A 72,089-nucleotide genomic window follows, 5' to 3' on the forward strand; every position below is an offset into this window, starting at 1 on the left:
CGGCGCCAACAAAGTCTTGCAACAAGTAACAGCAGAGTAGAAAGGAACAGTAGTAGCAGCAGCAAAGTAACAAGTAACAGCAGTAGTGACAGCAGCAGCAAAGTGGCCCAATCCCTTTGGCAGCAAGGGACAAGCCTAGGCAAAGTAACATAGCGAGAACCAGTAGTAAGAGACTCGTAGGCAGTGGATCGGTGATGGATGAGTGTGACGGATGTGATTCATCATGTAACAGATATAACACGGAGAGATATGTAACTAGCTCCCGTTCATCAATCTAATGTAGGCATGTATTCTGTATGTAATCATACGTGCTTAGGGAAAAGAACTTGCATGACATCTATTGTCCATCCCTCCCGTGGCAGCGGGGACCTAACGGAAACTACGGGATATTAAGGTTCTCCTTTTAATAAATAACCGGACCAACGCATTAACACAAGGTGAATACATGAACTCCTCATACTATGGTCATCTCCGGGAGTGGTTTCGGCTATTGTCACTCCGGGGTTGCCGGGTCATAACACATAGTAGGTGACTACAACTTGCAAGATAGGATCTAAAACACACATATATTGGCGACAACATAACAGGTTCAGATCTGAAATCATGGCACTCGGGCCCTAGTGACAAGCATTAAGCATAGCCAAGTAGTAGCACCATCAATCTAGAACATAGTGGATACTAGGGATCAATCCCCGTCAAGAACTAACTCGATTACATGATAGATCTCATCCAACTCATCACCGTCCAGCAAGCCTACGATGAGATTACTCATGAACGATGAAGAGCATCATGGAATTGTCGATGGAAAAAGGTTGATGATGATGATGGCGACGATTTCCCCTCTCCGGAGCCCGAAACGGACTCCAGATCTGCCCTCCAGATGAAGAACAGGATGTGGCGGCGCCTCCGTATCGCAAAACGCAATGAAACCTTCTCTCTGATTTTTTTTCCAGGCGAAACGGAAGATATAGATCTGAGTTTGGGGGTGGTGGTGCCACATGGGCCCCACAAGCCTGCACGGCGCGGCCTGTGGGCTTGTGGCCCACTGGCACGCACCCTCCGGTGGATTTTTGCGCAGGTATTTTTCTTTTCTTCCAGAAAAAATATCCGTAAATTTTCAGGACATTCCGAGAACTTTTATTTCTGCACAAAAACAACACCATGGCAATTCTACTGAAAACAGCGTTAGTCCGGGTTAGTTCCATTCAAATCATGCAAATTAGAGTCCAAAACAAGGTCAAAAGAGTTCGAAAAAGTAGATACGACGGAGACGTATCATTCACCGGGGGGGCAGCCCACCCGGGGGAAGCCCATAGGCCTTAGGGGTGCCGCACCAGTCCTTAGTGGGATGGTGGGACATCCCAAGAGGCCCTATGCGCAGGAGATAAGAAATCAAAGGAAAAAGAAAAAAAGAGGTGGGAAGGAAGGGAAGGACTCCACCTTCCAATCCTAGTTGGATTAGGATTGGAGGTGGACTCCTCCTCCTCCTTGGCCGGCGGACCCTTGGGGTTTTGGACCCCAAGGCAGCCTCCCCACCCTTCCTCCTATATATAGTGAAGGTCTAGGGCTGATTTGAGACAACTTTGCCACGGCAGCCCGACCACAAAACATCACGGTTTTTCCTCTAAATCGTATTTCTGCGGAGTTCGGGCGGAGCCCTGCACGAGTAGATTCTTCACCACCACGGGAGCGCCGTCACGCTGCCGGAGAACTCATCTACTTCTCTGTATTGCTCGCTGTATCAAGAAGGCCGAGATCATCGTCGAGCTGTATGTGTGTTGAACGCGAAGGTGTCGTCCGTTCGGCACTAGATCGGAGTGGATCGTGGGACGGATCGTCGGACGGATCACAGGACAAATCGTGGGACGGATCGCGGGACGGTCCGTGGGACGGTTCGCGGGGCGGATCGAGGGACGTGAGGACGTTCCACTACATCAACCACGTTTCTTAACGCTTCCTGCTGTGCGATCTACAAGGGTACGTAGATCCAAATCTCCTCTCGTAGATGGACATCACCATGATAGGTCTTCGTGCGCGTAGGAAATTTTTTGTTTCCCATGCGACGTTCCCCAACAGTTCATACGTCCATTTTGCATCATGAATTCTTATTAATATTTATGTTATTCTTGTCCATTATTCCTCATTATGATACAATTATTATGCCTTTTCTCTTTGAATTTACAAGGTACATCATAAAGTGGGAAATTGCCAAAAACTGAAATTCGGGACCTAAAAACAAGAAAAAAGGCTGAAAAATCACCGGACTTCAAATGACCTGAAACTTCACAACGAATTTTTATGGAATATATGTGAATTATTGGACCAATAATATAGCAAAGGGGGGCACGTGCTGGGCACAAGCCAATAAGTTGCGCTCACCCCTATAAGGTGTCTTGACTTAGGAAAAAAATTAAGAAGATACTTTCAGGATGAATCATCGTCGTCTCGAGGTGGAAACCTGGGCAGATGCCCTTTCTCTGTGTGGCAGAGCGATTCTGCTCGGGAAACTTCCCTCCGGCTGGGGGAGATTGAAGACATCGTCATCACCAACGCTTCCTCCTCCATCGAAGAACCAATCTTCATGAACATATTCACCGACACCATCTCATCTCAAACCCTAGTTAATCTTTTGTATTCAATTTTTGTCTCAGAACCTCATATTGGTACATGTGGGTTACTAGTAGTGTTGATTACATCTTGTAGTTGATGCTTGTTGGTTTACTTGTTGGAAGATATTATGTTCAGATCCTTTGATCATCATTATTATACCTTTGATCTTGAACATGTTGATGATGAGTGAGCAGTTACTTTTGTTCCTCGTGACATGCGAAAAAGTCTTGTTATAAGTAATCATACGGAGTTGGTATTCGTTCGATATTTTGATATGTATGTTGTTGCTTATCTTAGTGGTGTCGTGTGAATGTCGACTACATGATAGTTCGCCATGTTATGGGCCTAAGAGAAGACATTGTGGAGTAATAAGTAGGTGATGAGTTGCAAGAATGACAAAATTTTAAACCCTAGTTTATGTGTTATTTTAGAAAGGGGTGATTTGGATCCACACGTTTCATGTTATGGTTAGATTTTTCTTAATTCTTTTTTCATAATTGCGGATACTTGCGAGAGGGGGTAATCATAAGTGTGTTGCTTGTTCAAATAAGCACAACATCTTAGCACCGGTCCACCCACATATCAAATTATCAAAATAATAAACATGAAAAATCAACATGATGAACATGACTAGACAGAAATTACATGTGTCCTCGAGAGCGTTTGCATATAAGAATACTTTTAGGCATGTGTTTTGTTATAAAAGGGATTGAGCTATTTTACTGTATATTTTTATTATTGTTACTTGTCATTGTTACGAATTATCTTGCTACAAACTTATTTATCACTGTTACTCATAACACTTGTAGAGAATACCTTAACGAAAGATGCTTATCATTTTCTTCTACTCTTTGTTGGATTCGTTACTCTTATTTATCAAAAAAATTACGATTATTTTCAATATTTATGGGTATCATCCTGTACGGACCCCAACTTCCCCTGCATTAGAGCAACTCTAGCCGACCCCGCAAAACGCCCGGCCCGAAAAAACTCCGGCGAGTATGCGGGCTTGTCCCAATTTTCCGGCCAGAACACAGCCCGCATACTCGCCCGGCCCGCAATTTTTTTTTGCCGCAACCCGTAAACCGCACGCCCCGAGCAGTATAGTTGCGGTTTCGCGACCATTCTGCGGGTCCAAATCCTATCCCCCCACCGTCGCGAGCCACCCGATTCCCCTTTCCCCTCTCCACATTTCTCGCCGTCGGCGACCACCCGCCCCGCCTCCAGCCGCCATGTGGGGCCAAATGTTGAGCTCCGGACGCGGCTCCGGCAGCAGATCCGACCGTGAGAGGGACCCGGAGCACGAGTGTCGCGTCCGGGCGGACGGTGCGAGGAAGCACGATGGCCGGAGGTGGACCAACCGTGGGATGTCGCCGCCGGCGTTCTTCAACCGCCGTGAGACGGAGGAGTACGTGTTGGAAATATGCCCTAGAGGCAATAATAAATTAGTTATTATTATATTTATTTGTTCATGATAATCGTGTATTATCCATGCTATAATTGTATTGATTGGAAACACAATACTTGTCTGGATACATAGACAAAACACTGTCCCTAGTAAGCCTCTAGTTGACTAGCTTGTTGATCAAAGATGGTCAAGGTTTCCTGACCATAGGCAAGTGTTGTCACTTGATAACGGGATCACATCATTAGGAGAATCATGTGATGGACTAGACCCAAACTAATGAACGTATCATGTTGATCATGTCATTTTGTTGCTACTGTTTTCTACGTGTCAAGTATTTATTCCTATGACCATGAGATCATATAACTCACTGGCACCGGAGAATACCTTGTGTGTATCAAACATCACAACGTAATTGGGTGACTATAAAGATTCTCTACAGGTATCTCCGAAGGTGTCCGTTGAGTTAGTATGGATCAAGACTGAGATTTGTCACTCCGTGTGACGGGGAGGTATCTCGGGGCCCACTCGGTAATACAACATCACACACAAAGCCTTGCAAGCAATGTGACTTAGAGTATGTCATGGGATCTTGTATTACGGAACGAGTAAAGAGACTTGCCACTAAACGAGATTGAAATAGGTATGCGGATACCGACGATCGAATCTCGGGCAAGTAACATACCGAAGGACAATGGGAATGACAGACAGGATTATATGAATCCTTGACACTGAGGTTCAACCGATAAGATCTTCGGAGAATATGTAGGATCCAATATGGGCATCCAGGTCCCGCTATTGGATATTGAACGAGGAGTCTCTCGGGTCATGTCTACATAGTTCTCGAACCCGCACGGTCTGCACACTTAAGGTTCGACGATGTTTTATGCGTATTTGAGTTGTATGGTTGGTTACCGAATATTGTTTGGAGTCCCGGATGAGACCACGGACGTTACGAGGGTTTCCGCAATGGTACGGAGACAAATATTGATATATAGGATGACCTCATTTGATTACCGGAAAGTTTTCGTCTTTACTGGGAATGTACCGGGAGTGAAGAATAGGTTCCGAATGTTCACCGGGGGGGCCAGCCCACCCGGGGGAAGCCCATAGGCCTTAGGGGTGTCGCACCAGCCCTTAGTGGTCTGGTGGGACAGCCCAAGAGTCCCTATGCGCAGGGGAGAAATAAATCAAATGAAAAAGAAAAAAAAGGGAAGTGGGAAAGTGGAGAAGGACTCCACCTTCCAATCCTAGTTGGACTAGGATTGGAAGGGGAGGACTTCCCCCCTTGCTTCGGCCGACCCCTTGGGGCTCTCTTAAGCCTCAAGGCAGGTCCCTTCCCCTCCCTCCAATATATATTGAGGTACTACGGCTTATTTGAGACAACTTTGCCACGGCAGCCCGACCACATACCTTCATGGTTTTTCCTCTAGATCGTATTTCTGTGGAGCTCGGGCGGAGCCCTACTGAAATAGATCATCACCAACCTCCGGAGCACCGTCACGCTGCCGGAGAATTAATCTACCTCTCCGTGTCTCTTGCTGGATCGAGAAGGCCGAGATCATCGTCGAGCTGTACATGTGCTGAACGCGGAGGTATCGTCCGTTCGGCACTAGATCGGAGCCGATCGTGGGACGGATCGCGGGACGGTTCCTGGGATGGTTCGCGGGGCGGATCGAGGTACGTGAGGACGTTCCACTACATCAACCGCGTTTCTTAACGCTTCCTGATGTGTGATCTACAAGGGTACGTAGATCGGAAATCCCCTCTCGTAGATGGACATCACCATAATAGGTCTTTGGGCGCGTAGGAAAATTTTTGTTTCCCATGCGACGTTCCCCAACAGTGGCATCATGAGCTAGGTTCATGCGTAGATGTTATCTCAAGTAGAACACAAAAGTTTTGTGGGTGGTGATGTGCGATTTGCTGCCCTCCTTGGTCTTTTCTTGATTGCGCGGTATTGTTGGATCGAAGCGGCTCGGACCGACATTACTCGTACGCTTACGAGAGACTGGTTTCATCGCTACGAGCAACCCCGTTGCTCAAAGATGACTGGCGAGTGTTGGTTTCACCAACTTTAGTTGAATCGGATTTGACCGAGGAGGTCCTTGGAGAGAGGTTAAATAGCAGTTTATACATCTCCGTTGTGGTGTTTGCATAAGTAAGATGAGATCCTACTAGATACCCATGGCAACCACGTAAAACATGCAACAACAATTAGAGGACGTCTAACTTGTTTTTGTAGGGTATGCTTGTGATGTGATATGGCCAATGACGTGATGTGATATATTGGATGTATGAGATGATCATGTTGTAATAGTTAATATCGACTTGCACGTCGATGGTACGGCAACCGGCAGGAGCCATAGGGTTGTCCTTAAACTAACGTTTGTGCTTGCAGATGCGTTTACTATATTGCTAGGATGTAGCTTTAGTAGTAATAGCATGAGTAGCATGACAACCCCGATGGCGACACGTTGATGGAGATCATGGTGTGGCGCCGGTGACAAGAAGATCATGCCGGTGCTTTGGTGATGGAGATCAAGAAGCACATGATGATGGCCATATCATGTCACTTATGAATTGCATGTGATGTTAATCCTTTTATGCACCTTATTTTGCTTAGAACGACGGTAGCATTATGAGGTGATCTCTCACTAAAATTTCAAGCTCAAATTGTGTTCTCCCCGACTGTGCACCGTTGCGACAGTTCATCGTTTCGAGACACCACGTGATGATCGGGTGTGATAGACTCAACGTTCAAATAGAACGGGTGCAAAACAGTTGCACGCGCGGAACACTCGGGTTAAACATGACGAGCCTAGCTTGTGCAGACATGGCCTCGGAACACATGAGACCGAAAGGTCGAGCATGAATCGTATAGTTGATATGATTAGCATAGAGATGCTTACCACTGAAACTATTCTCGACTCACGTGATGATCAGACTTGAGATAGTGGATTTGGATCATGTACCACTCAAATGACTAGAGAGATGTACTTTTTGAGTGGGAGTTCTTAAGTAATATGATTAATTGAACTAATTATCATGCACATGGTCTAACGGTCTTTGCGAATTATGATGTAGCTTGCGCTATAGCTCTACTATTTTTATATGTTCCTAGAGAAAATTTAGTTGAAAGTTGATAGTAGCAACTTTGCGGACTGAGTGTGTAAAACTGAGGATTGTCCTCGTTGCTGCTTAGAAGGCTTATGTCCTTAATGCACCACTCGGTGTGCTGCACCTCGAGCGTTGTCTGTGGATGTTGTGTACATCCGACATACACGTTTCTGATGACTACGCGATAGTTCAGTGCAAAATACTTAAGGGCTTAGAAGCAAGGTGCCGAAGACGTTTTGAAATGTCACAGAACATAAGAGATGTTCTAAAGAGATGAAATTCTAATTTCAAGCTCATGCCCTTGTTAAGAGGTATGAGACCTCTGACTAGATTCTTTGTCCACAAAGTAAAGGAGAAAAGCTCAATCGTTGAGCGTGTGCTCAGATTGTCTGAGTACGACAATTGCTTAAATAAAGTGGGAGTTAATCTTCCAGATGAGATAGTGATGGTTCTCCAAAATCACTGCCACCAAGCTGTGAGAGCTTCGTGATGAACTATAACATATCAAGGATAGATACAATGATCCTTGAGCGATTCGCGATGTTGGACACTGCGAAAGTAGATGTCAAGAAGGAGCATCAATAGTTGATGGTTAGTAAAACCACTAAGTTTCAAGAAAGGCAAGTACTGGAAGGGACACTTTGTGAAACGGAAAAACAGTTGCTGCACTAACGAAGAGACCCAAGATTAAACCCAAACCCGAGACTAAGTGCTTCTGTTATGAGGGGAATGGTCACTGAGGCGGAGCTACCCTAGATGCTTGGTAGATAAGAAGGTTGTCAAAGTCGAAAGAATATATTTGATATACATGATGTTGATGTGTACTTTACTAGTACTCCTAGTAGCGCGAGGGTATTGGATACCGGTTCGGTTGCTAAGTGATTAGTAACACGAAATGAAAGCTACGGAATAAACAGAGACTAGCTAAAGGCGAGGTGTCGATATGTGTTGGAAGTGTTTCCAAGGTTGATATGATCAAACGTCGCACGCTCCCTCTACCTTCGGGGTTGGTGTTAAACCTAAATAATTGTTATATGGTGCTTGCGTTAAGCATGAACATGATTGGATCGTGTTTATTGCAATACGATTATTCATTTAAAGAGAATAATGGTTACTCTATTTGCTTTAATAATCACCTTCAATGGTTTATTTAATCTCGATCGTAGTGTTGCACATGTTCATGATATTGGTGCCAAAAGATACGAGGTAATGATGATAGTACCACTTACTTGTGGCACTGCTGCTTGAGTCATGCTGGTATAAATTGCATGAAGAGGCTCCATGTTGATGGATCTTTATACTCACTTGATTTTGAATCACTTGTGATATGCAAATCATACCACATGAGCAACGCCTTGTTTTCATTGAGATGAAACAAGATAGTAACTTGTTGGAAGTAATACATTTTGATGTATGCAGTCCAATGGGTGCTGAGGCACGCAGTGGATATCATTATGTTCTTACTTCAATGACGATTTGAGTAGATACAGGAGTATTTACTTAATGAATCACAAGTCTGAAATATTGAAAAAGTTCAATTCTGTTTCAGAGTGAAGTTCGTCGTAACAAGAGGATAAACTGTCTATGATATGATCATAGAGATGAATATCTGAGTTGCGAGTTTTGGTACACAGTTAAGACAATGTGGAAGTTGTTTCGCAATTCATGCCACCAAGAACACCATGGTGTGATGGTGTCATAGCCGCGACCTATTTGATATGGTGCATGATATGATGTCTCTTATCGAATTACCACTATAATTTATGGGTTATGCATTAGAGACAACCGCATTCACTTTAAATAGGGCACCACGTAATTAGATGACACAGTGTAGACTGAGGTTTAGAGAAATCTAAAGCTGTCGTTTCTTGAAAAGTTTGGGGCTGCGATGCTTATGTGGAAAAGTTTCAGTGTGATAAGCTCGAACCCAAAGCGGATAAATGCATCTTCATAGGATATCCAAAACAGTTGGGTGCATCTCCTATCTCAGATCCGGAAGCAAAGTGTTTGTTTCTAGAAACGGGTCCTTTCTCGAGGAAAGGTTTCTCGCGAAAGAATTGAGTGGGAGGGTGATAAGAACTTGATGAGGTTACTGAACCATCACTTCAACTAGTGTGTAGCAGGGCGCGGGAAGTTGTTCATGTGTCGCCTACACCAATTGAAGTGGAAGCTGATGATGGTGATCATTGAGCATCAGATCAAGTTACTACAGACCTTGTAGGTCGACACGGTCGCGTGCTACTACAGAGTGGTACGGTAACCCTGTCTTGGAGGTCATGTTGTTGGACAACAATGAACCTACGAGTTATGGAGAAGCAATGATGGGCCCGGATTCCGACAAATTGCTGGAGGCCATGAAATCCGAGAGAGAATCCATTTGTGAGAACGAAGTGTAGACTTTGGAAGAACTACTTGATGGTCGTAGGACTATTAAGTAAAGATGGATCTTTATAAGGAAGACAGACGATGATGGTGATAAGTCACTATTAAGAAGAGCTCGACTTGTCTCAAAGATGTTTCTGACAAGATCAAACAGTTGACTATGATGAGACTTTCTCACTCGTAGCGATGCTAAAAGTCTGTTAGAATTATGTTAGTAGTTGCTGCATTATTTATGAAATATTGCACATAGGATGTCAAAACATTGTTTCCTCGACGGTTTCCTTGAGGAAAGATTGTATGTGATACAACCAGAAGGTTTTGTTGATCCTAAAGATACTAACAAGTATGCAAGCTCTAGCGATCCTTCAATGGACTAGTGCAAGCATCTCGGAGTTGGAATATACACTTTGATGCGATGATCAAAGATTTTGGGTTTGTACAAGGTTTATGAGAAACTTGTATTACCAAAGAAGTGAGTGGGAGCACTATAGAATTTCTGATAAGTATATGTGGTTGACATATTGTGGATCAGAAGTAATGTAGAATTTCTGTAAGCATAAAAGGTTGTTTGAAAGGAGTTTTTTTAAAGGAAGACCTGGATAGAGCTACTTAAAACATTAAGCATCAAGATCTATGGAGATAGATCAAAATGCTGAAACAGAACTTTCAAATGAAATGCATACCTTGACAAGTTTTTGAAGGAGTTCAAAATAGATCAGCAAAGAAGGAGTTCTTGGCTGTATTGTAAGGTGTGAATATGAGTAACACTCAAAAACCCGACCCCGACAAAATAAAGAGAATAGACGAAGGTCGTCTTCTATGCCTTGGCCGTAGAATCTGAAGTATGCCATGCTGAGTACCGCACCTAATGTGTGCCTTGCCTCAAGTCTGTTGACAGGTACAGAGAGTGATCCATGATTGAATCACTAGCAGTGGTCAAAGTTATCCTTAGTAACTAATGGACTAAGGAATTTTTCTCGATTATGGAGGTGGTTAAAGGGTTACGTCGATGCAAGCTTTGACACTAATCCAAATAACTGTGAGTAGTGAAACGGATTCGTATAGTAGAGTAGATATTTGGAGTATTTTCGAATAGCACGTAGTAGCATCATCTATAAGATGACATAAAGATTTGTAAAGAACACACGGATCTGGAAGTTTCAGAACCGTTGACTAAAACCTCACTCGCGAGCAAGAGGTGATCAGACCCCAGAACTATATGGGTGTTGGATTCATTGAAATCACATGGTGATGTGAACTAGATTATTGACTCCAGTGCAAGTGGGAGACTGTTGGAAATATGCCCTAGAGGCAATAATAAATTAGTTATTATTATATTTCTTTGTTCATGATAATTGTTTATTATCCATGCTATAATTGTATTGATTGGAAACACAATACTTGTGTGGATACATAGACAAAACACTGTCCCTAGTCAGCCTCTAGTTGACTAGCTCGTTGATCAAAGATGGTCAAGGTTTCCTGACCATAGGCAAGTGTTGTCACTTGATAACGGGATCACATCATTAGGAGAATCATGTGATGGACTAGACCCAAACTAATGAATGTAGCATGTTGATCGTGTCATTTTGTTGCTATTGTTTTCTGCGTGTCAAGTATTTATTCCTATGACCCTGAGATCATATAACTCACTCGCACCGAAGGAATACCTTGTGTGTATCAAACGTCACAATGTAACTGGGTGACTATAAATATGCTCTACACGTATCTACGAAGGTGTCAATTGAGTTAGTATGGATCAAGACTGAGATTTTTTACTCAGTGTGACGGAGAGATATCTCGGGGCCCACTCGGTAATACAACATCACACACCAAGCCTTGCAAGCAATGTGACTTAGTGTATGCCACGAGATCTTGTAATACAGAACGAATAAAGAGACTTGCCGGTAAACAAGATTGAAATAGGTATGCGGATACCGACGATCGAATCTCGGGCAAGTAACATACCGAAGGACAAAGGGAATGACATACGGGATTATATGAATCCTTGACACTGAGGTTCAACCGATAAGATCTTCGGAGAATATGTAGCATCCAATATGGGCATCCAGGTCCCGCTATTGGATATTGACCGAGGAATCTCTTGGGTCATGTCTACATAGTTCTCGAACCCACAGGGTCTGCACACTTAAGGTTCAACAATGTTTTATGCGTATTTGAGTTGTATGCTTGGTTACCGAATGTTGTTCGGAGTCCCGGATGAGATCATGGACGTCACGAGCGTTTCCGGAATGGTCCGGAGACGAAGATTGATATATAGGATGACCTCATTTGATTACCGGAAAGTTTTTCGTCTTTACTGGGAATGTACCGGAGTGAAGAATAGGTTCCGGATGTTCACCGGGGGGGGGGCCAGCCCACCCGGGGGAAGCCCATAGGCCTTAGGGGTGCCGCACCAACCCTTAGTGGGCTGGTGGGGCATCCCAAGAGGCCCTATGCGCAGGGGAGAAAGAAATCAAATGAAAAAAAAGGGGAAGTGGGAAAGTGGAGAAGGACTCCACCTTCCAATCCTAGTTGGACTATGATTGGAAGGGGAGGACTTCCCCCCTTGCTTCGGTCGATCCCTTGGGGCTCTCTTGAGCCTCAAGGCAGGTCCCTTCCCCTCCCTCCTATATATATTGAGGTATTAGGTCTGATTTGAGACAACTTTGCCACGGCATCCCGACCATATACCTTCACGGTTTTTCCTCTAGATCGTATTTCTGCAGAGTTTGGGCGGAGCCCTGCTGAAATAGATCACCACCAACCTCTGGAACGCCGTCACGCTGCCGGAGAATTCATCTACCTCTCCGTCTCTTTTGCTGGATCAAGAAGGCCGAGATCATCATCGAGTTGTACGTGTGTTGAACGCGGAGGTGCCGTCCGTTCGGCATTAGATCGGAGCGGATCGTGGGACGGATCGCGGGACGGTTCGTGGGACGGTTCGCGGGGCGGATCGAGGGACATGAGGACGTTACACTACATCAACCGCGTTTCTTAACGCTTCCTGCTGTGCGATCTACAAGGGTATGTAGATCAGAAATCCCCTCTCGTAGATGGACATCACCATGATAGGTCTTCGTGCGCGTAGGAAAAATTTTGTTTCCCATGCGACGTTCCCCAATAGTACGACCGTGGTAGCGCGTCCTTCTCCTCCGCGAGATCTTCCTACGCCGGATCCTCCTCGTCCTCCGGCGCGGGCTTTCTCCCCGTGAAGAGGGAGTGGTCAGAGGACGAGGAGGCAGAGCGTCGGCGCCACACTGAGGAGCTCGAAGCCGTCGCCGCCAACGAGAAGGCTGAGGAGTGGTGCCGCATCCGTGCGGAGCAGGCGGCGAAGTACGTCGACTTGTGCAGCTCCGGCGAGGAGGATTGAGCGTCTGGCTCTTCCACGGCGTCGTCCATTTGCCGCGACCTCGCCGCCATCAGATCCGACCCCTCTATTACTAGTTTAACGTAGTATGTAGTATAACTATGCGTGTAGTTTGTTGATCATGTGATGAACTATGTAGTATGTGATGAACTATGTTTGTGCAATTTCTCCCGCGGAAGTGTTTTTTTTTCAAATTATGCAGGTTTTGATACGGTATCTGTTCGACCGCGCATGTTTTTGACCCGCAAACGCGATCTTCGTGAAACCGCAAACGCGTTTTGCGGGTCGAATTTTTGCTAGGAGAATAACCGCGAAAATGCAAGTCGGGGCAAAAAAACCTGCCCGATCAGACCCCGCATCCCTTCCCGGCCCGCAAATATTTTTGCAGTGCGCGGCAAGATCTCGTCCCCAACCCGCGTATTCGCGGGTTTCCCCCTCGCCGCTGCGGTGCCGTGCATATAAGCAAAAGCGATTGGTGAGAGGGACATTTCAGCCCGCGTGGGGTCTGAAAAAACATATTCCACAAATATGTTTTTTACGGATTTGTTATGCGGGGTCTGCATCCGCGGCCGTGCGCGCCGGACCGTAAAGACGTTTTTCCGCAAACTTTAAATACGTTTTACGTGCCGAACGGATGCGGGATGTGCTAGAGTTGCTCTTAGGGGCCTCCGCACCCCCACACCATCGGACGCAACCTTCCGCATCTTCCCCCTCAGCGCCCGCCTAGCCTACTCATCTTCGTCCGTTCCAGCGCCCGCTCAACCTCCGCACGGGTCTCCCCCTGTCTCTTGCATCCCTACCCCACAACATGGTTCTGTGCTTGTGCTTCGATTGGATCCCACAAACTGCGAAGGAGGACACGTTGGACTTAATTTGCTCCAACAAGCATCTCGGCGACGGCCACTGTAAATTATGGCAACAAGTGTGGACATAATGCCAGCCATCACCGGCGACGGCCACTCTAAGACGCGAGAGATGAACACGTTGAAGGCACGAGCTCTTCCAAGCTAACTGATGGACGGAGTCCTAAGTACTACTTCTAATTTCTATCGTTAACTACTGCTATCTTTTGTTAACTGTTGCTATTTGGCTTGGTGATCACTCTACATTGCGGTCGATCTCGCTCAACCTGCTGATTTTTTATTCTATTCTCATTTGTTTTTCACTCTTAAAATCTTGTAAAGAAGAAGAAGAAGAAGAAGAAGAAACTATGCCAAATATGTGCGGATTGTTTACTCTATTAATGTTACTCAATTCTGTATATAGCCATCAAGAAGGAAATGGCTTCTTGCTTGAAGAGAGCTAGTTAAATATGGTGTTTGTTGTTCATCTTCTTTCATGTGTAGGGCTCCTTTGATACAAAGGAATTTCATTGGATTTTTGGAGGATTTGGATCCTTAGGATTTTTTCCTACGATGGTCGTTTGATTCGTAGGATTGAAATCCTTTGGAATTTTTCCATAGGATTCGTTTGTACTACATTTTGGAGGAAATTTTCCATCCACTCAAACCTCTTTGTAGAATTCCTTTGTTTTTCCTGTGCTATCAAACACACTTTCAAATCCTGTAGTGTAGAAAAGGACATGCCACTCTATTCCTACGGTTTTTCCTATTCCTGCATTTTGACAATCCAACGAATCAAAGAGGCCCTAGTGAAGTTGTCCTGCTGTTATAGGTTTAAAAAACAATTAAAAATTCCTTAGCCTTGGATAAGTCCATTTTCCTATGGAGATCTTCATCTACCTTAAGTCAAAAATAGTTGTATTTTGATAAACACAACTATTTTCAAAAATAGACAGCTATTTTCATAGGGTTTTTTTGTATTGTAGACAAAACTAAGTTGACTTCGTAGGAAAACAGAGGGTAAAGAACAGGTGAATACATTGTGGGCGTGTTTGGTTCCTTTAGTCTACAGTAGCTGCATTGCATGGCCTTCTCAACTCAGCCTAGTTGAGCAAAAACAGCCTCAAATGCACCATCTGCAAGTTGTTTGGTTGCCTGCATGCCCTCTTGGCTGCATGGGCTGAACCACACTGCCTGGTGTTTGGTTGCCTACATGTTAGTGGACAAACCCAAGGCATGGTGTTTGGTTGTATGCAACGCCTGATGTGTGGTAACCTCTTTGGCTAGTTGGTGAGGTTACCACCACACTTCGGCACAACCATGTACCACATATCATAAACAGAGCAGAGCATAAACAGAGCTTCAGCTACTTAACAGCATAGTTCACAACGATAGTTCAAACAGTTCAACGCATAAACCATAGTTCAAGCAGACTCGATAGTACTTAGGAAGGAGGTGCCCCGGCCCTAGTCCGTGGCGATGAAGGCTTCGTCGTGCTTCCCGCACTTGTTGACCACCTCAATGCCATCGTCGTCGAAGATGAAGACCTTTAGGGTGTCAGGAGTCAGCAGCTTGAACGTCACCATGTAGCCGATATTGATTTGATGAACGGTGACGAAGGTGGCCCAACCCTGATCCAGGGTCACCCTGTCGTTCATCAGCTTGACCGTCACCCACCAGGAGCAGTCAGTGTTGTTCTTCAGCTTGAACTCCGTCAGCACCGCGGCGAAGTGCTTGGTGAAGTCCGGGGGCATGCGAATGCACTCAAGCTTCGGTGCAAGGATGATCTTGCAGAAGTGAGTTGGGCCACCCTCCTCACTGTAGTGGTCATAGTTGCAGCGCTTGCTGTTGGGGGATCCTCCATGTGCTCGTCGTCGCCAACCGTTGGCATCTTCGGTTCTTCCTCGACGGTGGGCGGCAGCACCACCTCGGGCATTGGATGAACCGCCTCCTTGCCCTTCTTGTCAACGGCCGAGAGCACCTTCGTGCCCATCTCATTGCTCTCCTCAACCTGCACACAATTCATGGAGTCAGGCACAGACAAAGTTCATGGCTCATTGAAGAGCATGTAGTTAAAACGGCATGGTTGTCACTCTTCCTCCTCTCCGTCGCGCATATATTTACTCAACCTGAGCACCACTACTTACCCACCCCCTCTCTTCCCTCACTATCAACCTTCCTACTCTCCATTGCCATGAGCTCCAGCTCCAACGCCAGCCCCTTCCCTTGGGGTATTGGCTGGAGGGCCTTCTTCCTCGGGTGGTCGACTGGTGACCGCATCAAGTTTGAGAACACCATGGAGGTGTGCTCGAACTTTAGCTCCATGCCTTACATGCAGAAGGAATATTATGCGGTGATCGTGAGGGCCATTGCACAAGAGTTGAAGACGTTGATTCCTAACCCAGCGAAGGGCGCGATGGCAATCGACATCATTCGTTGGGCCATGAATCAGGCCATCTTCGACGACGCTAAACAGAGGAAGAGGTGGTCCAAGTACAAGAACTACTGGGCTCCTAATGATTGTCGTGCCGCAGTGTACTGGGAGACGGCAATCGTGCCGTCGGCGGTCATTGGTGGGGAGCCTGAGGAGGAGGAAGAACCGGTGCAGATGCCAGTGAGGGCGCCGGAGGCAGGTCGTCGTAGCTGGCAGATCGACCTCGACTCCGTTGAGGACGACGACGACCGGCCCCCCTCTCGACGATGGACAAGAAGATGAAGGCCAGCCAGTCGACCCGCCGCTCTGTACGCCTCAACGGCGCGGTTAGCCAGTGTCTGTTGTGTACCCCCAATCCAGATCTTGCATGAAGATGAAGGCCAGCCACTCCATCCGCATCTACCTCTATTCCGATATTGCATGAACTCGTATGAACTAGTATGAACTAGTATGAAGTGGCATGCTTATCTACCTCTATCCCCCATTCCCCTCTCCGCCGTGGATCGAATCTACCGCCGGATCGAACGCGAAAAAGTAGTGCATGACGAACAGAAAGTGCTTACCGCCATTGCCGCGGCCCGCGGGCCAGGTGATGATCCGCTCGCCGGTGATGATGTCCGGTGGTCTTCTTGCTCTCCTCCAATCCGCCGCCGCCGGTGAGAGTTGGGAGAGTGGGTAGAGTGGGGAGAGGGAGCGGTGAGGCTAATAACTGTAGGCGCTTCGGGAAGCAATGCGGCTTCTCGAGAGTGGCCGCTCGCGTACAGCCGTCACCGCCCACGTGCACCACTCGGGCCTGGCTTTGGAGAAACTGCCGATTCGAGCGTTTCCACGGAGCCAGGCCGAGGAGTGCTTTAAACATCGTGCCACGCAGGCCCAATAGTGTATGCAGCCAACCAAACAGTCTGTTTTCTTTCCGCACGGGCCTGGTTGGACGTCATGCAGGCAATCAAACGCGTCGTGGGAGTCTTAAAACTTGCGCACAAGGTCAGTTTGGAGCACAAACATGCAAAATATGTATTTCTGGTCATCAAACTTGTGCGCACGTGCAAATACGATCATATTTTTTGTACGCTGGTTTATTCGCTTGGCATGCCAATATTTTTTTACAGAAACACTCTAGGTTTTCTAACTTGTTACAAAAGCCCACGGCTGTTAACATAGTCGTCGGTGGGTTTCACCCGTCAGTGTCAGCTCTAAATAAATTGTCCTGGATGGGTGTCTAACCACCACACCTGATCTTACTTAGTGTTTAACTAGAAGAAAGGATTCCTGGCTAAATTGTTTCAGCCATATGGACCTGCTGATTACGCATGCCTTTGCTAAAGGCAAGAGCCCATTTTTCACTAGCATATTCAAAGCAAAAGAAGAAGAGACGGGAGAAAATGCCTTCAGGGCTCTATAGATGACTTTAGCAAAGTCGTTGTTTTAACCAGTTTGTTGTTAGCTTAACTACAGGAAACAAATTTTAACTAGAGCATCCCCTGAGATGTTTTTTTCTCTTTCAAGGTGGTTAGGGGAGGCCTAGTTGTTTCCCTTGAGTTCTTTTATTTTGCCTTTTGAGTCCTTTGGACTCTTGTAGAGTTTTCGTGTACCATTCCCTTCCCACACACAAAAACTGAGGCAGTGAAAGAAGAGAAAACTAGACAGTTATTTGCCACATTATATACTCAAAATCACTTGTAAATTTTATTTGATGTATCTATCGTGGGTATAAGCCTGACAGTAGATGTGTAGGGTACGAAAAGGATGGGCAGAGCCTTAGCTACGGCGAGGTTGTATGAGTTCAGGCCCCTCTACGGTGGAGGTAATAGCCCTACGTCTCAGTGCTCAGGGAGCTTGTTGTCGAGTGGAAATATGGAATACAATGAGTTCCTAACCCCTCTACCAGTGGAAGAGGGTGACTTATATAGAGTGCGCTGCCCTCCACAACGGTTCTGGTACAGGGGTGGAATAGTGGGGATTGAATGCGTACGTTACAGGTAACGTACGCCCTAAATGCCAATAAATGCACCCGGAAACGTACGACCGTTTCCATCCACGGGGGTTGCGATGTACCAAGTGGTATCCAGTCGGTTAGCTTGATATCCTCCGAATGTTAACCTCCGACTGGATGGTCGAGGACCTGTTACTAATTGGATGATGGGGACTCCTTAATTCAGTTGGAACTGACTAAGGGTCTTGTCCTTTGTGAGGGGTAGTCCTTGGGTAAGACCTACATGACAGGCCTATGACCCTACCCTAGGACTATAACCCCATCATTAGTCCCCGAATGGATTGGGGTTGAAACGACGAAGCGATGCTTGAAGTTTGGATCCGGCTGGAGCGGGCTTGGCTTGGGCGTTGCTTGCCTCAATCCATTTTATCTTTTCTGACCAACGATCCGAGTGGAAGTACTCACCAAACAGACTGTCGAAAGCCAAGTGCTTCTGCGGCATCTTTTGACGCGACCGGTCAACTGACAGCGACGGATTTTCTGGGATCTCAAATTTCGGGTTCCGCGCGCTCAGTGGGGATGACACCATCGCGCTCGAGTAGCACCTGACACCTCGATTCTCGCGCCTTCAACCTCTCCACTAATATCACCGCGGTGGGTCGGGGGATAAGGTTTCGGGCCCGCCTACCAGCGACCCAGTCGGAACCCTACTTAAATCTCGGCGGCGAGGGTTCTTCGTTACGCTCGCCGAATCTCTTGCCTTCGCCTGCTCCGTCTCTCTCGCCACCTCCAGCGCCTCCACACTCCTCCCTCCTCCTTCCTCCCGCGGGTTCGCAGTTTCCGCCATGACCAAGGGTCAGACCAGCAAGATGGAGGCGAGGAAGAAGAAGGGGAAGGTGGCGGCTCCTGCTCAACGGCGGCAACGACCGCTGCCGGCGGGGTGGATTCAAGGCGACTTCCTCCCCTCCATGGTGATGGAGGGGGATCTGCTGCAGCTGGTTGAGCACGGGATGATCGTGCACAAGTCCTGGAGGCTGCCGGCGGAGAACGAGGTCGAGCCGGCGCCCCGGGAGGGGGAGCGCGTCTTGCTGCTCAGCCACGTCTATCGAGGTTTCTCCTTGCCCCCGCATCCTTTCTTCAAGGGCATCACGAATCACTTCGGGGCACAACTTCACCACTTTCCCCCGAATGCCATCGCCCATCTCTCTACTTTTATAGTCATGTGCGAGTGTTTCATTGGCTGTCCTCCCCATTGGGGGCTATTCAAGCACATATTTTCTGCTAGATCCCAAACCATCAAATGACTCACCCAGTCGGATGATAAAACACATCTTCTCCAGCTCTGCAGGGGCCTAGGTTTCTAGAAAAAGAGTCGGAGCAGTTATCCTGCCCTCCAGCTGAGTGAGTCGGTCAGGAACTGGCACTCGACGTGGTTCTACTGCCAGGATATCGCATGTCCGAATGCTTCGACGGGGCTGCCTCCCTTTAGCTTAGATCGGCCCGCCCCACCTAAGCAACTCGCGCTCATGAGGGCGGAGAAGAACGACATCCAGCCTCTGGTCGGGGCGCTTGTAGATGTCTTCAGGAGGGGGGTCACTGGCATAGACTTGCTGGAGGTCTTCCTCGGTCGGCGTATCCAACCCCTGCAGGCTCGCGACCACGCCATGTGGCATTATACGGGGCCCGAGGATTCCACTCGGACCAACGTTGTGGGCGTGACTGAGGAGAGGGTGACCTCGTGGGTGCTCCAGATCACAGGCCCCTGCGAGAATCCCAAAGGATCTCGGCGAGTGAAGCCTTTCTGCGCGGAAAATCCTCCTCCGAATCAGGTGAGTGGTACTTGTCGAGTGCTCCTAACTGTCTCCATCTTATCGTTTGCTTGAATCTCTGCGTGACGTCTGATGTCGCCGACTGAATTTTATGCAGGAGTGGACCAACTGGTTTTCTCCCGTCTCGAACGGGAACCCGGCCGAGGAGGAGGAAGGCAGCCAGGAAGGCGGCGTGGAGAGCGCTGAATATGTCTCCGACAGCGGGGAGTCGGAGGAAGAGACTAGCGAGGAAGAGGAGGAAGACGAAGAGCAAGACTCGCCGCCTCCGCAAACAGAGGATCGGACCAAGCGTCGACACGAGCCTGCCGTTCCCTCGGCCCCTCCAGCATCTTCGAGTGCTCCGCCCACTGCCCCGATGGTCCCGAGTGCTCGGAGCGCCAAGAGGGTCAGGGATGATGCCGCTGAGCCCGCGGGTCAGCCTTCCAAGGCGGCCAAACCGAGTGGGTCCAAACCTCGGAAGGCTCTGCCGCGGATGAGGGTTGCTGTCCCCGTCACCTCCACGTAAGTGTATCGATCTTCTAATTTCTTCTAATATCTGAGTGAATTCCTGTTCATTGGTCGAATGGATTTCACTCGACAGAGTCGCTACTTCTGCCACCTCTCCGGCGCGCCAGGAGGATGACCCCATGGACACGGACAACGTCATCTCGTCCCACCCAGGTGCGTTGTAGTGACTTCGAGTGTTTTATTCTATCATAGGTTCTGCCTCTTTCTCTTTCTGAGATCTTGCGTCGTTCGGTCTATCAGGGGCGATTTGCGTGGACGAGGGCGATCAGGGGAGAGCTGAACAGGCTGCGGAGCCCGTTCTTGAGGTTGCTCCACCTGTTGCTGCTCTCGCCGCCGACGTGCCATCGACTGAGGCGCTGCCGTCGACTGAACCGGCGCTGGTGGTTGAGGTGCCGACTGGAGCGGACCTTGGGATGCCTCAGGAACTTCCGACGATGCCAGGCTCGTCGAATGTCGAGTTCAACATCCAGCGTCTCCCGGAGGAGCAGGTGGGAGCGGCCAAGGGAGCCATGGTGCAGGCGGAGCTGATGGCTGGAGAAGCCAAGAGGGCCTACGACTCCGTCGCGTCCTTGTACCAGCAGAGCTTGGAGCTGCGGGATGATATCCGAGTAAGTGGGCTAGTAAGTATTTACTTTTCTCTTGTAACTCACTGGGTTATTTTGGATAGCATCTGTTGTTTGCAATGGGTTCACTCTGAGTGAACCCAGTGGGTGTAGTCCCCGAGACTTCTGTCGAGTGCTTGCACCGGCAGTTGTCTTTATACATATTGTCTTTGTTTTGGTCAAGTCTGTAAATAACATGACCGAGTGCGAGTAGTTGTGGCACGCGGAGTGCACTTACTGTAAGAGTCCCCGAGAGTAATTTGTACTCAGGTCGGGTAGTATTGGCCTCGTAGGCGTAGGTGGTAACATGCATCTCAATAGGGCGGGCCTGCTTGAGTTGCATGCCAGTGGGGTCACTCTTAGTGAACCCACTGGGTGTAGTCCCCGAGGCCACTGTCGACTGCTTGCGTCGGCAGGGGTCTGAAGAACTTAGACTTTTGTTGTTGGATTTTCTGATTGTCCCTTGGTGTTTGCTGGCAGAAAACTTGTGAAATGGGAACAGCCTATGAGACTCTCAGGGCGGAGAAGAATCAGTTAGCTGGTGAGCTTGATGCGGCGCTGCTTGCAATAGCTGGCATGAAGGATGCTCTGGCGGGGCGAGAGAAGTCATTGGAGTAGGCGCGTGAAGCGAACAAGGTGTTTACTGAAGAAGTTGAAAAGATGGGGAAACAAAGGACTGCCCTGATGGGATAGATGGACGTGCTGAACAAACGGTGCAGAGCACAGGACAAATACGTCAGCGACTGGGCTCGGCAGATGATGACGCGTCTGGCTGGTAAGTCCTGCTTTTTCTGAGTGCTCGTGTTATGCGCGTCACACTCGGCGCTTATTGTTTTCTTGTCCTGTTGTCGCAGATTTTTGCTTTGACACTGAAGCTGAAGCAGCTGATGTGGAGCGGTCGGTTCTCGAGAACGTTCCACTCGGCGAGGACGCCAATCGGGATCTGCTCCGTGCGCACATCCGCGTGGGCAAAGTTGGTCCTTTCATCGGTCGACTAAGAGAAGTCGTCGGCCGAATCGACAAGGAGCTTTGGCCAGAAGATGAGTCACGGCAGGAGATGGAGAACCTGATGACCCGACTGGAGGAGATTCCCAACCGAGTGCAGTCGTGGAAGAAATCTGCAGCTCGTTGTGGTGCAGATGTTGCTCTGTCCCTGGTCCGAGTCCATTGCAAGGAGGTGCGCGAGGAGAAGTTGAAGACGTTGAAGCTGGCCAACACGAAGAAACTTCGATTTGAAGACTTCATGGAAACCTTCCTTGAAAGCGCCACTCGCATCGCCGACGGTATTGATCTAGACACGTTCGTAGAGCCCTCCAGTCCTGGTGTTAATCCAGATGATGCGTAAGAACACTTTTATCCTCGGTATGCCGAGTGTCTATCTGTAAGAAACTTTGGCCACTGTTGTTGGCCGTCACATTCTTGGTTCGGTGTGGGTAAGCTTGATCCACACCGAGCCACAATCTTTGGTTGAACTTTGAATCGAATATTTTGCTCTTCTGTTGGAATGTTGACTCGAGTTTTTGTTTGGCGTTTCTTGGTGAAGCCAAAGGCAAACATTCGGAACATGTCAGTTGTTTTGACATCTGCATGAACCTCATTGAGGGTCCGTGGAATTCCCTAAGTCTCCGAGTGTGACGTTAAGTGTACACTCGGAGAAGGTTAATACTTAGGCGATTCTGGATCGCAGCTAAGTCCCCGAGTGTGACGTTAAGTCCACACTCGGAGAAGGTTAATACTTAGGCGATTCTGGATCGCAGCTAAGCCCCCCGAGTGTGCCGTTAAGTGCACACTCGGAGAAAGTTAATACTTAGGCGATTCTGGATCGCAGCTAAGCCCCCGAGTGTGACGTTAAGTGCACACTCGCAGAAAGTTAGTAATTAGGCGATTCTGGATCGCAGCTAAGCCCCCCGAGTGTGACGTTAAGTGCACACTCGGAGAAAGTTTATACTTAGGCGATTCTGGATCGTAGCTAAGCCCCCGAGTGTGACGTGAAGTGCACACTCGGAGAAAGTTTATACTTAGGCGATTCTGGATCGCAGCTAAGCCCCCGAGTGTGACGTTAAGTGCACACTCGGAGAAAGTTTATACTTAGGCGATTCTGGATCGCAGCTAAGCCCCCGAGTGTGACGTTAAGTGCACACTCGGAGAAAGTTTATACTTAGGCGATTCTGGATCGCAGCTAAGCCCCCGAGTGTGACGTTAAGTGCACACTCGGAGAAAGTTTATACTTAGGCGATTATGGTTCGCAGCTAAGTCCCCGAGTGTGACGTTAAGTGCACACTCGGAGAAAGTTTATACTTAGGCGATTCTGGATCGCAGCTAAGCCCTCGAGTGTGACGTTAAGTGCACACTCGGAGAAAGTTAGTACTTAGGCGATTCTGGATCGCAGCTAAGCCCCCGAGTGTGACGTTAAGTGCACACTCGGAGAAAGTTAGTACTTAGGCGATTCTGGATCGCAGCTAAGCCCCCGAGTGTGATGTTAAGTGCACACTCGGAGAAGGTTACTACTTAGGCGATTCTGGATCGCAGCTAAGTCCCCCGAGTGTGACGTGAAGTGCACACTCGGAGAAGGTTAATACTTAGGCGATTCTGGATCGCGGCTAAGTTTTTTTTTTTGAGACCGGAGTCTGCGACCGCGAAAGAACTTTGAACCTGCAGAAAACTCGATCTGCTTTATATTATTTCACCAATACTTGTTCTTTACATTGCTTCAGTCGACGGTCACGTGTAGAAGCGCTTGATGAGATCTCTGTTCCATGCTCGCGGCTCGTCTGTCTCCCTATCGACGTTGTAGAGTCTGTATGCCCCATTGTTCAGCACCTTGGAGATGATGAAGGGTCCTTCCCAGGCAGGAGCCAACTTATGAGGTCTTCGCTGATCCACTCGGAGCACCAGGTCGCCTGCTTGGAACGTACGACTCCTGACGTGTCGCGCGTGAAAACGCCGCAGATCTTGTTGATAAATGGTTGAGCGAGTCAGTGCCATCTCGCGCTCCTCCTCTAAAGATCCACTCCGTCTTGCCTTGCTTGTTCTGCTTCAGCTTCGAGAAGAGTCCGACTCGTGACGCATGGCGAAGCAAGTCACTCGGAAGGACCACTTCTGCTCCATAAACGAGGAAGAACGGTGTTCGCCCTGTAGATCTGTTCGGGGTTGTGCGAAGTCCCCAAAGCACTGAAGGTAGCTCGGTAACCCAAGCGCCAACGGCGTGTCCTATCTCTTGCTGGAGTCGGGGCTTCAGACCTTGCAAGATAAGTCCGTTCGCCCGCTCTGCTTGTCCATTGGACTGCGGGTGCGCCATGGAAGCAAAGTCCACTCGGATACCTTGGCTTGTACAGAATCCTTTGAGTCTTTCCAAATCAAAGTTTGTCCCGTTGTCCGTGATTATGCTGTGAGGTACACCGAATCTGAAGATGATGTCCCTAACAAACTTGACGGCTGTTGAGGCGTCGAGCTTCTTGATGGGCTTGGCTTCGATCCATTTCGTGAACTTGTCGACTGCCACCAACAGATGTGTGTATCCACCTTGGCCTGTCTTGAATGGGCCGACTGTATCTAATCCCCACACTGCAAACGGCCACACAAGAGGGATTGTCTTCAACGCAGACGTCGGCTTGTGGGACTTGTTGGAGTAGAACTGGCAGCCCTCACATCGGTCAACCATATCTTTAGCCATCTCGTTAGCCTGCAGCCAGAAGAAACCAGCCCTGAATGCCTTGGCGATGATTGCTCTCGAAGAAGCATGATGACCGCAGGTCCCCGAGTGAATATCCTCTAGAATCAGTTGCCCCTCCTCTGGGGAGATGCATCGTTGAAGAACGCCTGAGATACTTTCTTTGTACAATTGGCCATCAATGACAGTGAATGACTTCGACCTGCGGACTATCTGCCTGGCGTGGACTTCGTCTTCTGGTAGTTCCTGCCTCAGGATATATGCAATGATCGGCACAGTCCAATCGGGGATGACGGCAAGAATCTCCATGACCAAATCAACCACAGCAGGTACATCGACTTTAGTCGGATCCGTTGAAATCTTTGGTTGTACCTGCTCCTCTGTGAAAGGATCTTCTTTGACTGAGGGGAGGTGGAGGTGCTCGAGGCAGACGTCACTCGGGACTAGTCTCCGAGTGGATCCGAGTTTTGCTAACTCATCAGCTGCTTGGTTCTTCAGTCTTGGAACATGGTGAAGTTCTAGACCTTCAAACTTCTTCTCAAGCTTCCTCACTGCATTGCAGTATGTAGTCATGGTGGGGTTTCTGACGTCCCACTCTTTCATCACTTGATTGACCACCAAATCCGAATCGCCGTAGACCATCAGGCAACGGACGCCGAGTGAGATGGCCATACGCAACCCGTAGAGGAGAGATTCATACTCTGCCTCGTTGTTGGAGGAATTGAAGTGTATCTGTAGCACGTACTTGAGCTTGTCGCCCTTTGGTGATATGATCACAACGCCAGCGCCGGAGCCATTCAACATCTTGGACCCATCGAAGAACATTGTCTAATGGGCCGAGCAGATGTGGGTCGGTTGCTGTTGTTCTACCCATTCTGCTATGAAGTCAGCCAGAGCTTGAAACTTAATAGCTTTCTTGGCCTCGAACTTGATATCGCACTACAGCATCTCCATCGCCCACTTCGCCACTCGGCCTGACGTGTCTCGATTGTGGAGAATTTCCGACAATGGTGCATCAGAAACGACAGACACCGAGTGGTCTTGGAAATAATGAGCCACCTTCTTCGTGTTGGAATTATGCCCTAGAGGCAATAATAAATTTATAGTTATTATTATAATTCCTGTATCAAGATAATAGTTTATTATCCATGCTATAATTGTATTGAATGAAGACTCATTTACATGTGTGGATACATAGACAAAACACCGTCCCTAGCATGCCTCTAGTTGGCTAGCCAGTTGATCAATGATAGTCAGTGTCTTCTGATTATGAACAAGGTGTTGTTGCTTGATAACTGGATCACGTCATTGGGAGAATCACGTGATGGACTAGACCCAAACTAATAGACGTAGCATGTTGATCGTGTCATTTTGTTGCTACTGTTTTCTGCGTGTCAAGTATTTATTCCTATGACCATGAGCTCATATAACTCACTGACACCGGAGGAATGCTTTGTGTGTATCAAACGTCACAACGTAACTGGGTGACTATAAAGATGCTCTACAGGTATCCCCGAAGGTGTTAGTTGAGTTAGTATGGATCAAGACTGGGATTTGTCACTCCGTGTGACGGAGAGGTATCTCGGGGCCCACTCGGTAATACAACATCACACACAAGCCTTGCAAGCAATGTAACTTAGTGTAAGTTGCGGGATCTTGTATTACGGAACGAGTAAAGAGACTTGCCGGTAAACGAGATTGAAATAGGTATGCGGATACTGACGATCGAATCTCGGGCAAGTAACATACCGAAGGACAAAGGGAATGACATACGGGATTATACGAATCCTTGGCACTGAGGTTCAAACGATAAGATCTTCGTAGAATATGTAGGATCCAATATGGGCATCCAGGTCCCGCTATTGGATATTGACCGAGGAGTCTCTCGGGACATGTCTACATAGTTCTCGAACCCGCAGGGTCTGCACACTTAAGGTTCGACGTTGTTTTATGCGTATTTGAGTTATATGGTTGGTTACCGAATGTTGTTCGGAGTCCCGGATGAGATCACGGACGTCACGAGGGTTTCCGGAATGGTCCGGAAACGAAGATTGATATATAGGATGACCTCATTTGATTACCGGAAGGTTTTCGGAGTTACCGGGAATGTACCGGGAATGACGAATGGGTTCCGGGGGTTCACCGGAGGGGGGCAACCCACTCCGGGGAAGCCCATAGGTATTTGGGGGGGTCACACCAGCCCTTAGTGGGCTGGTGGGACAGCCCACCAAATCCTATGCGCCAAGGAAGAAAAATCAAAGAAAGAAAAAAAAAAGGAGGGGAAGTGGGAAGGGGGAAGGACTCCCTCCCACCAAACCAAGTAGGACTCGGTTTGGGGGGGGAGAGTCCTCCCCCCTGGCTCGGCCGACCCCTTGGGGTTCCCTTGGACCCCAAGGCAAGGTCCCCCTCCCTCCTCCTATATATATGGGGCTTTTAGGGCAGATTTGAGACGACTTTTTCTCACGGCTGCCCGACCACATACCTCCATAGTTTTTCCTCTAGATCGTGTTTCTGCGGAGCTCGGGCGGAGCCCTGCTGAGACAAGATCATCACCAACCTCCGGAGCGCCGTCACGCTGCCGGAGAACTCTTCTACCTCTCCGTCTCTCTTGCTGGATCAAGAAGGCCGAGATCATCGTCGAGCTGTACGTGTGCTGAACGCGGAGGTGCCGTCCGTTCGGTACTAGATCGTGGGACTGATCGCGGGATTGTTCGCGGGGCGGATCGAGGGACGTGAGGACGTTCCACTACATCAACCGCGATCTCTAATCGCTTCTGCTGTACGATCTACAAGGGTACGTAGATCACTCATCCCCTCTCGTAGATGGACATCACCATGATAGGTCTTCGTGCGCGTAGGAAAATTTTTGTTTCCCATGCGACGTTCCCCAACACTTCGCAGTCATGTAAATCCCGTAGATAAGTTTTTGATAGTGGGGATACCTCTGCTTGGAAGGAGTCAGGACTTCGGAGATGTAGTACACTGGCCGCTGAACTTTGTATGCTTTGCCTTCTTCTTCTCGTTCGACTGTAAGAACAGTACTGACGACTTGATTTGTAGCCGCGATATACAGAAGAAGGGGCTCTTTACTGAGCGGAGCAGTAAGAACCGGCTGGGTGGAAAGTAGGACTTTGAGGTCGGTGAATGCGACTTGGGCTTCGCCTGTCCACTCGAGGGTATCTGATTTCTTCATGAGTCGGTACAGAGGAAGCGCTTTCTCGCCGAGTCGACTGATGAACCTGCTCAAAGCCGCTAGGCAACCTGTGAGCCATTGAACATCGTGTATTCTGACCGGCCTCTCCATTCGGACGATGGTCCCGATCTTTTCGGGGTTGACATCGATCCCTCGTTCGGAAACGAAGAAACCGAGTAACTTTCGACTGGGAACACCGAATGAACATTTGGCGGAGTTGAGCTTGATATCGTACCTACGAAGGTTGGCGAATGTTTCTGCCAAGTCAGTCAGCAGGTCGGAACCTTTGCGTGACTTGACTACGATATCATCCATATACGCCTCCACATTCCGACCGATCTGGTCGACGACACATTTTTGGATCATGCGCATAAAGGTAGCTCCTGCATTCTTCAAACCGAATGGCATAGTGATGTAGCAGAAGCACCCGAATGGGGTGATGAAGGCTGTTTTTAACTCATCGGGACAATACAGACGGATCTGATGATAGCCCGAGTAGGCATCAAAAAATGACAGACGCTCGCAACCCGCAGTCGAATCGACAATTTGATCTATGCGGGGGAGCGGAAAATGGTCTTGCGGGCACACCTTATTGAGATGCTTGAAGTCGATGCACATTCGGAGCGACTTGTCCTTCTTGGGCACCATGACAACATTGGCGAGCCACTCGGAGTGGTGAACCTCGCGAATGAAGTTGGCCGCCAACAGCTTGGCCACCTCTTCCCCAATTGCCTTCCTCTTGTGCGCGGCGGACCGGCGCAGGCGCTCTCGGACGGGCCGAGCGGTGGAATCCACGTGCAGTCGGTGCTCAGCCAACTCCCTGGGTACACCTGGCATGTCAGAGGGTTTCCATGCGAAGATGTCCGAGTTCTCACGGAGGAATTGGGTGAGCTCGTCTTCCTATTTAGGATCGAGGGTGGTGGAGATGTTCATCGGGGCAGCAGTGGCGTCCGTCGGGTGGATGCTAACCTTCTTCGTCTCTCCCGCCGACTGAAATGCAGACTCTGAAGCTGGCTTCTTCGAGCGCATCAGGTCGGCGGGGTCGACTGTTTTCTTGTACTTGTCAAGCTCGAGGACGGCCATCTGCTGGTCGGCGATTCTTGATCCCTGCTGCAGACACTCTTTAGCCCGCTGCCGATTGCCTGTGATGGTGATCACACCCTTCGGGCCTGGCATCTTCAGCTTCAGGTATACGTAACATGGACGGGCCATGAAACGCGCATACGCTGGGCGACCCAGAATTGCGTGATAAGCGCTCTGGAAGTCGACCACTTCGAACGTCAGCTTTTCCTTGCGGAAGTTCTTGTCCGAGCCGAAAACGACGTCCAACGCGATCTGGCCAAGTGACTTGGCCTTCCGTCCAGGGACGACTCCATGGAACTGCATGCTGCTCTCGCTGAGTTTGGACATCGGTATGCCCATCCCCTTGAGTGTGTCGGCGTACATGATGTTCAAGCCGCTGCCGCCATCTATGAGGACTTTGCGCAGTCGGACTCCTTCTACCACCGGGTCGACGACCAGAGCCTGTCTCCCCGGGGTGGGTACATGTGCTGGATGATCCGACTGGTCAAAGGTGATCACAGTCTGAGACCATTTGAGGAACTTGGGACTGGCAGGGTGGCCATGTTCACCTCTCTGTTCACCAACTTCAGTCGACTCTTGCTCTCGACGTCAGCAAAATCATCAGGGTTGCATGGACTTGGGGGAACGGATCTTCCTTATCCTCCTCATCCTATTCGTGGTCCTTCTCACTCGGTTGCCCTTCGCTGAACCCCTGGATCAGGAGGCGACACTGTCGAGTGGTATGCTTCGCATATATGGGGTTGCCCTCTTCGTCCATCTTCGTATGAACCGGACATGGCTGGTCCAGGATGAGGTTATTGAACTGCTTCTTCTTGGGGGTGAACTGAGCCTTCCCTTTGCCCTTGAACTTGGCATTGGTTACGGCTGTAGCTTCTGCTTGCGGAGCGGTCGGAGCTTTCTCCTTCTGCTTCCGAGTGTTGCCCCCCATCTCCATTAGCGACTCTTTTGTGCTTGCCGCTTCGGATGCGGTCCTCTTCTTCGCCATTTGCATAGCGTGTTGCTATCTCCATCATCTTGCTCATGGAGATGTCGCCTGTTCGACCGAACTTCAGGTACAGATCCCTGTACCGCACGCCTACTTTGATGGCGCAGACTACTTGATGCTCGGTGACGTTCTCCACCGTGTGATAGAGAGTTTTCCAGCGCTGGATGAAGTCGCGCAGGGGCTCATTCTGCTTCTGGACGCAGTACTGGAGCTCCACGAGGCCAGCAGGGCGCTTGCACGTCCCTTCGAAGGTCCTGATGAACACCCGGGCTAGATCTGCCCAGCTGTAGATGCTTGAGGGGGCCAACTGGTTCAGCCACGCTCGCGCCGAGCCGTCGAGCATCAGAGGGAGGTGCTTCATGGCGACATGGTCGTCTCCTCCTCCGATCTGGACTGCCACTCGGTAATCATCCAGCCACGTTTCTGGCTTGGACTCCCATGTAAACTTGTTAATTCCCGTCGCCAATCGGAAGTTGGGAGGGATGTCAGCCGAACGAATGGCTCGACTGAAACACTCGGGACCAGAAACGATGGCCCTGCTTCCACTCGGACGGTCAATATCGCGACCATCGCGGTGGGCTCGGCCCCTGTCGACCCTCCGCTGGGCGATATGCCCTCTTGCGTCGGGCCTTGGGTCGTAAGTGTCACCGACTGAACGCCGATCATCATGATGTCAGGGCCCGTAGGGCCCACCCCGCGGAGGGGTGCGTGAACGGCGACGATCTTCGTGATTTATGGAACGGTTGCCTCCTCTCTGCCGCTGATGGGAACCTGGGCTGTGAACTGAGCGATGCGTATTCGCATGAACAGAACTATTATAGATCATGTTGTGCGACTGGGAGACCGCCGAATTCTGCTGCTGCGCCATGTGCAACAGTGCTCGGATCTGCTCGATCCCTCTACCAGCCTCTGAATCAGTCGGCTGGAGGGAATCGGCTATCTTGGCAGCCGCAGCCAAGTTGAGGAGGGGTGTGCGGAACAGCTCCACGTTGCTCCGCCGAGTGTGCCGACTGGCAGAACGGCGAGGCGGACGACGCGCGCCGGACGCTTCGCCGATCTCGTGCTCGTTCCGGCCAGCTTGACGGGGGTCTTCATGGGAATTGGTCATGTGTACTTCTGATGCAGGCCCGCGACCCGCGTACTCGGAAGGAAACTCAGTCAGAACCGAGCCTGAGCGCTGGGATGGCGGGGCAACCACAACTGATTCAAGAACCGCCACTTGTGAAGATGCGTTCTAGCGCGCCTGGGCGTGTCGCACCCAACGCTGGAGCCGCGGACGGCGGGACCGCTTGATGCGGCGCGCGACGGCGGTGTAGGTCGACACCGGAGCCGACTGCTGGAGAAGAAGAATGCCGCGGGCGCCGACACGGAAGTGCGTAGCCCCGCGGCGGGGAAGCGCCTCGACATCGACGGGCTCATCCCGAAGACACACCGAATCGTCGACGATGAAGGAGAGAGCGCCGAAGAAGATCTGGTGACACATGCTCGAATCTCCACCGGACGAAAATGGCGAAAGGAAGTAGTCGCAAACTCGCGGGAAGTCGCTTAGACGCCTGCCCCACGGTGGGCGCCAACTGTCGTGGGTATAAACCTGATAGTAGATGTGTAGGGTATGAAAAGGATGGGCAGAACCTTAGCTATGGCGAGGTTGTATGAGTTCAGGCCCCTCCACGGTGGAGGTAATAGCCCTACGTCTCAGTGCTCAGGGAGCTTGTTGTCGAGTGGAAATATGGAATACAATGAGTTGCTAACCCCTCTACCAGTGGGGGAGGGTGGCTTATATAGAGTGCGCTGCCCTCCACAACGGTTTCGGTACAGGGGTGGAGTAGTGGGGATTGAATGCGTACGTTACAGGTAACGTACGCCCTAAATGCCAATAAATGCACCCTGAAACGTACGACCATTTCCCTCCAGGGGGGTTGCGATGTACCGAGTGGTATCCAGTCGGTTAGCTTGATATCCTCCGAATGTTAACCTCCGACTGGATGGTCGAGGACCTGTTACCGATTGGATGATGGGGACTCCTTAATTCAATCGGAACTGACTAAGGGTCTTGTCCTTTGTGAGGGGTAGTCCTTGGGTAAGACCTACATGACAGGCCTATGACCCTATCCTAGGACTATAACCCCATCAGTATCTTTACTCACATCTTGTGAAAACCCTGTATAATGGTCCAAAGCATAAAAAGATAATAGGAATGCAAAGAACATTCTATTTTTCCTTTTAGTTCTTCTGCTGACAGGATAAAAATATGTTGTGTTAAGTACAACGTACCTATGTTGTCATTTAGATAGCCCAGCTCTGGACATCAAAATGCTAGAGTATATAGCCTACATAAAAAAGCTCACATTTCATATCATCATCCCCAATCTTATTATGGTAAAAGAACCTAGTTTTTTGCCGTCTGTTAGTGAGCATATTCTCTGGACTTTGCCGTCTTTCTTGAAGTTCTTCTTACCCTTGCCCTTCTTAAAACTGGTGGTCTTGTTGACCATCAACACTTGATGCTCTTTCTTGACTTCTACTTCTGCAGACTTGAGCATCGAGTACAACTCGGAAGTGGTCTTCTCCATCCCTTGCATGTTGTAGTTTAGCACAAAACCCTTGTAGCTTGGTGGGAGAGACCGGAGGATTCTGTCAATTACAGCGTCATCCGGAAGTTTGACTCCAAGCAGAGTCAGACGTCCGTGCAGCCCAGACATTCTGAGAATATGCTCACTAACAGAATTGTTCTCCTCCATCTTGCATCTAAAGAACTTGTCGGAGACTTCATATCTCTCAACCCGATTATGAGCTTGAAAAACTATCTTAAGCTCCTGGAACATCTCATATGCTCCGTGTTGCTCAAAACGTCTTTGAAGCCCCGGTTCTAAACTGTATAACATGCCACACCTAACCAGAGAGTTCTAGGCGCCGTTTTCTCTTAAGTTGAAGATCCCTATCTTGGAGCCATCTAGGCGCCGTTTTCTCTAGGCACAAGACGACGGCGAGTTCGGTGGAGGAAAGAGTAAAGTTAATTGGCCTACAGTCTGCTCCCCTCTGGAGAATGGGGGTTTGGGCATCCTAAACCTAAACCGCTTCAGTAGAGCCCTTAGGCTACGATGGCTATGGCTGGCATGGACGAGCACCGACAGGGCCTGGCGGGGCATGACTCTGCCTTGTGATGAAGCGGACAGGGCCTGTTTAACGCATCAACAATAGTGGTCCTAGGCAACGGCGCAACGACATCCTTCTGGCATTGCTCATGGACGGGAGCAGCCACCCTAAAGACGACGTTCCCGTCACTTTTTAAGCACTCCAGGAGGAAACACAGAACGGTACAGGAGGCACTAAGGAACAACACCTGGTTAGCAGACTTAGCGCATGGTAACAATGTGCACCTTTGGGAGGAGGCAATTAGGCTACATAGATGGCTCCAAGATAGGGATCTTCAACTTCAGGAAGAAACTGCTGACACTATCACATGGAACCTTGAGGCTTCACAAACGTATACGGCAAGATCGGCGTACAAGGCACAATTCCAAGGAATGATGAAGTCCGATTTCAAGAAGATAATCTGGAAGACTTGGGCACCCCCTAGGCTCAAGATCTTTGCCTGGCTACTCCTGCGCGACAGGCTATGGTGCAATGACCAGCTGCAACGACGAGGATGGCCAAACGGCTATTTCTGTCAGCTATGCCTGCGTAACCTAGAAACATCAACTCATTTGTTCTGGGAATGCCCCATGTCACTGCAAATCTGGGCACACGCCGCCTCGAGGGCCGGATGCGCCTCTTTGTACCCTCCCACATGGGCAACAAAGAGGGGGTCAGCCGAAAAAATAGCCACCATGGTAGAAACGGCTCAACCAGTACACCGCAAGGCCACCAGGACGATGATCGTCCTGATCCTATCGGAGATTTGGAAGCACAGAAACGATTGCACCTTCACAAGCAAGCAGGCGCATATACAAGATATAAAGAGCGCAATCACGGGAACCGTCGAGCTCTGGAGACAAGCGGGAGCATCGTTCTTAGAGCACCCTTTCTGGGAACCGCCGTGAAGGATCGGGACTGTTATTTCTCCCATTTTTCCTTTTTTTCTCTGCGTTTTTTTCCTTGATCCTTCGATCAAATCCCTCGTCACTTTTGTAACGGCATTTCTCCCTGCTATGTTTTAATATATGCCAGCATCTAGCTGGATCTTTCAAAAAAAAAACAAGGAACAGCTAGTCACTTGAAAGAACACTTATCGTGTGTCATTTAAATATACAGATATCGCTAGTCTATGTCATAGATTGAGAAACTGCATTGTTATTTAACAGTGTACAGAATGATCACCGCTTAGGGTGAGGCTCAATATAAACGGTAAATAAATGGATCATGACGAAGCTAAAATGCGGGTGTAAATTAGTACTAAGAAATGATGGGTCAGTTATTGTTAAATGAATCAGTGGTAAACAGTCTGCTGTCCAGCCCAATATGTGATGTAAATGACGAACATGTCACATGCAGGCCAAATGAACTACACAGCAAATCATCATACAATTTGCTGCCGCTATGATCAATATGGGCCAAACTTTGCACTACTTATTTTGTGAAGGAATAACAGTTTTCAACCACATCCATGGAGTGACTGATAAAGTGGTTCTATTTTTAAATGATCTTAGTACCTTGTCCAGTAAATCATTAAAAAGTACTATTAATCACTGTGGAAAGGAAAGGAAACATTGTCCAACTGAGAAGCCTGCAACGGTATGAGAAGTCCAAAAGAGCAAAATGGAGTCTACAGAAGATACGCTAACCCACAAACTTCGAGCAGAAAACATAAAAGGGTAAAGATGATATTAGAGAAAAAATGGGTGAAGGATATTACTGCTGACTTACCTTAGTACTCCGTAGTACATAAAGAAAAACTTGAATACAGAACACCACTCCCTACAGTTTGTAGAGCAATGAGAAAAGTTATATACATCAGAACAGACATGCTAAAAACTGATCATGGCAACTTTTGAGAAGGCAGTAAAGCAGCAGGGCTGCTCCATCCCCGTCGCCTTCCAAAACCACAAGGCATTCTGAACTGAACTTTGCTTCTGCAACTTGTCCCTGTGAGAATTCGACTGCTAAAATACCAAAATGCAAAGACAGTTCGAATCGTAACCTGACGTGAACACGGTAGCTAGTTCATCACACATCCTAACACAGTAACATGTGTCAAAGACCAGAGCAAACAGCAGAACAAGAAATTGGTGTACCGAACAGAAAATTGGGGAACAGAATGAAGAATACGCATTGAAGGTAAACAACTGAAATTTACATTCAAGCGAACATCCATCACATCACAATTCAAAAGGTCAGGCCAGCTACTCGTGTCTCATCATTTCTAACTTCTAGTTACAGCTAAAAGGAACTTCTAATACATCCCAAGTCTCCAGCGCGATCACCTGTCTCCTACTCTGTTATCAGCGGCAACGCGACCTGCTCCAGAAACAGACATGGAACACTAATGAACAGCGATGGCTTAAAAATAAAGGTGACCAGGAAAACATTATGAACCTCAGGTGCTCGACAAAATTGCTGAACGGAGATGGGTTTGGTGGAGCTAGTACCTCTGCCGCCGCTGCTGCAACGGGGTGGATCGGTGCCTGCAAGCCCTCACTGGACGGATTTGGAACTTGGATAGGGTTGGGAGTGGACATTTGACACTGCAGAGACTAAAAAGTTGAGATAGTAGTTCGAATTGTATGAACCAGAACAAACAAAACCGATTCGAGCACAGAAAGGCTGAGAGACAGACAGTATATGGGGAATTTAACAGGCTCAACAGATTTCAACAATGAACTAGCAATTTCCATTCCATTCCATTCGATCCTACAGAAGATAGCAAACAACAGCGAGATGCTGCGATTAAACCAACGACCACGAACCCTAGACACTCTAATCTGGTTGGTGGCCTAGCCTCCGAACCCGTAGAGGGTGCGTCCCTGGCGCTTGAGGGCGTAGACGACGTCCATGGCGGTGACGGTCTTGCGGCGGGCGTGCTCGGTGTAGGTGACGGCGTCGCGGATGACGTTCTCGAGGAAGATCTTGAGGACGCCGCGGGTCTCCTCGTAGATGAGCCCCGAAATGCGCTTCACGCCTCCCCGCCGGGCCAGGCGACGGATTGCCGGCTTGGTGATGCCCTGGATGTTGTCGCGGAGGACCTTCCGGTGGCGCTTGGCGCCGCCCTTCCCGAGACCCTTGCCTCCCTTGCCGCGGCCCGACATCTTCTCGCTTCTCTCCGGTGAGGTTGAGTTGTCTTTGTGAGAGAGGTGGAGTCGATGGTGGAACACTCTGGGGCGAGTTGGATTTATAGCCGCTGGCTTTGCGGTCAGGGAGCGGCCACGATCCGCGTGATGCGGGCTGCCATCCGTCGGATGAGGGATCAATGGGCGGAAGCGGGGGCAGAGGGGTGGCGCGGATCGGTGACGTGGTGGGCAAGGTGTGTTTCTTTCGTGAGGAGGAGGTGGGATGCGGGAATGCGAGAAGAGCGTGCGCATCGGTGGGTTTCTGGCAAGTGGGACCAAACGATTTTTGGATGAATTTTTTTGCGCGGGGCGCGTTGCTCGTTTGGTCGCTACTGTTAGGATTAGATGTTAACTGCCTTGGAGCAGGTACAATAGCCTAATCAGCAGGCTGTAAGCGATTCCACGTCATCAAAAATCTGAGCTGGAGCAAAAAAAGAAGAGAGAGAGAAGGAAACGGGCGCTTCGTTAAGCGCCGGGCTACAGCGCAAGCCACGAGAAAATTGCGCACGTTTACGGCCGGCCGCTGGCGATAGCGAAGGGGATCCAGATCCGGTGCTCCTCTCGCCTCCCGCGATTCTTCCTCCCCAGCGCGCCAAATCTCCTCCTCCTCCCGCGCTTCTGCCTCCTCCCGCTATTCTTCCTCCCCCAGCGCGCCAAATCCCCTCCTCCTCCCGCGTTTCTGCTGCCGCTGCACCATCTCCTCCAATCTTTCGTGCTGCCGCTGCACCATCTCCTCCAATCTTTCCAGAACTCCCCCCCCAAATCGCCTCCTCCTGCTGCCGCGGCACCATCCCCTCCGGCTGCCGCGGCACCATCTTCCTGCTGCCGCGGCACCACCCCCTCCTCCTCCCGTGGTTCTTCCTGCTGCCGGTTGCCGCGGCACCACCCCCTCCTCCTCCCGTGGTTCTTCCTGCTGCCGGCTGCCGCGCCAGATGGGCAAGCAGTCCAAGAGGACGCGTGCGCCGGCGCCTCATCTCATCCCATCGGCGGCGCCTCACCTCCTCCCGCTGCAGGCGCCCCATCTCATCCCCCCACCGCCCTAGCCCGTCTCCCCGCCGCTGCAAGGGTTCTGGATCCCCCCACGACCAGAAGGCCCTTTGTGGGCAGAGCCTGCAAGGCTGGCTCGGCCGCAAGGCCCTTTGTGGGCAGAGCCTTCCGATTCCAACTCACAAGCATGGTATGTGTCCCTGCTTATCTGAAGATTTTTGTGTCAAATATTTCTATGATATGCAGAGATTTTTGTGTCAAATAGTTGTCCTAGTCTATGTAATAATAAGTAGTTTAATTCTGTCCATGAAGTTAGTTGATAGCAGATTAGAAGCTAATTCTGTCCATGAAGTTAGTTGTTTTATGGTCTATTATTGTTTGGACAGGGGAGTGGATTCTTACCCACCTGATGGTTTTCTTAGTTTATTAAAGAACACACCAAGTCTTGCACAAGATGTGAGCAATGGGAGTTCATCGCTGCCAATCAATGATGAGGATGCCACCAATGGTGGTGATTGTGCAAGGATTGTGAAGCGCTTGCCGTGGACAAAAGAGGAAGATCTCATATTGGTAAGATTTTCCCCTTTTTTCTTGTTGGTGTCCATGTGTTATATTACTAGCACAACAATAACTCTTTGCAATATTGCAGGTCGGTGCTTGGTTGAATAATTCAAATGACCCAATACAATCAAATTACAAGAAGAATGAGCAATATTGGAAAGATGTTGCTGCTGTGTACAACAGTACTGCCCCGAAAAACATGACAAGGCTAGTGAAGCAAGTGAAGGACCGTTTTGGAAGAATTAAGAAAAAGGTTGCATGGTTTTGTGCGAGCTGGAAGGAGGCTAATGCTTTGTATGCTAGTGGTGAATCTGATGAGGATTTAATGGAGAGGGCGATGAAAACTTATGAAGCTGATCACAAGGAAGATGGCCCATTTATGCTTAAGCATTGCTGGGATGTTCTAAAAAAGCAACCAAAATGGGATGCTTATTTGGAACGCCTTGAAGACCTAGAGCCGGAGAAGAGAAAGTTTAATGTTGATGACGATGTGGGGAACCAATTCACTCTAGATGATGTAGAAGATGAACGCCCAATGGGTGGCAAGAAAGCTAAGGCTGAGCCAAAACGAAAAAGGAAGGAAGAAGCTTTTATAATAGATCTTGAAGATGAGCTGAACAAGTTTGTAGAGGTTCAACATGCTGCAAATGAGGGACGCAAAGAGATGTTGGAGACACAAAAACGTGTGTCCAGTGAGAATCTTGAAGCTCGGAAGCTAGCGTACCTTGCAGCAAAAGATCACAAGGAGTCTGTCATGCTAGAAACGTATCGATCACTGATGATGCAAGACACGACTCTGATGTCTGAAGATGTGAGGTCTGAGCACATTTTGGCAATGAAGTGCTTTAGGGAAAAGTTATTCGGCAAAACTAACTAAGGTATTCCATTTGAAATTATTTTGTGCTGAAATACAAGTTATATGCTGCATTATATTGTTGTCTTTCAAATGTGCTGCATTATAATTGTAATTGTAGTCAAATAAGTGCTGCAGTATAGAGTACAAGTTGGAATTGTACTTGCTCTAAGTGCAGCCCAGATAACCATACATTCAGTGCAAAAAATCATGTAGTCAATAATAAAATTACACTAAACTAAGTGCACTCCAGATAATCATGCAAAAATTATGTAGTCAATAGTCCAACTACACTGCTTCAATGCTGTGCAGATAACAATGCAACAATAATTAGGCACCTCTATATAACCCCATCTTCACACTCCTCCACCCAAACCAGTCTCTCATCCCATACATCTCATATTCCCACTCAGCCTACAAACCCATATTCCTCACACACACCATGTCGGATTCATCACCATCCTCTAGTGATTCCGATGAATTAGCCCCGTCCAAGATCATGGAAGGGTATGTTGCCGAGCAGAGGGTCATAGACTCCTTTGCTGAGAGGATCACAATGAAGATCAAGGCTAGGCTGGCAGCTGGATTTTCTCAGCCACGAAGTGGTCCAAGGAAGGTCATTCGAAGGGATCATGGAGGTGCTCATGAGCGTTTGGTGGAGGACTACTTCGCTGCTAACCCACTATACCCCGACAGTATGTTCCGTACAAGATTTCGCATGAATAAACACCTCTTCCTACGCATTGTGAATGCCCTTGGTCAGTGGTCTCCTTATTTCACTTATAGGGCAGATTGTTCTGGTCGGATTGGACTCTCACCATTGCAGAAGTGTACCGCAGCCATGCGCATGCTAGCATATGGCACCCCTGCAGACGCCCTTGATGAATACCTAAAGATTGGGAAGTCCACTGCATTAGAGTGTATGGACAAGTTTGCAGAGGGGGTGATTGCGGTGTTTGGTAGCGATTACTTGAGACGCCCCACACGGGAGGATGTCGAGCATTTACTTCAGGTTAATGAGTCTCGTGGTTTCCCTGGAATGCTAGGAAGTATTGATTGCATGCACTGGCGATGGGAGAAGTGTCCTTTAGCATGGAGGGGGCAATTCACACGTGGTGATTATGGAGTACCAACGACGGTCCTAGAAGATGTTGCTTCCCAGGACCTTCATATTTGGCATGCTTTCTTTGGAATAGCTGGGTCAAACAATGATCTTAATGTTCTCAACCAATCCCCACTGTTTTTTGATGCATTGAAAGGAGAAGCCCCTCAAGTTCAGTTTTTGGTCAATGGAAATGAGCATAGCACAGGTTACTACCTTGCTGATGGCATATACCCAGAATGGGCTGCCTTCATGAAGACTATACCACTTCCCCAAACAGAGAAGCATAAATTGTTTGCTAAGTTCCAAGAAGGGGCAAGGAAAGATGTGGAGCGTGCGTTTGGGGTTCTACAGTCTCATTTTACCATTGTTCGCCGGCCGGCACGACTATGGAAGAGGAAGAGTGTTGGAAGGATCATGCGAGCTTGTGTGATTCTCCACAACATGATAGTTGAAGATGAGAAGGATCAGGTTACCATTCATATTGACTTGAATGAGAACCCGGGGGCTTCATTTGCTCTACATCCCGAAGTGAATGTTGGTGGTAATCTATGTTTCGCCGATGTGCTGCGTAGAAAAGCAACTATTCGTGCCCGTCCACAGCATACCCAACTTAAGAATGACTTAATTGAGCATATTTGGAATAAGTTTCAAAATAGCCATCATAATTAATCATGGTAGGATACTGGTATTTGCATGTTCCTTTTTCTTCTAGCATTGAGGATCAAAATGATATCTTACATTCTTCTTCTTCTTTTAGAATTGTGCAATGATGTGGTGATTGCTGCAGGTGATACCTACAGGTATGCATTGGAAACTCCTATTGACCATATACACATGCTATTCTTGTCCCATATGATAAAATTGGGAAATTAATCTACTAATTGCCTCTGTTCCTTTTCTTTCATACGTGATCAAAAGTTCTTGATGCGAATGGATCGGTGATTCTTTCTACTGAAGTTCCACCTACGACTTTGTGCTTTTATCATCAAAAATAAAGAGCTTGTTTGTCGAAGATATTATCTACTGTTATGCCTGCTTCAGGCTTTCTTATAAAGACTATTGTAATGTTTAAGTGTTGTCATGGTGCTACGTATCATCAGTTTGTTATTAATTTCTCTAGATGAAACTACCTTGTTTGAGGGAGATCTTATTTGATTAATGCTTTCTTATGAATACTCACGGACTATTTTATTTTGTGCTTTCTTGCAAAGAACCATGTACTATTTTTGTTATGCTGTTGTGCCATCGTGCTGTTTCAAAATGGCCACAAAGATGCTGATCAAAGCGGATGAGATGCATGTTCATGTATTAAATGCATGAGTATTAAATACAACCATCCTAACAGCCATCCTAAGAGCCAGCTTATTGTACTAGTGTTTACTTTAGCTTACGTGGCATGAGCTTACAGCCGGCAGCCGGCTCTACTATTGTACTTGCTCCTAAGAGCATCTCCAACAGCCGCGCTATACTAGCGCCGCGCCGCAAAAAAAGGGACTATAGCGCGCGCGCAACGCGGCCGACGGCTCCAGCGGGCGCGCAAAAAACACGCGCGCGCTAAAACGAGTTGGGCGCGCTGGCCATAGCCTCATCCCGCGCGGTTAATTTCGGGCGTCCACTTCCGCGCGCGGCAGACTCGAGCGCGCGAGCGAACTCGCCCTTTCCTTCCTCCTTCGCACCCGCGCGCGCCGGCGCCAGCGCCCCGGCCACCATGGACGCGCACACCGGCGACCCGCTGACCCCGCTGTACAGCCGCGACCCTCCCGCCCCCGCCCCCGCCGCCGCCGAAAACCCTAGCGCTGGCGCCGCCGCCGCCACCGGAGCTCCGCCGACCGTCGGCCTCGCGCGCAGCCTCTTCTTACCGCCGCGGATGACCACGCCGACGGGTGGCGTCGCGCCGGCGCCATCCCGTGCTGCCGCCGCGCCGTCAAAGCTCCCCAATGCGTCGGAGCCGAAGAAAGGAAAAACATCCGCGAAAAAGAAGGCGGCGGACGGCTCCGGCAGCTCGAAGGCGAAGAAGAAGCTTGCAGGGCGACGGACGGGCGCGGCGTCTACCGAAGTGCCGGTGAGCTCACTCTTTGAGCCGGCGGCCGACGCGCACCACGTGTTCGACGAAATGCTCCCAAGGTGAAAAAAATTCCAACTTTTATTTTCTTGTTATTTTTTCAATGCATCATCATATAGATAGCTTATATTTGCATTTGTAGTCTCAACGATGATGCATACATGTCAACAATGGGTGTTGGGTCCAACAATTCGCATTGGTCTCAAACCAATGACATCCATTTGGACGACCATGAGTTTGAGGTGGACGAGGAGGGTGAGGGCATTGTCGAGGCGCCGAAAGGAAGAGCGGGCAATTACACCACCAACGATGACAAATTACTATGCAATACTTGGTTGCAAGTGTCGAGGGATCCATCCATTGGAGGTGATCAAAGTAGAGATGCTTATTGGGGGCGAATGAAAGAATACTTTGATGCTCAGAACGTGAGTGGAATTGACCGCTCCGAGAGATCACTTCGGTCCCGATGGTTGACAATCAACTCGGATTGTCAAAAGTGGGCGGCCGCACAAAAGGCAGTTGACAAGCTTAACCCAAGTAGCACAAACGAGGATGATAGAGTAAGTGGCATCTCATACATGTTCATCATACTTGTTTTTGGTGTCCGAAGTGCTAACTTGTTTTGTTTTTCTTGTAGTACAACATTGCACAAAACTTGTTCAAAGAAGAGACGAGGACAACCAAGAAGGGGAAGATCAAGAAAGGAAAGATCTTTACCTTGCCTCATTGCTATGAAGTGTTGAAGGATGATGAGAAATGGAAGAAGCGTGAAGATTTGGATGATTTGCATTTGAGCAACAAACGCAAGCGCACAATTGAGTTGAATGATGATGAGGAGGAGGATGATGCATCAAGTGATGACGGCAAGAGAAGCCACACACCCAACTCGGTTTCATACTCGAAACCAAAACGACCGGATGGGTGCAAGAAGGACAAAACCGAAAAGAAGAAGAGGAAAGGAGATGATGAGCTCACAAATGCTATGGAATCTATTGTGAAGGCAAGAAAAGAAGCGAACGAGGTGAGGAAAATGGCAAGGAACCAAGATGCCGCGGCCGAGGAGAGGAGGGTGGCCGCCGAGGAGAGAAAAGTGGCATTGGAGGAGAGGAAGGTGGGCATGGAGGAGCGAGCTAAGTTGTTGGAATGGGAAAAGCACTTGTTCTTCTTGGACACATCTTTGTTCAATGATGCGCAAAAGGAATATGTCAACCTTGCCCGTGAAGAAGTCTTGATTCAAAAAAGAGCCATGATCCGCGGTGGCCTTGGCGGCATGGGAGGCATGGGCCTCGGCGCCATGGGAGGCTTGGGTGGCTTCGGCGCCATGGGAGGCATGGGTGCACCTCCGGCCGCCATGGGAGGCATGGGTGGCTTTGGAGCACCCTCCAACGCTATGGGAGGCATGGGTGGCTTTGGAGCACCCTCCAACGCTATGGGAGGCATGGGTGGCATGAGTTTTGCTTCTCTCATGGGAGGCATGGGTGTACCTCCGGTCGTCATGGGAGGCATGGGTGCACCTCCGGCCATGGGTGGAATGTCTTTCGATGTGCCTCACACACATACCCATGAAAATGCCGTTGAAGAACTTGCCAAGACCGTCGGAGCTACACGTGATGCGGTGCGTGATGAGGTTAGGGAGGAAGATTCATCTTCGAAGGCGGAAGAATCGTCGGCGTAAGAAGAGGAAGAAGAGGAAGAAGACGAGGAAGATGGTTGATGTGTTTATGTCTTCAACTTTGTTGGATGAACTTGTATTTTGAACTTGGTTTGCATTTTGAACTTGATTGGATGAACTTGTGGGCATGACTTTTATTCATCAACTTGTTTGTGTTAAAAATTTCACATGTTCATTGCATTTTGATGAATGTTTCAAACTATTTTGTGTCCATATGCCCATATTTGAAAGCTGCTGGAGCGGCGCGCATTTTAACGCGCTGCTGGAGCGAAGCGCGCGCGCTGCATTTTAAAGGTGCCGCTGGAGCCAGCGCTGCGCGACGCGGCAAACCAGGCGACCAGCGCGCGGCAAACAGGTTTTTTAGGCGCGACACGTAGCGCGGCCGTTGGAGATGCTATAAGCAGTTAACCTAGTGCCCAAAGCGCATTGTCCGTACGAACGTCTTTTTCTCTTTACAGACGACTGTTCGGAGCGCACGGGTGCCTCCCCCTCTAGCGACGCCTCTTACACGCACCTTTACCTTGTAACCGACATTCCCAAACGACGAAAAACCATGTACAAATACTCCTTATTGATGATCAATAAAGACAACAGTTCATTCATTCACTTTCACTCACAACACGTTATCATGCACTAGATTCTACCGAGAGCAATCACCGGAGAAAAGGAAGGAAGGAACGAAAAGGGAAAGGTAAGAGCAATGGCAGGCATGAACCTGCACGCCCTGATCTTCTCTTTCGCTCGCATTCTTCGCCGCGCGAATCGCTGTCCGTTCTTCGCCCGTCGCCGTCGCCTCGGCCGCGGGGCTGGCTCCCGTCGCCACGGCCGCGAGACTGGCTTCCGCCGCAACGGCAACGGCATTCGCCACCGCGTCGGACTAGGTGGCTGTCGCCGCCCCTTCGTCTGGAACCGCCGTCGCCGCGGCGGCCGTCACCATGGCCACCCACGCCAAGCCTTCGCGCCTTGCAGAGGACGCGGTGCTCAGGCTGCCGCCGTGAACGCCCAGGGCCTTCACGCTGCCCCAGTGGCACCACCGAGCCCGACCGCTCCTCTACAACCGGCGTTCCACATACCGGCGATGGACTGGCTCCTCGGCGGGCCGGCGGCTCCGTTCCTGGGCGAGGAGGACGACTTGAACGCCGACCTGGTTCCACCACCACCGGGGATCTTCCTCGACAACGGTATGGACGACGCCGGTGTGGCCTTCTGCCCGGAGCACGGGTACGGGCCTTGCCCTGCCCGTAGGGGCATCGCCTTCTGCCCAATGCAGGGCTACGGCGCGAGTCCTCCGCAGTCGGCCGTCATCTTCAACCCACCGTCGCCAACGCCGTCCGCCGAACTCGAGGAGTACGAGTTCCCGCCGGGGTTGGGTCCAGACGCGTACATGGACCTCCCGACGCCGACGCCGACGCTAAGCGACGAGTACCCGGAGCACTTCATGCCGCCGGGATATGATCCGGTCCCTGCACTCGATTCGCCGCCACCGGACGAGGAAGCCGGCGCACCCTCACTGCCGCGCCATTCGCCTTCGACCTCAACGTCGAGGCCGAGCCCGAGAACGAGGACGGCGCTCCCGTTGCTGCTGCGCCATTGGTTTTTGACCTCAACGTCGAGCCCGACGACGAGGAGACTGGCGCTCCCGTCGTTGCCGCCCCATTCGCCCTCGACCTCCAAGTCCAGATCAAGCCTGAGGACGAGGAGTCGTTGGATGCGGCCCCAGCCTCACCTCCGGCTCAGGCAACGCAGCCGGCTGTCCCCTCAACGCCGCCACCCAAAGCTCGCCGCCTCCTGCGCCGATTCGCGGCGGCCATGGCTTCCCGCCAGCCCGGCTTCCGTGCTGGCTCATGGGACCCCGCCTCCCTTGGTTTCTCCAACGAGCCAGAGCGCGGCGAGAGTTCCTCTGGACGCCGCCCGGCCGAGCGTCGATGAGGCCTTCGTTTGTGTCACTCACGGGATTGGGGATGAGATAGAACTGTGTCGCTCTCCTCTCCTTATCCACTCGATCGGTCAAGCTAGTCCTTTCTAGGCTGGTCTTGATTACGTAGTGGACTTGTGGCAACCAGGCACCAGCCAATATATTTGCTTAATAGCTGTATAAATTAGCACTAGTGATCGACTAACACTAGTACTAGTTATTCTCATGTTTTTACGTAAATGTACTCAGTCACTGATGGGGTTATAGTCCTAGAGTAGGGTCATAGGCCTGACATGTAGGTCCTATCCAAAGACTACCCTTACAAAGGACAAGGCCCTTAGTCAGTTCCGACTGAATTAACGAGTCCCCATCATCCAGTCGGTAACAGGTCCTCGACCATCCAGTCGGAGATTAACATTCGGAAGATATCAAGCTAACCGATTGGATACCACTCGGTACATCGTAACCCCCTGGAGGAAACGGTCGTACGTTTTCAGGTGCATTTATTAGCATTTAGGGCATACGTTACCTGTAACGTATGCATTCAATCACCACTACTCCACCCCTGTACCGGAACCGTTGTGGAGGGGAGCGCACTCTATATAAGCCACCCTCCCCCACTCGTAGAGGGGTTAGCAACTCATTGTATTCCATATTTTCCACTCGACAACAAGCTCCCTGAGCACTGAGACGTAGGGCTATTACCTCCACCGCAGAGGGGCCTGAACTCATACAACCTCGCCGTAGCTAAGGCTCTGTCCATCCTTTTCGTACCCTACACATCTACTGTCAGGCTTATACCCACGACAGTTGGCGCCCACCGTGGGGCAGGCATCTAAGCGACTTCCGGCGAGTTTGCGACTACTTCCTTTCATCATGTCGTCCGGCGGAGATTCGAGCATGGGTCACCAGATCTTCTTCGACGCTCTCTCCTTCATCGTCGACGATTTGGCGTGGCTTCGGGATGCGCCCCTCGACGTTGAGGCGCTTCCCCGTCGCGAGGCTACGCACTTCCGTGCCGGCGCCCGCGACATTCTTCTTCTCCAGCAGTCGGCTCCTGTGTCGACCTACACTGCCGTCGCGCGCCGCATCAAGCGGTCCCGCCGTCCGCGGCTCCAGCGTTGGGTGCAACACGCCCAGGCGCGCCAGAACGCATCTTCGCAAGTCGCGGTCCTAGAGTCAGTTGTGGTTGCCCCGCCGTCCCAGCGCTCGGGCTCGGTTCCGACTGAGTTTCCTTCCGAGTACGCGGGTCGCGGGCCTGCAGCAGAAGTACACATGGCCAATTCCCATGAAGATCCCCGTCAAGCTGGCCGGAACGAGCACGAGATCGGCGAAGCGTCCGGCGCGCGTCGTCCACCTCGCCGTTCTGCCAGTCGGCACACTCGGCGGAGCAACGTGGAGCTGTTTCGCACACCCCTCCTCAACTTGGCTGCAGGTGCCAAGATAGTCGATTCCCTCCAACCGACTGATTCAGAAGCTGGTAGAGGGATCGAGCAGATCCGAGCCCTGTTGCACACGGCGCAGCAGCAGAATTCGGCGGTCTCCCAGTCGCACAACAGGATCTATAATAGTTATGTTCATGCGAATACGCATCGGTCAGTTCACAGCCCGGGTTACCATCAGCGGCACAAAGGGGGCAGCCGTTCCATAAATCACGAAGATCGCCGCCGTTCACGCACCCCTCCGCGGGGTGGGCCCTACGGGCCCCGACATCATGATGATCGGCGTTCAGTCGGTGACACTTACGACCCAAGGCCCGACGCAAGAGGGCATATCGCCCAGCGGAGGGTCGACAAGGGCCGAGCCCACCGCGATGGTCGCGATATTGACCGTCCGAGTGGAAGCAGGGCCATCGTTTCTGGTCCCGAGTGTTTCAGTCGAGCCATCTGTTCGGCTGACATCCCTCCCAACTTCCGATTGGCGACGGGAATTAGCAAGTTCACAGGAGAGTCCAAGCCAGAAACGTGGCTGGATGACTACCGAGTGGCAGTCCAGATCGGAGGAGGGGACGACCATGTCGCCATGAAGCACCTCCCTCTGATGCTCGACGGCTCGGCGCGAGCGTGGCTGAACCAGTTGGACCGCTCAAGCATCTACAGTTGGGCAGATCTGGCCCGAGTGTTCATCAGGACCTTCGAAGGGACGTGCAAGCGTCCTGCTGGCCTTGTGGAGCTCCAGCACTGCGTCCAGAAGCAGAATGAGCCCCTTCGTGACTTCATCCAGCGCTGGACAACTCTCTATCACACGGTGGAGAATGTCACCGAGCATCAAGCAGTCTGCGTCTTCAAGGCAGGCGTGCGGTACACGGATCTGTACCTGAAGTTCGGCCGAACAGGCGACATCCCCATGAGCAAGATGATGGAGATAGCAACACGCTATGCAAATGGTGAAGAAGAGGACCGCATCCGAAGCGGCAAGCACAAAACAGTCGCTGATGGCGATGGGGGCAACACTCGGAAGCAGAAGCAGAAAGCTCCGACCGCTCCGCAAGCAGAAGCTGCAGCCGTAACCAATGCCAAGTTCAAGGGCAAAGGGAAGGCTCAGTTCACCCCCAAGAAGAAGCAGTTCAATAACCCCATCCTGGACCAGCCATGTCCGGTTCATACGAAGATGGATGAAGAAGGCAACCCCATATATGCGAAGCATACCACTCGACAGTGTCGCCTCTTGATCCAGGGGTTCAGCGAAGGGCAACCGAGTGAGAAGGACCATGAACAGGATGAGGAGGATAAGGAGGATCCGTTCCCCCAAGTCCATGCAACCCTGATGACTTTTGCTGACGTCGAGAGCAAGAGTCGACTGAAGCTGGTGAACAGAGAGGTGAACATGGCCACCCCTGCCAGCCCCAAGTTCCTCAAATGGTCTCAGACTGTGATCACCTTTGACCAGTCGGATCATCCAGCGCATGTACCCACCCCGGGGAGACAGGCTCTGGTCGTCGACCCGGTGGCAGAAGGAGTCCGACTGCGCAAAGTCCTCATGGATGGCGGCAGCGGCTTGAACATCATGTACGCCGACACACTCAAGGGGATGGGCATCCCGATGTCCAAACTCAGCGAGAGCAGCATGCAGTTCCATGGAGTCGTCCCTTGTGACGCCCTCGGCTTAATCGTACGCTAATCATACACACAAATGCGTACGATCAAACCCAAGGACTTACGGGGAGATATCACAACACAACTCTAGACACAAATAAAATAACATCAGCTTCATATTACAAGCCAGGGGCCTCGAGGGATAGAATACGAAAGCTCGATAAGCACACGAGTCAGCGGAAGCAACAGATATCTGAGTACAGACATAAAACATGGGGTGCCTTAGAGAAGGCTAGCACAAAAGATACAACGATCGAACGAGGCGAGGCCTCCTGCCTGGGAACCTCCTAACTACTCCTGATCATCAGCGGCCTCCACGTAGTAGTAGGCACCGTCGGGGTAGCAGTCGTCGGTGGCGGGGACCTCCATCTCCTGGGCTTCATCATCTGGTCGCAGCAAACGGATCAAGGGAACAAGGGGGGAGCAAAGCAGCGGTGAGTACTCATCCAAAGTACTCGCAAGTCTTACATCAGAACTATTCTAATAATGCATCAGTATCAAAAAAAGGGGGTTATATGTGGACTGACTGCAGCAATGCGAGAAAAGAGAGAGAAGGCCTAGTCCTATCGAAGTCTAGCATCTTCAGGGTCTTGCAGCAATAGACGAGAGTAGAACAGGGGGGTAACACATTAATAGTCATATTGTTACAGCAATATTAAAGTGAGGTCTCGCCTAAAGATCCTCCCTCGACTCCCTACGAGGAAGCAATCCCGAGGCAAACTAATTCCAGTTAAGTAACAATTGTAGTTGTATAAGATCGGGGCACAACTCCAAGTCGTCCTGTAACCGTGGACACGGCTATCCGAATAGTTAATTTCATCCCTACAGGGGTGCACCACATGTCCCGTCACGCTCGATAACACTCTGGCCGGACATACTTTCCTGGGTCCTGCCCGGCCTCGGAATATCGACACGTCGCAGCCCCACCTAAGACTAATCAGAGAGGCCAGCCCGCCGGTCTAAATCCTAAGCACAAAGGGTTCATGGGCCCAGTTCCCCTTCACGCTCCTGCACGTGGCGTGGGCGGCCGACGTCAGTCCTAGCATCCCTTAATCACAAGCGCGATGCATCTCGGGACCACTCGGGCGCGCGCCGCTACACTGCTGGCATCTGAAAAGCTTTGGCTGATACCGCGACGTCGAGTACCCATAATTCTTCCCGCATAGCCGGTTAGTGCGAAAAGGTCTCCGACCAACCCAGATCAAATACCCAAATCCATTAGCATTTTTATTAGGCCAACAACACAGTCTCGCGGGAATCGACCCGTCTTACAACTAATCACCAATGATCCCAGTAACATGGTCGAGTAACTGTGTGGTTGTAACATCAGGGGAATCCGAGGTATCACCCTCGTTGGATTCCGAACGATGTACCCGTCAAGGTGGGCTTAGAGGAATCATCCTCGGGGGTCCCACACTCGCGGGGTGGCACGACAGAGACGTCATCGGGAATGGTGAAAGAGGTATCACCCTCGATAACCACGACCGACTAGCTATACTACAGAGATATCATCAGGAGTACTTAGCGAGGTGTCACCCTCGGTACCCGATAGTATCCCTATAGCGTCGTACAACGAAGGGGGGGTGAATGTGCTGTGTCGGGTCTGGCTCGTCGATCAGAGATCGAGATTTGAAAACAAGCGGGGCAACTGATCTACGGGGTCAGAGGGGATGACTGCTCCACCTATACTAAGCATATTAAAAGTACAGGACTGAAAGTAGCAGTTCATCAAAAACAGGCTATGCATCAGATATAGGAGCTAACTACAACAGTAGCAAAATACTAATGCAAGCAGTGGGAAGAAAGACATAGGCGATATAGGAATGATCAAGGGGAATTTGCTTGTCTTGCTGCTCTGCGGCAAAGGACTGATCGGCAGGGTCGTAGATGTACCCGGCAGCAGCGTCAGTCTCGGGGTCTACCAGTAAGAAGAGGGGGAAGAAACAATAAATAATAGCACCGATGCAACACAAAGCATGACATGGAAAAGATGCAGGCTAGACATGAGCTAACGCAGCAACATCCGTCATAGACGGGTCGGAAGAATATCTGACGATATTTTCCGGGTCTCGGGCTACTACCGGTTACACTGGAAACGATGGAAAAGTTCCAAGTTTGCTATGCTAGGGACGCGTGACAGACGAACGGGCCGTGTATCCGGGTTCGTCTTGCTTTGCTGATCAACTTTCATGTTGAAATTATTTTGATCTGACTTACGGATTATTTAATATTAATTTTCAAAGTTTTATTAATTATTTAGGAATTAAAAACAGATTTAAATGATTTAATAAAATCCTATTATGACATCATCGCGATGTCATGCTCACATCAACATTTGACCGGTCAACTGACCTGCGGGTCCCGAACGTCATAGGCACAAGTTTTATTTAAGATTAAATATTATTTAATCAGATTAATTTAGTGGGGGACCCACGTGTCATATTCTAATTATGTTAATTAATTATTTTAACTAATATATCTATTTATTTATTTAATAAAACATTATTTTTATATTTTTATTTCAACTATCGGGTGGGGCCTCCCTGTCATAGACCCGGGTGCATTGGCCCCACCGGTAAGTGGCCTAAGGCTAATTTCTCATCTATTTTTATTAGATACCTAACCGTGCAAATACCGTATTCCTCTAAATATCCAAATACACAAATACATACATCACATCTCATACATACATACATACATACGCATCTAATACATCATTTGTTATTATTATTTATTTTTTTCTCAACACTCTCAACACTCATCTGTGTGTTAACACAGAACAACTCTCTGCTAACACAACCTAGAGGAACACAAACTTCAAATCCTCCTACCGGAGTCCACCGTCGACGGATCGAGGCCCCGTTTGCCGGAACGGAACCGGGACGTCGAGGAGAACGACAAGGTGGGAGGAGCCCGAGGAGGGGCTCACCGACGGTGACGTGACGGCCCGGTGAAGCCGGAGTTTCGCACGAAGGTGATGGTGGAGACGGCGACGCGGCTCCGGTGATGAAGGGGACGGTGATGATGGTGACGCGCCGGCGAGGGGGAACCGGCCGGATCCGGTGAGGAAGAGGCGTAGGGGAGGCCCGGTGGGAGAGGGGGCTCGCCGGCGTGGTGAAGGGGCCGAGGGAGGCCGGTCTCCCTGCCCGGTCCCTCCTGGACCGAGCGGGAGGAGGGGGGCGCGACGGGGAGGGGGGGCCCCCTCGGTGTGGAGAGGCAGGGGGTCGCCGGGGGAGGATAGGCCGGTGGAGGGAGGAGGCCGCCGGCGGGAGGAAGGAGGCCGTGGGGGGTGGAGGCCGCCGGCGGGAGGAGGTGGCCGTGGGGGAGGAGGCCGCCGGCGGGAGGAGGTGGCCGTGAGGGGGGGGTCGCCGGCGGGAGGTAGAGAGGCCGCCGGGGATCTGCGGGAGGGAGAGGGGCTCGGTGGGGGAGGCGAGATGGGGTGGGAGAGGGAGTCGTCACGGGAGGGGAGGGATCCACGGGAGAGAGATTGCTCTCGTGGGTGGGGGTTGTCGGTGGGGGGTGGGGGTGGGCCCCCCCACGAGGGGAGGCTGGGGGGGGGCGCTGGCGGCGCTGGTGGGAGGGGAGGGAGTAGCGAGGGGAGGGGGGTTTGCTCGCCAGGGGGGTTAGGGTTTAGCGGGAGGGGGCGCGGGAGGCCTGGCCGGTTGGGCCTCTTGGCCCAGCCAGGCCAGTGGGGGGGGGGGGGGGCTTTCTTCCTTTCTTTTTTTTGTTTGTTTTGTTTTGTTTTAGTTTGTTTTCCCTGTTTTCTTTTTTTTATTATTTCTTTCTTTCAATTTTCTTTTCTTTCTCTTATCATTTTTTTAATACTTTTTTTTTACATATATGTTCTTTCGATATTTAACATGAATTTATAATACACTTTTATTTTGTCCTCAAATTTTGAACCCGGATAGGCTTGAATCAACGCGGGTCTGAGATGGAAATTCGGTGACGTGGCATCATTAGCGGTTGATCACTGTAGCTTAATTACAATCACTATTGTAGCAAAAGTCGAGGATGTCACAATTCTCCCCTACTAACAAGAATTCTCGTCCCGAGAATTAAGAGGTAGAGGGAAAGAGCCCGGGGTATTCATCACGAAGATGATCCTCGCGTTCCCAAGTGGCTTCATCTTCAGAGTGATTTGACCACTGCACCTTAAGGAACTTGGTGACCTTGCGACGAGTCTTACGTTCAGCTTGGTCGAGAATGCGGACCAGATGCTCTTTATAAGAGAGGTCTTGTTGTAGCTCAAGCATATCGTGATCCACTGCTCGAATAGGGTCCTTGAAGCAGCGACGGAGCTGAGACACATGGAAGACATCGTGAACCTGAGAAAGGTTCGCCGGCAGTTCCAATTGATAAGCCACTCTTCCACGCCTTTCGAGAACAGTGAAAGGACCAATATAACGAGGAGCTAACTTGCCCTTGATTCCGAAACGGTGTGCACCTCTCATTGGTGTGACATGGAGATAAGCCTTTTCGCCAGGTTGATAGACCATATCTTGATGATGACGGTCATACTGACTCTTCTGACGAGACTGAGCAGCCTTCAGATTCTCATGAATAATGCGGACTTGATCTTCGGCATGTTGAATAATATCCGGACCGAAGAGTGATCGTTCCCCAGTTTCTGACCAATTCAGAGGAGTCTGACACCTTCGCCCATACAATACTTCGAAAGGGGCCATCTTCAGACTAGCTTGATAGCTATTGTTGTAAGAGAACTCGGCATACGGGAGAGATTCCTCCCATTTCTTACCGAAAGAAATGACACAAGCTCGAAGCATGTCCTCAGAATTTGGTTGACTCGTTCAACTTGTCCCTGGGATTGAGGATGAAATGCAGTGCTGAAAGACAGATGAGTCCCCATAGCCTTCTGAAAACTTTCCCAGAATTTAGAAGTGAACAAGCTGCCACGGTCCGAACTGATTACCAACGGAATACCGTGAAGTGAAACAACTCTTGACATATAAAGATCTGCCAGCTGACTAGCATTAATCGTTTCTTTGACGGCCAGGAAATGTGCAACTTTGGACAGTCGATCAATGACGACAAGAATAACATCATTACCTTTCTGAGATCTGGGAAATCCAGTGACAAAGTCCATTTCAACATGGTCCCATTTCCACTCAGGAATAGAGATAGGTTGCAGAGTTCCAGCAGGCTTTTGGTGTTCTGCTTTGATACGCCGGCATATATCACATTCTGCCACATAGCGTGCAATGTCTTGTTTCATATTGGGCCACCAGAATCTTTGCCGGATGTCTTGGTACATCTTGGTACTACCCGGTGTTGGGGAACGTCGCATGGGAAACAAAAATTTCCTACGCGCACGAAGACCTATCATGGTGATGTCCATCTACGAGAGGGGATGAGTGATCTACGTACCCTTGTAGATCGTACAGAAGAAGCGTTAGTGAACGCGGTTGATGTAGTGGAACGTCCTCACGTCCCTCGATCCGCCCCGCGAACAATCCCGCGATCAGTCCCACGATCTAGTACCGAACGGACGGCACCTCCGCGTTCAGCACACGTACAGCTCGACGATGATCTCGGCCTTCTTGATCCAGCAAGAGAGACGGAGAGGTAGAAGAGTTCTCCGGCAGCATGACGGCGCTCCGGAGGTTGGTGATGACCTTGTCTCAGCAGGGCTCCGCCCGAGCTCCGCAGAAACGCGATCTAGAGGAAAACCCGTGGAGGTATGTGGTCGGGCTGCCGTGGAAAAGTCGTCTCAAATCAGCCCTAAAACCTCCGTATATATAGGTGGGAGGGAGGGGAGGAGGCAGCCTCAAAACCTAAAGGTTTGGCCGAAATTGGAGGTGGAGGAGTCCTACTCCAATCCTACTTGGAGTAGGATTCCACCTTCCCACTTGGAAACTCTTTCCACCTTGTGTTTTTTCCTTCTCAAACCTTATGGGCCTTAGTGGGAACTTATTCCAGCCCACTAGGGGCTGGTTTATCTCTTCCCATAGCCCATGAGACCCCTTGGGGCGTGACACCCCTCCCGATGGTCCCCGGCACCCCTCCCGGCACTCCCGGTACACTACCGATGAGCCCGAAAATTTTCCGGTAATGCACGAAAACCTTCCGGTAACCAAATGAGGTCATCCTATATATCAATCTTCGTTTCCGGACCATTCCGGAAACCCTCGTGATGTCCGTGATCTCATCCGGGACTCCGAACAACATTCGGTAACCAACCATATAACTCAAATACGCATAAAACAACGTCGAACCTTAAGTGTGCAGACCCTGCGGGTTCGAGAACTATGTAGACATGACCCGAGAGACTCCTCGGTCAATATCCAATAGCGGGACCTGGATGCCCATATTGGATCCTACATATTCTACGAAGATCTTATCGTTTGAACCTCAGTGCCAAGGATTCATATAATCCCGTATGTCATTCCCTTTGTCCTTCGGTATGTTACTTGCCCGAGATTCGATCGTCAGTATCCGCATACCTATTCCAATCTCGTTTACCGGCAAGTCTCTTTACTCGTTCCGTAATACAAGATCCCGTAACTTACACTAAGTCACATTGCTTGCAAGGCTTGTGTGTGATGTTGTATTACCGAGTGGGCCCCGAGATACCTCTCCGTCACACGGAGTGACAAATCCCAGTCTTGATCCATACTAACTCAACGAACACCTTCGGAGATACCTGTAGAGCATCTTTATAGTCACCCAGTTACGTTGCGACGTTTGATACACACAAAGCATTCCTCCGGTGTCCGTGAGTTATATGATCTCATGGTCATAGGAACAAATACTTGACACGCAGAAAACAGTAGCAACAAAATGACACGATCAACATGCTACGTCTATTAGTTTGGGTCTAGTCCATCACATGATTCTCCTAATGATGTGATCCCGTTATCAAGTGACAACACTTGCCTATGGCCAGGAAACCTTGACCATCTTTGATCAACGAGCTAGTCAACTAGAGGCTTACTAGGGACAGTGTTTTGTCTATGTATCCACACAAGTATTGTGTTTCCAATCAATACAATTATAGCATGGATAATAAACGATTATCATGAACTAAGAAATATAATAATAACTAATTTATTATTGCCTCTAGGGCATATTTCCAACAGTCTCCCACTTGCACTAGAGTCAACAATCTAGTTCACATCACCATGTCATTCCAACGAATCCAACACCCATATAGTTATGGGGTCTGATCACGTCTTGCTCGTGAGAGAGGTTTTAGTCAACGGTTCTGAAACTTTCAGATTCGTGCGTTCTTTACAAATCTTTATGTCATCTTATAGATGCTGCTACTAGGTGCTATTCGGAAATGCTCCAAATATCTACTCTACTATACGAATCCGTTTCACTACTCATAGTTATCCGGATTAGTGTCAAAGCTTGCATTGACGTAACCCTTTACGACAAACTCTTTAACCACCTCCATAATCGAGAAAAATTCCTTAGTCCATTAGTTACTAAGGATAAATTTCGACCGCTGCTAGTGATTCAATCATGGATCACTCTCTGTACCTCTCAACATACTTTGAGTCAAGGCACACTTCAGGTGCGGTACACAGCATGGCATACTTTAGATTCTACGGCTAAGGCATAGAAGACGACCTTCGTCTATTCTCTTTATTCTGCCGTGGTCGGGTTTTGAGTCTTACTCAAATTCACACCTCACAACGCAACCAAGAACTCCTTCTTTGCTGGTCTATTGTGAACTCTTTCAAAAACTTGTCAAGGCATGCATCTTGTTGAAACTTCTATTAAGCGCTTTCGATCTATCTCCATAGATCTTTGATGCTCAACGTTCAAGTAGCGTAATCGAGGTACTCCTTTGAAAACTTATTTCAAACAACCTTGTATGCTTTACAGAAATTCTACATTACTTCTGATCCACAATATGTCAACCACATATACCTATCAGAAATTCTATAGTGCTCCCACTCACTTCTTTGGAAATACAAGTTTCTCATAAACCTTGTACAAACCCAAAATCTTTGATCATCTCATCAAAGTGTATATTCCAACTTCGAGATGCTTGCACCAGTCCATTGAAGGATCACTGGAGCTTGCATACTTGCTAGTATCTTTAGGATCGACAAAACCTTCTGGTTGTATCACATACAATGTTTGCTCAAGGAAACCGTCGAGAAAACAATGTTTTGACATCCTACGTGCAATATTTCATAAATAATGCATCAACAACTAACATAATTCTAACAGACCTTTAGCATCACTACGAGTGAGAAAGTCTCATCATAGTCAACTGTTTGATCTTGTCGTAAACATCTTTGCGACAAGTCGAGCTTTTCTTAATAGTGACTTATCACCATCATCGTCTGTCTTCTTTTAAAGATCCATCTTTACTCAATAGTCTTATGACCATCAAGTAGTTCTTTCAAAGTCTACACTTTGTTTTCATACATGGATCCTCTCTCGGATTTCATGGCTTCCAGCCATTTGTCGGAATCTGGGCCCACCATCGCTTTCTCCATAACTCGTAGGTTCACTGTTGCTCAACAACATGACCTCCAAGACAGGGTTACTGTACCACTCTGTAGTAGTATGCGACCTTGTCAACCTACGAGGCTTGTAGTAACTTGATCCGATGCTTGATGATCACCATTATCAGCTTCCACTTCAATTGGTGTAGGCGCCACAGGAACAACTTCATGCGCCCTGCTACACACTGGTTGAAGTGTTGGTTCAATAACCTCATCAAGTTCCACTACCCTCCCACTCAATTCTTTCGAGAGAAACCTTTCCTCGAGAAAGGATCCGTTTCTAGAAACAAACACTTTGCTTTCGGATCTGAGATAGGAGATGTACCCAACTGTTTTGGATATCCTATGAAGATGCATTTATCCGCTTTGGGTTCGAGCTTATCAGACTGAATTTTTTTCACATAAGTGTCGAAGCCTCAAACTTTCAAGAAACGACAGTTTAGATTTCTCTAAACCTCAGTCTATACTGTGTCATCTCAACGGAAATACGTGGTGCCCTATTTAAAGTGAGTGCGGTTGTCTCTAATGCATAACCCATAAACGATAGTGGTAATTCGATAAGAGACATCATATTATGCACCATACCAAATAGTGCGTGGCTATGACGTTCAGCCACATCATCACACTATGAAGTTCCAGGTGGCATGAACTGCGAAACATTGTCTTAACTGCGTACCAAAACTCGTAACTCAGATATTCATTTCCATGATCATATCGTAGACAGTTTATCCTCTTGTTACGACGAACTTCACTCTGAAACGGAATTGAACTTTTTCAACATTTCAGACTTGTGATTCATTAAGTAAATACTCCTGTATCTACTCAAATCGTCAGTGAAGTAAGAACATAATGATATCCACTACGTGCCTCAGCACCCATTGGACTGCATACATCAAAATGTATCACTTCCAACAAGTTACTATCTTATTTCATCTCAATGAAAACAAGGCCTTGCTCATGTGGTATGATTTGCATGTCACTTAGTGATTCGAAATCAGGTGAGTACAAAGATCCATCAGCATGGATCCTCTTCATGCAATTTATACTAAGATGACTCAAGCGGCAGTGCCACAAGTAAGTGGTACTATCATCATTAACTCGTATCTTTTGGCACCAATATCATGAACATGTGTAACACTACGATCGAGATTCAATAAACCATTGAAGGTGAATATTCAAGAAAATAGAGTAACCATTATTCTCCTTAAATGAATAATCGTATTGCAATAAACACGATCCAATCATGTTCATGCTTAACGCAAGCACCAAATAACAGTTATTTAGGTTTAACACCAATCCGGATGGTAGAGGGAGCATGCGACGTTTGATCATATCAACCTTGGAAACACTTCCAACACGTATCGTCACCTCTCCTTTAGCTAGTCTCCGTTTATGCCGTAGCTTTCATTTCGTGTTACTAATCACTTAGAAACCGAACCGGTATCCAATACCCTCATGCTACTAGGAGTACTAGTAAAGTACACATCAACATCATGTATATCAAATACACTACTTTCGACTTTTGCCAGCCTTCTTATCTACCAAGTATCTAGAGTTGCTCCGCCTCAGTGACTGTTCCCCTCATTACAGAAGCACTTAGTCTCGGGTTTGGGTTTAATCTTGGGTCTCTTCATTAGTGCAGCAACCGTTTTGCCGTTTCACGAAGTATCCCTTCTAGCCCTTGCCTTTCTTGAAACTTAGTGGTTTTACAAACCATCAACTATTGACGCTCCTTCTTGATTTCTACTTTCGCAGTGTCAAACATCACGAATCGCTCAAGGATCATTGTATCTATCCTTGATATGTTATAGTTCATCACGAAGCTCTCACAGCTTGGTGGCAGTGACTTTGGAGAACCATCACTATCTCATCTGGAAGATTAACTCCCACTTGATTCAAGTGATTGTCGTACTCAGACAATCTGAGCACACGCTCAACGATTGAGTTTTTCTCCTTTACTTTGTGGACAAAGAATCTTGTTGGAGGTCTCGTACCTCTTAACAAGGGCACAAGCATGAAATCAGAATTTCATCTCTTTAGAACATCACTTATGTTCCGTGACGTTTTACAACGTTTTCGGCGCCTTGCTTCTAAGCCATTAAGTATTTTGCACTGAACTATCGTGTAGTCATCAGAAACGTGTATGTCGGATGTTCATAGCATCCACAGACGACGCTCGAGGTGCAGTACACCGAGTGGTGCATTAAGGACATAAGCCTTCTGCATAGCAACGAGGACAATCCTCGGTTTTACAGACTCAGTCTGCAAAGTTTGCTACTATCAATTTTCAACTAAATTTTCTCTAGGAACATATAAAAACAGTAGAGCTATAGCGCAAGCTACATCGTAATTCGCAAAGACCATTAGACTATGTTCATGACAATTAGTTCAATTAATCATATTACTTCAGAACTCCCACTCAAAAAGTACATCTCTCTAGTCATTTGAGTGGTACATGATCCAAATCCGCTATCTCAAGTCCGATCATCACGTGAGTCGAGAATAGTTTCAGTGGTAAGCATCTCTATGCTAATCATATCAACTATACGATTCATGCTCGACCTTTCGGTCTCATGTGTTCCGAGGCCATGTCTGCACATGCTAGGCTCGTCAAGCTTAACCCGAGTGTTCCGCGTGCGCAACTGTTTTGCACCCGTTGTATGTGAATGTTGAGTCTATCACACCCGATCATCACGTGGTGTCTCGAAACGACGAACTGTAGCAACGGTGCACAGTCGGGGAGAACACAATTTCGTCTTGAAATTTTAGTGAGAGATCACCTCATAATGCTACCGTCGTTCTAAGCAAAATAAGGTGCACAAAAGGATTAACATCACATGCAATTCATAAGTGACATGATATGGCCATCATCACGTGCTTCTTGGTCTCCATCACCAAAGCACCGGCACGATCTTCTTGTCACCGGCGTCACACCATGATCTCCATCATCATGATCTCCATCAACGTGTCGCCATCGGGGTTGTCGTGCTACTCATGGTATTACTACTAAAGCTACGTCCTAGCAAAATAGTAAACGCATCTGCAAGCACAAACGTTAGTTATAAAGACAATCCTATGGCTCCTGCCGGTTGCCGTACCATCGACGTGCAAGTCGATATTATCTATTACAACATGATCATCTCATACATCCAATATATCACATCACATCGTTGGCCATATCACATCACAAGCATACCCTGCAAAAACAAGTTAGACGTCCTCTAATTTTGTTGTTGCATGTTTTACGTGGTGACCATGGGTATCTAGTAGGATCGCATCTTACTTACGCAAACACCACAACGGAGATATATGAGTTGCTATTTAACCTCATCCAAGGACCTCCTCGGTCAAATCCGATTCAACTAAAGTTGGAGAAACCGACACTTGCCAGTCATCTTTGAGCAACGGGGTTACTCGTAGCGATGAAACCAGTCTCTCGTAAGCGTACGAGTAATGTCGGTCCAAGCCGCTTCAATCCAACAATACCGCGGAATCAAGAAAAGACTAAGGAGGGCAGCAAAACGCACATCACCGCCCACAAAAACTTTTGTGTTCTACTCGAGAAGACATCTACGCATGAACCTAGCTCATGATGCCACTGTTGGGGAACGTCACACGGGAAACAAAAATTTCCTACGCGCACGAAGACCTATCATGGTGATGTCCATCTACGAGAGGGGATGAGTGATCTACGTACCCTTGTAGATCGTACAGAAGAAGCGTTAGTGAACGCGGTTGATGTAGTGGAACGTCCTCACGTCCCTCGATCCGCCCCGCGAACAATCCCGCGATCAGTCCCACGATCTAGTACCGAACGGACGGCACCTCCGCGTTCAGCACACGTACAGCTCGACGATGATCTCGGCCTTCTTGATCCAGCAAGAGAGACGGAGAGGTAGAAGAGTTCTCCGGCAGCATGACGGCGCTCCGGAGGTTGGTGATGACCTTGTCTCAGCAGGGCTCCGCCCGAGCTCCGCAGAAACGCGATCTAGAGGAAAACCCGTGGAGGTATGTGGTCGGGCTGCCGTGGAAAAGTCGTCTCAAATCAGCCCTAAAACCTCCGTATATATAGGTGGGAGGGAGGGGAGGAGGCAGCCTCAAAACCTAAAGGTTTGGCCGAAATTGGAGGTGGAGGAGTCCTACTCCAATCCTACTTGGAGTAGGATTCCACCTTCCCACTTGGAAACTCTTTCCACCTTGTGTTTTTTCCTTCTCAAACCTTATGGGCCTTAGTGGGAACTTATTCCAGCCCACTAGGGGCTGGTTTATCTCTTCCCATAGCCCATGAGACCCCTTGGGGCGTGACACCCCTCCCGATGGTCCCCGGCACCCCTCCCGGCACTCCCGGTACACTACCGATGAGCCCGAAAATTTTCCGGTAATGCACGAAAACCTTCCGGTAACCAAATGAGGTCATCCTATATATCAATCTTCGTTTCCGGACCATTCCGGAAACCCTCGTGATGTCCGTGATCTCATCCGGGACTCCGAACAACATTCGGTAACCAACCATATAACTCAAATACGCATAAAACAACGTCGAACCTTAAGTGTGCAGACCCTGCGGGTTCGAGAACTATGTAGACATGACCCGAGAGACTCCTCGGTCAATATCCAATAGCGGGACCTGGATGCCCATATTGGATCCTACATATTCTACGAAGATCTTATCGTTTGAACCTCAGTGCCAAGGATTCATATAATCCCGTATGTCATTCCCTTTGTCCTTCGGTATGTTACTTGCCCGAGATTCGATCGTCAGTATCCGCATACCTATTCCAATCTCGTTTACCGGCAAGTCTCTTTACTCGTTCCGTAATACAAGATCCCGTAACTTACACTAAGTCACATTGCTTGCAAGGCTTGTGTGTGATGTTGTATTACCGAGTGGGCCCCGAGATACCTCTCCGTCACACGGAGTGACAAATCCCAGTCTTGATCCATACTAACTCAACGAACACCTTCGGAGATACCTGTAGAGCATCTTTATAGTCACCCAGTTACGTTGCGACGTTTGATACACACAAAGCATTCCTCCGGTGTCCGTGAGTTATATGATCTCATGGTCATAGGAACAAATACTTGACACGCAGAAAACAGTAGCAACAAAATGACACGATCAACATGCTACGTCTATTAGTTTGGGTCTAGTCCATCACATGATTCTCCTAATGATGTGATCCCGTTATCAAGTGACAACACTTGCCTATGGCCAGGAAACCTTGACCATCTTTGATCAACGAGCTAGTCAACTAGAGGCTTACTAGGGACAGTGTTTTGTCTATGTATCCACACAAGTATTGTGTTTCCAATCAATACAATTATAGCATGGATAATAAACGATTATCATGAACTAAGAAATATAATAATAACTAATTTATTATTGCCTCTAGGGCATATTTCCAACAGTCTCCCACTTGCACTAGAGTCAACAATCTAGTTCACATCACCATGTCATTCCAACGAATCCAACACCCATATAGTTATGGGGTCTGATCACGTCTTGCTCGTGAGAGAGGTTTTAGTCAACGGTTCTGAAACTTTCAGATTCGTGCGTTCTTTACAAATCTTTATGTCATCTTATAGATGCTGCTACTAGGTGCTATTCGGAAATGCTCCAAATATCTACTCTACTATACGAATCCGTTTCACTACTCATAGTTATCCGGATTAGTGTCAAAGCTTGCATTGACGTAACCCTTTACGACAAACTCTTTAACCACCTCCATAATCGAGAAAAATTCCTTAGTCCATTAGTTACTAAGGATAAATTTCGACCGCTGCTAGTGATTCAATCATGGATCACTCTCTGTACCTCTCAACATACTTTGAGTCAAGGCACACTTCAGGTGCGGTACACAGCATGGCATACTTTAGATTCTACGGCTAAGGCATAGAAGACGACCTTCGTCTATTCTCTTTATTCTGCCGTGGTCGGGTTTTGAGTCTTACTCAAATTCACACCTCACAACGCAACCAAGAACTCCTTCTTTGCTGGTCTATTGTGAACTCTTTCAAAAACTTGTCAAGGCATGCATCTTGTTGAAACTTCTATTAAGCGCTTTCGATCTATCTCCATAGATCTTTGATGCTCAACGTTCAAGTAGCGTAATCGAGGTACTCCTTTGAAAACTTATTTCAAACAACCTTCAATAATAATAACTAATTTATTATTGCCTCTAGGGCATATTTCCAACACCCGGGTGAATAGACAATGGTGTGTCATGAGCTTCTTCCATCACCTTCCCAGTCATCCTGAGATTTTCCTTCTTATTTGGGACGAATAGGCGACCCTTGAAATACAAGGTGCCACCTTCATCAACAGTGAAAAAGGAGGGTTTACCCTTAGCAATATAGCTCTTAATCCTGTCGACATCATCGTCAAAGTTTTGTATATTCTTTATGGAGCTCACAAGATCTGGTTCAACCACTAGGTTACTGAGGGAACCCTGATTAACAACACGGAGGTTCATCTTTTGATACTCTTCAGGAGGAGGAACAAGGTAACCCTGAGGAACAATGTGGAGATTCAGCTTATGGAATTCCTCTTGCAGACGATCGTGAACCTGATGAACCTGGAGGTGGTTGCAGTATGACTTGCGACTTAAGGCATCAGCCATTACATTAGCCTTGCCAGGGGTATATGATATACTACAGTCAAAATCTGCTATACGCTCCATCCATCTTTGTTGACGCAGGTTCAGCTCCGGTTGAGTGAACAAGTACTTCAGACTTTGATGGTCGGTGTAGATTTCACAGCGATTACCGACAAGGTATTGTCGCCATTCCTTCAATGCATGAATGACTGCGGCAAGCTCGAGATCATGAACTGGGTAGTTCTCTTCATGAGCACGCAGTTGACGTGAAGCATAAGCGATCACCTTGCGATCCTGCATTAGGACACAACCTATTCCTTGACGAGAAGCATCACAGTATATGACGAAATCCCTTTTCGTATCTGGAGGAGCAAGTACTGGAGCGGACGTCAGTTTGTCCTTGAGCGCCTGGAAACTTTCCTGACATTTATCAGTCCATTCATACTTAACACCTTTGTGAAGCAGGTTGGTTAAGGGCTTCGCAATCTTGGAGAAGTTCTCGACGAATCGACGGCAATAGCTGGCGAGTCCGAGAAAACTTCTGACTTGCTTGACATTCTTCGGGGGAGTCCAGTCAAGAATAGCTTGAAATCGTTCAGGGTTGACCGCAATACCATCCTTGGAAATCACATGACCAAGGTAAGTCACTTGGTCTAGCCAGAACTCACATTTGGAATACTTCGCATAGAGTTTATGCTCCCGAAGCTTATCCAGTACAAGACGAAGATGTTCAGCATGCTCTTCTTTGTTCTTCGAAAACACCAGAATATCATCCAGATATACCACGACAAATTTGTCGAGGTAGTCCATGAATATATAATTCATCAATCGAGAGAAGGTTGCCGGTGCATTGGTTAAGCCGAAGGACATGTTGGTGTACTCGTATGATCCATATCGAGTAACAAAGGCGGTCTTTGGAATATCCTCCTTGCGAACACGGATCTGGTGGTATCCCAATCTCAAGTCGAGCTTAGAGAAAACGGTGGAACCAGCAAGTTGATCATACAAATCATTTATCCGCGGGAGAGGATATTTGTTTTGAATAGTGGCCTGGTTGATAGGACGATAGTCTTGAACCAATCGATTTGTCCCATCCTTCTTCTTAACGAAGAGAGAAGGTGCTCCCCAAGCGGAGGAACTCGGGCGGATGAAACCCAGACGGAGCGAGTTGTCAATTTCTTGCTTAAGTTCAAGGAGTTCATGTGGTGGCATTTTATAAGGACGCTTGGCAATAGGAGTGGTACCGGGTACCAAGTCAATGACAAACTCGATAGCTCGAGCAGGGGGAATCCCCGGAAGTTCTTCTGGAAAGACATCTTGGAACTCTCGGACCACTGGAATGTTTTCAATCCCTTCAAGAGGCGACGCATTTAATGCATTCAAAGCATACAGCCGTGCCTCCGCATTACGGACGAGATGAGCATGGTAGCTTACTAGTTCATCTGAAGGGTGTAGGAGGTGGACGGTCTTGGTGGCACAAACGATCGACGCCGTATGAGCTTTCAACCAGTCCATCCCCAATATGAGATCAATGTTGGATGACTTTAGTAGAATGGGGTTGGCAAGGAATTCTAATCCTTCAATTTCAACTGGAACATGGGGGCAAACCACAGAGGTTCGGCATTCGCCCCAGGGGTGTTTACCACTATCGGGATGTTCATCTCTTCGCTCCTAATGTCATGCATGTATGCAAAATTTTCCGACATAAAGGAATGCGATGCTCTTGTATCAAACAATACAGAAGCATGTATTGAGTTAACGAGAAGTGTACCCATCACGGTAGCAGGCTGGTCTTGAGCTTGACCCATATCAATGTTGTTGGCCTGACCACGAACATAAGCAGGCTTAGTGTTGAAGTTGCGGTTCTGGTTGTTGCCACGGCCAGTTGCGGGAAGTGCCAGCTGATTCTGATTCTGCCTGCAGTCTCTAGCACGGTGACCTGGACGGCCACACTTGAAGCACAGCCCGTCCTCAGGACGGGAAGGAGGAACTCGAGGCGGTGGAGCTGGAAGCCTCGGCTGCCTAGGTGGTGGAGGAGGCAGGCGAGGTGCAGCATAGGACGGCCTCGGAGTAGGAGCAGGTGCATGGTACATGTTGTTGGGAATCCAGATCTTCCGCTTCTGTGCAGATGAGCCCGAAGATGAGCCCATGTCACGGTTGCGCTTGCTGCTATCTTTGTATTCCTGCAGACCAGTCTCAACCTGAATAGCCTTGTTCACGAGGGTGGCGAAATCAGCATAGTCCTGAACGAGGAGTGTCAGCTTGATATCAGGGTGGAGGCCTTCACGGAACTTCTCCTGCCTGCGTGCATTAGTCGCAATGTCTTCTTCAGCATAGCGAGATAATTCCAGAAATTCCCGCTGATAAGCATCCACAGTCTTGTTGCCCTGGACCAAGTTGCGGAATTCACGCTTCTTCCGGTCCATGATTCCCTGGGGAATGTATCGAGCACGGAAAGCAGCCTTGAACTCTGCCCAAGTGATGATAGTTCCATCGGGCTGAGAGCGCCTGTGGTTGTCCCACCATTGAGCAGCGGGACCCTTCAGAAAGTAGGTGGCAAAGTTGACATAGCTCGCCAGGGGCACATTGGCAGACTCCAGCTCATAAGAAATGTCACGGAGCCAGTCATCAGCATCTAGAGGCTGAGTTGAGCTGCGGTAGATTGCAGGGTTGAGACGGCAGAAGTCTTGAAGTGTCACGCCTTGTGGTTGGTTCATGTTCGGCCTTTGGAACTGATCCATGAGCCCTTGCATAAACTGGCGGTTCAGCTCAAACTGTTGGATCATCCCCGCCATATACTCAGGAGGCGGGGGTGGTGCATCGTTGGCAGGGCCACGCGGGCGGCCAACTGGTCTAACCATCCTGTTAAATATTTAGCAGGGGTAGTTTAGCTTAAAGTAATTGAAAGGCATCGCACGCATTCATGAAGTAATCAAGCATAATGAAAGGGAAATGCGATAGATACTCCATAGTAGTTGAGTTCGACATACAGACCCATACATAAGTTCGATTACAGACTAACGATTAAAAACTCGAAATTTGGCGATAGCCCGGACGCATTTGACGATACCCTGGATTCACTAGGCGGCGCGCAGGCACGCGGTGGAAGAGTACCACAACGAGATGTAGCGATAAGGCTACATCAACGTCGGAGAGGACGATCGAATCCTAGTAGCTGGCGGTGATAGAAGGTAGGGACAGGACCCTGTGTCCCGTTGTGACTCTGGTGAGGGTACCGCATCCAGTCGAGCAGCTGAGGTCCAAGTGCAGGGGTTCTACCCCCAACATCAGTCCACTCGAGAGCTGATGGTAGCTCTGTCCTGCTCGGCTCGCGGATGCGCATAGGTGGAACCCTCGGACAGTGTGATGGCTGCAGCTCTGTCAACGCGTCGTAAAGACGAGCGCGCGTAGCATACAACTCCACAGTCAGAGCTCGGAAAGCACGATCCATTGCCTCAGTGTACTGCACCAGAATCCGCGCGTCGTAGCGATGCGTCACATAGGGGGCGCAGACAGCGACGTAGGAACGGTCGCTGCGCTCCCGAACGTCAGAAGCGTAGGCAGTGAGATCAGACCCAGTCTCATCCCCAGCAGGAGCATGCGGGATGTATCTGAAAGGGCTCTCCTCCAGGTGAGGGTACGCTCCACGGAGACGGGTGATGGCGATGTAGGCCGCATCATGGACGGCCATCTCGACCGACACTCCAATACCACAGAACACGTGGCGCTCGAGGGTCTCGCCGCCCCTCTGGTCGAAGATGCGAACCTCAGCCTGGTACTGGTACTGGTTGTACTCGCGGAAATCCTCGAACACAGTGTACTCGGGGTACCAGCGATATCCCAGCCTGGTCAGAAGATCGACCAAAATGGCCGGGAACCCAGTCGTCTCGGTGGCCTGTGTCAGGCGCACGTGCTGTCTTGCGGGACGCATCTGAAAATAAGATTGACGGATGTCAACGACAGTGTGTGTAATACATATTCAGGAGAAAAAGAGTAGATAGTCCAGCGCTCCGGATTGATGTGATTCGAGAACCTAATGTTAGAGTTAGTAAAATCTTTGACCCGAAAGAGAAGAGAAAGTAGAGCCCAGAGTATAGGAAAGGAGTAAAAGATACTAATACCACCCAATTGAGATGTGGGCCCGTAAGCCACAACATCAGTGTTAGTAAAGTTTTTCAAACACTAGACTCAACTTCGGCCAAGGAGTTGGAAAGGGGGCTACCTACAGGCAGTTGGCTCTGATACCAACTTGTGACGCCCTCGGCTTAATCGTACGCTAATCATACACACAAATGCGTACGATCAAACCCAAGGACTCACGGGGAGATATCACAACACAACTCTAGACACAAATAAAATAACATCAGCTTCATATTACAAGCCAGGGGCCTCGAGGGCTAGAATACGAAAGCTCGATAAGCACACGAGTCAGCGGAAGCAACAGATATCTGAGTACAGACATAAAACATGGGGTGCCTTAGAGAAGGCTAGCACAAAAGATACAACGATCGAACGAGGCGAGGCCTCCTGCCTGGGAACCTACTAACTACTCCTGATCATCAGCGGCCTCCACGTAGTAGTAGGCACCGTCGGGGTAGCAGTCGTCGGTGGCGGGGACCTCCATCTCCTGGGCTTCATCATCTGGTCGCAGCAAACGGATCAAGGGAACAAGGGGGGAGCAAAGCAGCGGTGAGTACTCATCCAAAGTACTCGCAAGTCTTACATCAGAACTATTCTAATAATGCATCAGTATCAAAAAAAGGGGGTTATATGTGGACTGACTGCAGCAATGCGAGAAAAGAGAGAGAAGGCCTAGTCCTATCGAAGTCTAGCATCTTCAGGGTCTTGCAGCAATAGACGAGAGTAGAACAGGGGGGTAACACATTAATAGTCATATTGTTACAACAATATTAAAGTGAGGTCTCCCCTAAAGATCCTCCCTCGACTCCCTGCGAGGAAGCAATCCCGAGGCAAACTAATTCCAGTTAAGTAACAATTGTAGTTGTATAAGATCGGGGCACAACTCCAAGTCGTCCTGTAACCGTGGACACGGCTATCCGAATAGTTAATTTTCATCCCTGCAGGGGTGCACCACATGTCCCGTCACGCTCGATAACACTCTGGCCGGACATACTTTCCTGGGTCCTGCCCGGCCTCGGAATATCGACACGTCGCAGCCCCACCTAAGACTAATCAGAGAGGCCAGCCCGCCGGTCTAAATCCTAAGCACAAAGGGTTCATGGGCCCAGTTCCCCTTCACGCTCCTGCACGTGGCGTGGGCGGCCGACGTCAGTCCTAGCATCCCTTAATCACAAGCGCGATGCATCTCGGGACCACTCGGGCGCGCGCCGCTACACTGCTGGCATCTGAAAAGCTTCGGCTGATACCGCGACGTCGAGTACCCATAATTCTTCCCGCATAGCCGGTTAATGCGAAAAGGTCTCCGACCAACCCAGATCAAATACCCAAATCCATTAGCATTTTTATTAGGCCAACAACACAGTGTCGCGGGAATCCACCCGTCTTACAACTAATCACCAATGATCCCAGTAACATGGTCGAGTAACTGTGTGGTTGTAACATCAGGGGAATCCGAGGTATCACCCTCGTTGGATTCCGAACGATGTACCCGTCAAGGTGGGCTTAGAGGAATCACCCTCGGGGGTCCCACACTCGCGGGGTGGCACGACAGAGACGTCATCGGGAATGGTGAAAGAGGTATCACCCTCGATAACCACGACCGACTAGCTATACTACAGAGATATCATCAGGAGTACTTAGCGAGGTGTCACCCTCGGTACCCGATAGTATCCCTATAGCGTCGTACAACGAAGGGGGGGGGGGTGAATGTGCTGTGTCGGGTCTGGCTCGTCGATCAGAGATCGAGATTTGAAAACAAGCGGGGCAACTGATCTACGGGGTCAGAGGGGATGACTGCTCCACCTATACTAAGCATATTAAAAGTACAGGACTGAAAGTAGCAGTTCATCAAAAACAGGCTATGCATCAGATATAGGAGCTAACTACAACAGTAGCAAAATACTAATGCAAGCAGTGGGAAGAAAGACATAGGCGATATAGGAATGATCAAGGGGAATTTGCTTGTCTTGCTGCTCTGCGGCAAAGGACTGATCGGCAGGGTCGTAGATGTACCCGGCAGCAGCGTCAGTCTCGGGGTCTACCAGTAAGAAGAGGGGGAAGAAACAATAAATAATAGCACCGATGCAACACAAAGCATGACATGGAAAAGATGCAGGCTAGACATGAGCTAACGCAGCAACATCCGTCATAGACGGGTCGGAAGAATATCTGACGATATTTTCCGGGTCTCGGGCTACTACCGGTTACACTGGAAACGATGGAAAAGTTCCAAGTTTGCTATGCTAGGGACGCGTGACAGACGAACGGGCCGTGTATCCGGGTTCGTCTTGCTTTGCTGATCAACTTTCATGTTGAAATTATTTTGATCTGACTTACGGATTATTTAATATTAATTTTCAAAGTTTTATTAATTATTTAGGAATTAAAAACAGATTTAAATGATTTAATAAAATCCTATTATGACATCATCGCGATGTCATGCTGACATCAACATTTGACCGGTCAACTGACCTGCGGGTCCCGAACGTCATAGGCACAAGTTTTATTTAAGATTAAATATTATTTAATCAGATTAATTTAGTGGGGGACCCACGTGTCATATTCTAATTATGTTAATTAATTATTTTAACTAATATATCTATTTATTTATTTAATAAAACATTATTTTTATATTTTTATTTCAACTATCGCGTGGGGCCTCCCTGTCATAGACCCGGGTGCATTGGCCCCACCGGTAAGTGGCCTAAGGCTAATTTCTCATCTATTTTTATTAGATACCTAACCGTGCAAATACCGTATTCCTCTAAATATCCAAATACACAAATACATACATCACATCTCATACATACATACATACATACGCATCTAATACATCATTTGTTTTTATTATTTATTTTTTTCTCAACACTCTCAACACTCATCTCTGTGTTAACACAGAACAACTCTCTGCTAACACAACCTAGAGGAACACAAACTTCAAATCCTCCTACCGGAGTCCACCGTCGACGGATCGAGGCCCCGTTTGCCGGAACGGAACCGGGACGTCGAGGAGAACGACAAGGTGGGAGGAGCCCGAGGAGGGGCTCACCGACGGTGACGTGACGGCCCGGTGAAGCCGGAGTTTCGCACGAAGGTGATGGTGGAGACGGCGACGCGGCTCCGGTGATGAAGGGGACGGTGATGATGGTGACGCGCCGGCGAGGGGGAACCGGCCGGATCCGGCGAGGAAGAGGCGTAGGGGAGGCCCGGTGGGAGAGGGGCTCGCCGGCGTGGTGAAGGGGCCGAGGGAGGCCGGTCTCCCTGCCCGGTCCCTCCTGGACCGAGCGGGAGGAGGGGGGCGCGACGGGGAGGGGGGCCCCTCGGTGTGGAGAGGCAGGGGGGGTCGCCGGGGGAGGATAGGCCGGTGGAGGGAGGAGGCCGCCGGCGGGAGGAAGGAGGCCGTGGGGGGTGGAGGCCGCCGGCGGGAGGAGGTGGCCGTGGGGGAGGAGGCCTCCGGCGGGAGGAGGTGGCCGTGAGGGGGGGGGGGGGGGGTCGCCGGCGGGAGGTAGAGAGGCCGCCGGGGATCTGCGGGAGGGAGAGGGGCTCGGTGGGGGAGGCGAGATGGGGTGGGAGAGGGAGTCGTCACGGGAGGGGAGGGATCCACGGGAGAGAGATTGCTCTCGTGGGTGGGGGTTGTCGGTGGGGGGTGGGGGTGGGGCCCCCCACGAGGGGAGGCTGGGGGGGCGCTGGCGGCGCTGGTGGGAGGGGAGGGAGTAGCGAGGGGAGGGGGGGTTTGCTCGCCACGGGGGTTAGGGTTTAGCGGGAGGGGGCGCGGGAGGCCTGGCCGGTTGGGCCTCTTGGCCCAGCCAGGCCAGTGGGGGGGGGGCTTTCTTCCTTTCTTTTTTTTGTTTGTTTTGTTTTGTTTTAGTTTGTTTTCCCTGTTTCCTTTTTTTTATTATTTCTTTCTTTCAATTTTCTTTTCTTTCTCTTATCATTTTTTTAATACTTTCTTTTTTTTACATATATGTTCTTTCGATATTTAACATGAATTTATAATACACTTTTCTTTTGTCCTCAAATTTTGAACCCGGATAGGCTTGAATCAACGCGGGTCTGAGATGGAAATTCGGTGACGTGGCATCATTAGCGGTTGATCACTGTAGCTTAATTACAATCACTATTGTAGCAAAAGTCGAGGATGTCACATCCCTGGACGGAAGGCCAAGTCACTCGGCCAGATCGCGTTGGACGTCGTTTTCGGCTCCGACAAGAACTCCCGCAAGGAAAAGCTGACGTTCGAAGTGGTCGACTTCCAGAGCGCTTATCACGCAATTCTGGGTCGCCCAGCGTATGCGCGTTTCATGGCCCGTCCATGTTACGTATACCTGAAGCTGAAGATGCCAGGCCCGAAGGGTGTGATCACCATCACAGGCAATCGGCAGCGGG

General features: G+C 49.2%; 3 protein-coding genes across 3 annotated transcripts; 2 read left to right on the forward strand and 1 right to left on the reverse strand.

Moving 5' to 3' along the window:
* Positions 1-35,772: 35,772 nt before the first annotated feature.
* On the reverse strand, positions 35,773-36,272 carry LOC123448084 (histone H4). The gene has a single exon (XM_045124854.1). The coding sequence runs from the start codon at positions 36,208-36,210 to the stop codon at positions 35,899-35,901; it is 312 nt and encodes a 103-aa protein (XP_044980789.1). The 5' UTR covers positions 36,211-36,272; the 3' UTR covers positions 35,773-35,898.
* A 1,008-nt stretch (positions 36,273-37,280) lies between these two features.
* LOC123448083 lies at positions 37,281-40,875 on the forward strand. The gene is made up of 5 exons (XM_045124853.1): positions 37,281-37,408; positions 37,605-37,788; positions 37,868-38,657; positions 40,495-40,537; positions 40,656-40,875. The coding sequence occupies exon 3, from the start codon at positions 37,979-37,981 to the stop codon at positions 38,654-38,656; it is 678 nt and encodes a 225-aa protein (XP_044980788.1). The 5' UTR covers positions 37,281-37,408; positions 37,605-37,788; positions 37,868-37,978; the 3' UTR covers position 38,657; positions 40,495-40,537; positions 40,656-40,875.
* On the forward strand, positions 39,154-40,406 carry LOC123450345. Its single transcript, XM_045127646.1, has one exon. The coding sequence runs from the start codon at positions 39,189-39,191 to the stop codon at positions 40,404-40,406; it is 1,218 nt and encodes a 405-aa protein (XP_044983581.1). The 5' UTR covers positions 39,154-39,188.
* Positions 40,876-72,089: the final 31,214 nt, after the last annotated feature.

Source organism: Hordeum vulgare, chromosome 4H, assembly GCF_904849725.1.
Source record: "Hordeum vulgare subsp. vulgare chromosome 4H, MorexV3_pseudomolecules_assembly, whole genome shotgun sequence".
NCBI lineage: Eukaryota > Viridiplantae > Streptophyta > Magnoliopsida > Poales > Poaceae > Hordeum > Hordeum vulgare.

Excerpts from the sequence above, each read along its gene's own strand:
- LOC123448084 (XM_045124854.1), bottom strand. The coding sequence starts at position 36,210 with ATGTCGGGCCGCGGCAAGGGAGGCAAGGGTCTCGGGAAGGGCGGCGCC.
- LOC123448083 (XM_045124853.1), top strand. The coding sequence starts at position 37,979 with ATGACAAGGCTAGTGAAGCAAGTGAAGGACCGTTTTGGAAGAATTAAG.
- LOC123450345 (XM_045127646.1), top strand. The coding sequence starts at position 39,189 with ATGAAGATCAAGGCTAGGCTGGCAGCTGGATTTTCTCAGCCACGAAGT.